Source organism: Ranitomeya imitator, chromosome 2, assembly GCF_032444005.1.
Source record: "Ranitomeya imitator isolate aRanImi1 chromosome 2, aRanImi1.pri, whole genome shotgun sequence".
In the NCBI taxonomy this organism is placed as follows: Eukaryota; Metazoa; Chordata; class Amphibia; order Anura; family Dendrobatidae; genus Ranitomeya; species Ranitomeya imitator.
In genome coordinates this window covers 715638561-715710649 of record NC_091283.1, presented here as the reverse complement: position 1 = coordinate 715710649, position 72089 = coordinate 715638561, and the positions used below count along the sequence as shown (strand labels likewise).

The 72089-nt window shown below is 43.8% G+C and overlaps 1 protein-coding gene across 1 annotated transcript; it reads right to left on the bottom strand.

The window, feature by feature from the left end:
* Positions 1-23272: 23272 nt before the first annotated feature.
* Positions 23273-67965, bottom strand: RGR (retinal G protein coupled receptor). Its single transcript, XM_069753139.1, has 7 exons — positions 67649-67965; positions 64932-65088; positions 53864-53985; positions 53579-53732; positions 51863-51980; positions 43595-43708; positions 23273-23595 (listed from the first exon to the last, which is right to left on the bottom strand). The coding sequence occupies exons 1-7, from the start codon at positions 67725-67727 to the stop codon at positions 23452-23454; spliced, it is 888 nt and encodes a 295-aa protein (XP_069609240.1). The 5' UTR covers positions 67728-67965; the 3' UTR covers positions 23273-23451.
* Positions 67966-72089: the final 4124 nt, after the last annotated feature.

The following is a 72089-nucleotide window of genomic DNA, read 5'->3' as shown; positions in this document are numbered from 1 at the left end:
TTGCAGACTGAGCTTTAACCGGATGGCCACGCTGTCCTCCAACAGGTTTTGGCTTTGCCACGCGTTTTGGGCAAGATACGGGCCCGGCAGATGGAACCTGTTGCGATGTTGATGCCTGCTGCGGCCCCTCCTCCTCCGCTTCAGAACTGCTGCCGCCTGCACCCTGTTCCCCCAATGGCTGCCAATCGGGGTCAAGAACTGGGTCATCTATTACCTCTTCTTGTAGCTCGTGTGCAACTTCGTCTGTGTCACCGTGTCGGTCGGTGGTATAGCGTTCGTGATGGGGCAACATAGTCTCATCAGGGTCTGATTCTTGATCATTACCCTGCGAGGGCAATGTTGTGGTCTGAGTCAAAGGACCAGCATAGTAGTCTGGCTGTGGCTGTGCATCAGTGCACTCCATGTCAGATTCAACTTGTAATGGGCATGGACTGTTAACTGCTTCACTTTCTAAGCCAGGGACGGTATGTGTAAAGAGCTCCATGGAGTAACCCGTTGTGTCGCCTGCTGCATTCTTCTCTGTTGTTGTTTTTGCTGAAGAGGACAAGGAAGCAACTTGTCCCTGACCGTGAACATCCACTAACGACGCGCTGCTTTGACATTTACCAGTTTCACGAGAGGAGGCAAAAGAGCTAGAGGCTGAGTCAGCAAGATAAGCCAAAACTTGCTCTTGCTGCTCCGGCTTTAAAAGCGGTTTTCCTACTCCCAGAAAAGGGAGCGTTCGAGGCCTTGTGTAGCCAGACGACGAACCTGGCTCCACAGCTCCAGACTTAGGTGCAATATTTTTTTTCCCACGACCAGCTGATGTTCCACCACTACCACTACCCTCATTACCAGCTGACAATGAACGCCCCCGGCCACGACCTTTTCCACCAGACTTCCTCATTGTTTTAAAAACGTAAACAAACTAACGGTATTTGTTGCTGTCACACAAATTACACGGTGAGCTATAACTTCAGTATGATTTAGCTACCCCTTTACAGGTGAGTGAGACCACAACAAAAATCAGGCACAATGTTACACACTCTGTTGTTGGTGGCAACAAATGAGAGAGATGCCACACACGCAGGACTGTCACTGAAGCACAAATGTAAATATTAATCTCCCACTGATTTGATTTTTTTTTTTTTAGGGAGACTTTAGGAAAAAAAAATAATAGAATAAAATGATTTTTTCAGGAAGAATTTAGAAACCAAATACAATAAAATGATTTTTTCAGGGAGAATTTAGAAAACAAATAAAACAAAAAAAGGCTTTCTATGGCCCACTGAGTGAGAGATGACGCACACAGGAGTCAGGAGTGGCACACAAGCCCAGAGGCCAATATTTATCTCCCACTGATTGATGTAGTGATTTTTTCAGGTACATTTTGGAACCCAAATCAAGCTAAAAAAATAATAGGCTTTCTATGGCCCACAATTGGAGAGAGAGAGAGAGATGGCACACCCAGGAGTCAAGACTGGCACACAAGCAGAAAGGGCAATATTAATCTCCCACTGATTTGATTTTTTTTTTTTTCAGGGAGACTTTAGGAAAAAAACTAATAGAATAAAATGATTTTTTCAGGAAGAATTTAGAAACCAAATAAAATAAAATGATTTTTTCAGGGAGAATTTAGAAAACAAATAAAACAAAAAAAAGGCTTTCTATGGCCCACTGAGTGAGAGATGACGCACACAGGAGTCAGGAGTGGCACACAAGCCCAGAGGCCAATATTTATCTCCCACTGATTGATGTAGTGATTTTTTCAGGTAGATTTTGGAACCCAAATCAAGCTAAAAAAATAATAGGCTTTCTATGGCCCACAATTGGAGAGAGAGAGAGATGGCACACCCAGGAGTCAAGACTGGCACACAAGCAGAAAGGGCAATATTAATCTCCCACTGATTTTTTTTTTTTTTTTCAGGGAGACTTTAGGAAAAAAAAATAATAGAATAAAATGATTTTTTCAGGAAGAATTTAGAAACCAAATAAAATAAAATGATTTTTTCAGGGAGAATTTAGAAAACAAATAAAACAAAAAAAGGCTTTCTATGGCCCACTGAGTGAGAGATGACGCACACAGGAGTCAGGAGTGGCACACAAGCCCAGAGGCCAATATTTATCTCCCACTGATTGATGTAGTGATTTTTTCAGGTAGATTTTGGAACCCAAATCAAGCTAAAAAAAATAATAGGCTTTCTATGGCCCACAATTGGAGAGAGAGAGAGAGATGGCACACCCAGGAGTCAAGACTGGCACACAAGCAGAAAGGGCAATATTAATCTCCCACTGATTTGTTTTTTTTTTTTTTTTCAGGGAGACTTTAGGAAAAAAAAATAATAGAATAAAATGATTTTTTCAGGAAGAATTTAGAAACCAAATAAAATAAAATGATTTTTTCAGGGAGAATTTAGAAAACAAATAAAACAAAAAAAGGCTTTCTATGGCCCACTGAGTGAGAGATGACGCACACAGGAGTCAGGAGTGGCACACAAGCCCAGAGGCCAATATTTATCTCCCACTGATTGATGTAGTGATTTTTTCAAGTAGATTTTGGAACCCAAATCAAGCTAAAAAAATAATAGGCTTTCCATGGCCCACAATTGGAGAGAGAGAGAGAGATGGCACACCCAGGAGTCAAGACTGGCACACAAGCAGAAAGGGCAATATTAATCTCCCACTGATTTGATTTTTTTTTTATTGTCAGGGAGACTTTAGGAAAAAAACTAATAGAATAAAATGATTTTTTCAGGAAGAATTTAGAAACCAAATAAAATAATATGATTTTTTCAGGGAGAATTTAGAAAACAAATAAAACAAAAAAAGGCTTTCTATGGCCCACTGAGTGAGAGATGATGCACACAGGATTCAGGAGTGGCACACAAGCCCAGAGGCCAATATTTATCTCCCACTGATTGATGTAGTGATTTTTTCAGGTAGATTTTGGAACCCAAATCAAGCTAAAAAAATAATAGGCTTTCTATGGCCCACAATTGGAGAGAGAGAGAGAGATGGCACACCCAGGAGTCAAGACTGGCACACAAGCAGAAAGGGCAATATTAATCTCCCACTGATTTGTTTGTTTGTTTTTTTTCAGGGAGACTTTAGGAAAAAAAAATAATAGAATAATATGATTTTTTCAGGAAGAATTTAGAAACCAAATAAAATAAAATGATTTTTTCAGGGAGAATTTAGAAAACAAATAAAACAAAAAAAGGCTTTCTATGGCCCACTGAGTGAGAGATGACGCACACAGGAGTCAGGAGTGGCACACAAGCCCAGAGGCCAATATTTATCTCCCACTGATTGATGTAGTGATTTTTTCAGGTAGATTTTGGAACCCAAATCAAGCTAAAAAAATAATAGGCTTTCTATGGCCCACAATTGGAGAGAGAGAGAGAGAGAGAGATGGCACACCCAGGAGTCAAGACTGGCACACAAGCAGAAAGGGCAATATTAATCTCCCACTGATTTTTTTTTTTTTTTTTTTTTCAGGGAGACTTTAGGAAAAAAAAATAATAGAATAAAATGATTTTTTCAGGAAGAATTTAGAAACCAAATAAAATAAAATGATTTTTTCAGGGAGAATTTAGAAAACACATAAAACAAAAAAAGGCTTTCTATGGCCCACTGAGTGAGAGATGACGCACACAGGAGTCAGGAGTGGCACACAAGCCCAGGGGCCAATATTTATCTCCCACTTTTTTTTTTTTGTTCCAGGGAAAATTTATAAACCCAATAAAAAAAATAATAAATAGGCTTTCTATGGCCCAATATCTGAGAGAGAGAGAGAGAGATGGCACGCTTAGGACTGGCACACAAGCCCAAAGGCCAATATTAATCTCCCTTTTTTTTTTCAGGGAGAATTTATAAAACCAAAAAAAAAAAAATAAATAGGCTTTCTATGGCCCACTATTTGTGAGAGAGATGGCACGCTCAGGACTGGCACACAAGCCCAGAGGCCAATATTAATCTCCCACTTTTTTTTTTTTGTTCCAGGGAAAATTTATAAACCCAATAAAAAAAATAATAAATAGGCTTTCTATGGCCCACTATCTGAGAGAGAGAGATGGCACGCTTAGGACTGGCACACAAGCCCAAAGGCCAATATTAATCTCCCACTGATTGATTTATTGATTTTTTCAGGTTGAATTTAAAACCCAAATAAAGCAAAAAAAAAAAAATGGGCTTTCTATGGCCCACTGAGTGAGTGATGATGCACACAGGAGTCAGGAGTGGCACACAAGCCCTGAGGCCAATATTTTTCTCCCACTGATTGATGTAGTGATTTTTTCAGGTAGATTTTAGAACCCAAATCAAGCAAAAAAATAAATAGGCTTTCTATGGCCCACTGACTGAGAGATGGCACACACAGGGATGGCACTCTAGCAGAAATGTCAATCTTAATCTCCTACAAAAAAAAACAAAAAAAAAAACAGGGAGTGTCCTTCAATTACTATCTCCCTGCAGTAATCTCAGCCAGGTATGGCAGGCAGCAATAAGGAGTGGACTGATGCACAAATTAAATAAAAAGTGTGTACAAACAAAAAAGATAGCTGTGCAGAAAGGAAGGAACAAGAGGATTTGTGCTTTGAAAAAAGCAGTTGGTTTGCACAGCGGCGTACACACAGCAATGCAGCTATCAGGGAGCCTTCTAGGGCAGCCCAATGAGCTACAGCGCTGAGGGGAAAAAAAAAAAAAATGTAGCTTCCACTGTCCCTGCACACCGAAGGTGGTGTTAGGCAGTGGAAATCGCTACAGCACAAGCGGTTTGGTGGTTAATGGACCCTGCCTAACGCTATCCCTGCTTCTGACGAAGTGGCAGCAACCTCTCCCTAAGCTCAGATCAGCAGCAGTAACATGGCGGTCGGCGGGAACGCCCCTTTATAGCCCCTGTGACGCCGCAGACAGCAAGCCAATCACTGCAATGCCCTTCTCTAAGATGGTGGGGACCAGGACCTATGTCATCACGCTGCCCACACTCTGCGTTTACCTTCATTGGCTGAGAAATGGCGCTTTTCACGTCATTGAAACGCGACTTTGGTGCGAAAGTCGCGTACCGCATGGCCGACCCCGCACAGGGGTCGGATCGGGTTTCATGAAACCCGACTTTGCCAAAAGTCGGCGACTTTTGAAAATGAACGACCCGTTTCGCTCAACCCTACCTTGATGTTCTCCTACACTGAACAAACCAGTGCCGCCTGTTTACTTCTGTTACCAATTTTGAACTGCATTTAGCCTACTTACTGATTTGGGCCTACCCACTGTGTCAGCCTCTCATTACAGTTGTACTCCACTAAACAAAGCAATGCCCCCTGGTTAGTCCTGTTACCAATTTTGAACTGCATTTAGCCCACTTTATTATTTGGGCCTATATCTGTGTTTCCTCCTCATCCTGCCCATTGCCCAGCCAGTGATAGATGAGTCTGCTGGTACATTGACCCATAACGCAACATTCCCCGTGCACGCTACACAGCAAGATTGTGACCCTGCTGAAAGTCAGGTTACCCTTCCCGCATACCATAACACCTTACACGGGGACAAAGAGGAAGGTGCAGATGAAAGTGCAGGTTCCTTCATCAGGTGTGGGGGGGAACAGGCACTGGCACATGGCTTTTCATAGAATGCAAAAGTGTCCCTGCCGGTGGGAGGCGCCCCCGCCGTGCAAACACACCGCCGTACTTTGATGGGCCCTGTGCCAGTGCCAATGCCAACGAGTGGGCCCCCCCCCTGCTTGCTCAGGATCACAGCACTTGCAAAGTTGAAATACTTACCTCTCCCTGCTCAACTGCCGTGACGTGGTCCAGATTTCCTGGGCCCACTAAATGCTTGAACCAGTCCTAACCCCCACAACTTTAGCCAAATGACCCCCAATTTCCAATGCCTTACTATTATTATAAGGTAAATTAAGATTGACAAGCTTCAGTAACAAGAATGTATGTTTTTGCCATTAAAATGGGCACTGTACTTGTTTTCCTGGCCTCCACTCACTGCCGACTATGCTCCCCCATTGACTTGCATTGGGTTTCGTGTTTCGGTCGATCCCCGACTTTTCGCGATAATCGGCCGATTTCACTCGACTCGACTTTTGAGATAGTCGGGTTTTGCGAAACCCGACTCGACCCTAAAAAACTAAAAGTCGCTCAACCCTAGTCTTTACATCCAATAATCCTTTTTCTTCATACATTAATTGGTATGGCAGATACATCGACGATACGTTGATTGTGTGGTCGGGCGATGTATCTGCCATACCGATTTATCGATTACATTAAAACTATAATATAAAATTTACTTTTGTTCATGACAAATCTATTATTTCCTTTCTTGATTTGGAGTTGACCGGTATTCCTGAGCAATTTATATCTACGAGAACGTATACCAAACCCATCTCTGGTAATACAATTTTGCGTGCCAATAGTAGCCATCCCAGGCACACAATAAAATCAATCCCAGTGGGTGAATTTACTAGGCTTAAACACAATTGTAATAATAACGATCAGCTCAACAATGACTTAATTGGGTCTTGTAAGACAGGGGTCCCCAACTCCAGTCCTCAAGGCCCACCAACAGGTCATGTTTTCAGGATTTCCTTTGCATTGCACAGGTGATGCAATTATTACCTGGGCAAGACAAAGGAAATCCTGAAAACATGACATGTTGGTGGGCCTTGAGGACTGGAGTTGGGGACCCCTGTTGTAAGAAATTTCATGACAGGGGGTATCCAAATTGGATGCTGAATCTGGCTTATAATATTGTCTCAAAGAAAAATCAGAGTGATCTTATTTCATCACATGGGAATTGCAGACCGCATAGGCAAACAAAAGAATATTCCAGCAAGCCATTTGTATGCTTGCAGTACAGTCCTCAATTTAATGCTATCAAAGCCATTATTAATAAATCACTACCTATATTATATGAAGACCCCACTTTAGCCAAAATATTAGGTGGAGGTTGTAAAATTGTGGCAAGACGTGCACCAACACTAGTTTATTCGTTTCTCAAAACAATAGCAGATCAGGGACTTGGTTAGACTGCAAAGGCAGTTACAAATGCGGTACCGTTAATTGCACCACATGCAAACGAATGGTTATTACCAAAGTGTTTCATGATTTCAATAATGTTAATTCTTTCAACATTCATGAATTCATTAATTGTAATACCAGATACGTTGTCTACAAAATTGATTGTAACCTTTGTCACAAATCTTACATAGGTTGCACTACCAGGAAATTAAAGACACGTATTACTGAACACTTGTATGATATTTCAAACACTAGGAATACTAATCTCAATGTTTCCTCTGCAGCAAAACATTTTATAGAAATACATGCACGAAATATTAGTTCCTTAATGGTTACTGGTATTGAAAGGGTAAAAAAACCTCCCCGTGGCGGCGATCTTGGCAGAGCTTTACTCACAAGTGAAGCATATTGGATTTTTAACCTGGGGACTAGATTTCCTGATGGGTTGAACAAACGTAATGAAATTATGTTTCACTATTGAGCCATTTTTTTCATGATATACAGTGGGGCAAAAAAGTATTTAGTCAGTCAGCAATAGTGCAAGTTCCACCACTTAAAAAGATGAGAGGCATCTGTAATTTACATCATAGGTAGACCTCAACTATGGGAGACAAACTGAGAAAAAAAAATCCAGAAAATCACATTGTCTGTTTTTTTAACATTTTATTTGCATATTATGGTGGAAAATAAGTATTTGGTCAGAAACAAAATTTCATCTCAATACTTTGTAATATATCCTTTGTTGGCAATGACAGAGGTCAAACGTTTTCTGTAAGTCTTCCCAAGGTTGCCACACACTGTTGTTGGTATGTTGGCCCATTCCTCCATGCAGATCTCCTCTAGAGCAGTGATGTTTTTGGCTTTTCGCTTGGCAACACGGACTTTCAACTCCCTCCAAAGGTTTTCTATAGGGTTGAGATCTGGAGACTGGCTAGGCCACTCCAGGACCTTGAAATGCTTCTTACGAAGCCACTCCTTCGTTGCCCTGGCGGTGTGCTTTGGATCATTGTCATGTTGAAAGACCCAGCCACGTTTCATCTTCAATGCCCTTGCTGATGGAGGAGGTTTGCACTCAAAATCTCACGATACATGGCCCCATTCATTCTTTCATGTACCCGGATCAGTCGTCCTGGCCCCTTTGCAGAGAAACAGCCCCAAAGCATGATGTTTCCACCACCATGCTTTACAGTAGGTATGGTGTTTGATGGATGCAACTCAGTATTCTTTTTCCTCCAAACACGACAAGTTGTGTTTCTACCAAACAGTTCCAGTTTGGTTTCATCAGACCATAGGACATTCTCCCAAAACTCCTCTGGATCATCCAAATGCTCTCTAGCAAACTTCAGACAGGCCCGGACATGTACTGGCTTAAGCAGTGGGACACGTCTGGCACTGCAGGATCTGAGTCCATGGTGGCGTAGTGTGTTACTTATGGTAGGCCTTGTTACATTGGTCCCAGCTCTCTGCAGTTCATTCACTAGGTCCCCCCGCGTGGTTCTGGGATTTTTGCTCACCGTTCTTGTGATCATTCTGACCCCACGGGGTGGGATTTTGCGTGGAGCCACAGATCGAGGGAGATTATCAGTAGTCTTGTATGTCTTCCATTTTCTAATTATTGCTCCCACTGTTGATTTCTTCACTCCAAGCTGTTTGGCTATTGCAGATTCAGTCTTCCCAGCCTGGTGCAGGGCTACAATTTTGTTTCTGGTGTCCTTTGACAGCTCTATGGTCTTCACCATAGTGGAGTTTGGAGTCAGACTGTTTGAGGGTGTGCACAGGTGTCTTTTTATACTGATAACAAGTTTAAACAGGTGCCATTACTACAGGTAATGAGTGGAGGAAGGAGGAGACTCTTAAAGAAGAAGTTACAGGTCTGTGAGAGCCAGAAATCTTGATTGTTTGTTTCTGACCAAATACTTATTTTCCACCATAATATGCAAATAAAATGTTAAAAAAAGAGACAATGTGATTTTCTGGATTTTTTTTTCTCAGTTTGTCTCCCATAGTTGAGGTCTACCTATGATGTAAATTACAGACGCCTCTCATCTTTTTAAGTGGTGGAACTTGCACTATTGCTGACTGACTAAATACTTTTTTGCCCCACTGTATATGTATTATATTTATGTTATTATTTTATTTCATGTTTTCTTGTATTTATTCTGTATTTCTTTGGTTATTAATGAATCTTATTCAGATACGCTATGTGCAATAGGACCTTAGAACATGTGACCTTCTGGGAGCTGCTAGATTGGCAGAGAGATTCCATTTATTCCCATTGGAATCCTGGTAGTTGAGCTTTGACAAAGACCTTTCCGGTCGAAATGCATTGCCGTACTCACTCAGGTCATGGTGTTGTCTGTATGGAGCATTAGATTATGTTTTAATGTTTTCATTAAAGTTTTTTCATTTTACTTACCTGGAGCTGGAACATTTTTTGTTCTTTCTACATCTTGAGGCAGGCAAGGTAGTCAGTGATGACGGAAGGAATTTTATGGCTGCCATAGCCCTTTCACAACTGAAACACATTCCTTGCCTGGCTCACACCTTGAACCTGGTGGTGCAGTGCTTCCTGAAAAGTTATCTGGGGTTACCCGACCTGCTCCTGAAGGTACGCAGACTTTGCTCGTACATCCGCCGTTCGCCCGTACACTCCAGCCGTATGCAGAAACATCAGCGATCTTTGAAGCTTCCCCAGCACCGCCTAATAATCGACGTTGCAACAAGGTGGAACTCCACACTGCACATGCTTCAGAGGCTGTGCAAACATAGGCGTGCTGTTACGTATTTGTGGGAGGATGCACATACACGGGCAGGCAGTTAAATGGCAGACATGGAGTTGTCAGGTGTGCAGTGGTCGAAGCTACAAGCCCTGTGTCAAGTCCTTCAGTGTTTTGAGGAATGACACAGCTGGTAAGTGCAGACGACGCCATCATAAGCATGAGCATCCCACTAATGCGTCTGCTGATGCAAAGTTTGATGCACATCAAGGAGCAGGCGTCTGCAGCCGAGGAGGAGGCAAGCCTTGATGACAGTCAGCCATTGTCTGGTCAGGGAACTCTCCTGGACGAGGTGGCGGACAAAAAGGAGGAGGAGGATGATGGGGATGAATATTTATGGGAGGAGGATGCTTCTCAGGGGGCAATAGAATCTGGTGGCATTGCAAGGTTAGGTACAGGGTTTTTGCGGGTCACAAGTGATGTTGATTTGCAAGAAAGTGCTCCTCAACCCAGCACAAGCAGTGAATTGACAAATGGAACATTGGCCCACATGGCAGAGTATGCCTTGCGCATCCTAAAATGGGACCCCCGCATTATTAAAATGATGACCGTTGACGATTACTGGTTGGCCTGCCTCCTGGATCCACGATACAAAGGAAAATTACAAAATATCATGCCACATGAGAACCTTGAGCAACTATCGGCTACCAAACAAGCAACTGTTGTAGACCATTTGGTTCAGGCATTCCCAGCACACAGAGGCGGTGATGGTTCACACAAGAGCTGCATCTAAAGCCATTGGTCCTTCAGGAATGTCCTGTAGGTGCTCAGGCTCTGTGGCAGCCTCTCATTGGTCCAGCTAGGAAGGTCCTGTACGTGCTGCAACTATTTAAGGCTCGCATGGCCATGCGCTAGTATCTTTCTATGTTATGTGCTTTGCGCCAGTGTGGTCATGTAAGAGTGTGTTCAGGGACCCGGCTGAAATAAGCCCCTAGAATGCTGGCACCTCCGGTGAGGAGATTGTGTTTGTGTGTATTCAGGGACCTGGCTGAAATAAGCCCCTAGAATGCTGGCACCTCCGGCGAGGAGTTTTGTGTGCATGCATGACCACTGACTGCTCTCAGTTGGGTAGTTAGCCTGTGCCTCTGTGAAGTCTAACAGGGCGAAGTGCTTTGCTTTCACGGTTACTCTGTGAAATAACAGAGCTAGTTCATACTGCCATATGGTTCCTCCGTTTGTTAGCAGCAGATACTCCTGCATGGTGGACCCTGGGCTGCGAATGCACCAATAACAATAAAACATCTATATTTGCTTGGTGCATTCCGCTAGCCCTAACAGAATACTAGCGCCAGGGTCTGGCTAGTAAATGGCGGACATTCAGCCATCCTTGCGGTTAGGGTTGAGCGAAACGGATCGGTCAATTTCATAAGTCGCCGACTTTCGGCAAAGTCGGGTTTCGGGAAACCCGGGCCGATCCCAGTATGGGATCGGCCACACGGTCGGTGATCTTCGCGCCAAAGTCGCGTTTCATATGACGCGTTCAGCGCCATTTCTCAGCCAATGAAGGTGGATGCAGAGTGTGGGCAGCGTGATGACATAGGTCTCAGTCCCCACCATCTTAGAGAAGGGCATTACAGTGATTGGCTTGCTTTCTGCGGCGTCACAGGGGCTATAAAGGGGCGTGCACGCCGACCGCCATCTTACTTCTGCCAATCTGAGCATAGGGAGAGGTTGCTGTAGCTTCGTCTGAAGCAACGATATTGTTAGGAAGGGAATATTAACCCCCTAACTGCTTGTGCTGTAGCGATTTCCACTGTCCAACACCACCTTTTCTTTGCAGGGACAGTGGAGGCTAGATTTCTGTGCATCAGCTCTGTAGCTTATAAGGCTCCCTGATAGCTGCATTGCTGTTTGTTTGCCGCTGTGCAAACCAACTGCTTTTTTCAAAGCAAAAATCCTGTTGCTCCTTCTTTTCTGCACAGTTCTCTTGTTTCTTTGTCCACACTCTTGTGTGCAGCAGTCCTTTTTATTGCTGCCATACTTATCCTTTGATCATTGTAGGGAGATTGAAATTCTACTAAAGCCCTTGTATTTTTTTATATATCTGCCAACCACTTTCTGGCACTCAAACTGTGTAGTGTAATACAGTGGGCCTGATTTTTTCCTGCATTCTCCCACACATAAAAAAGGGAGATTTATATTGCCACTGAGTGCATCTGCATCAGTCCTGTTTGTGGCATCTGTCATCCACTTTCTGACACTCAAACTGTGTAGTGTAATACAGTGGGCCTGATTTTTTCCTGCATTCTCCCACACATAAAAAAGGGAGATTTATATTGCCACTGAGTGCATCTGTGTCAGTCCTGTTTGTGGCACCTGTCATCCACTTTCTGCCACTCAAACTGTGTAGTGTAATACAGTGTGCCTGATTTTTTCCTGCATTCTCCCACACATAAAAAAGGGAGATTTATATTGCCACTGAGTGCATCTGCGTCAGTCCTGTTTGTGGCATCTGCCATCTACTTTCTGCCACTCAAACTGTGTAGTGCAGGGGTGGGCAATTAATTTTGCCATGGGGCCGCATGAGAAATTTGGATGGTTTCAGAGGGCCGGACTAATATAATTAACTCATTTTTACCCAATACTGTTATCTTTTCATAAACAGTTTGTCACTTGTGCCCCCATAGTGACAAATCAGGACAGTATGGGGGCACAAGTGACAAATCAGGACAGTATGGGCCCCATACTGTCCTGATTTGTCACTTGTGCCCCCATACTGTCTTGATTTGTCACTTGTGCCCCCATAGTGACAAATCAGGACAGTATGGGGGCACAAGTGCTGCTGGTTCAATACTGACCGAAAAAAGGAGTTGTCTGGCTACCCAAAATGTTAATGATCTAACCTTCATTAAAATGAACTAATCATGGATTTCTAATTATTTTGCCCCACCTTTCCGGGCTGACACCTAGCTTTCCTTTAAAAAGTTCTTGCTTTTGGACTGGTCTTACTGATTGTTCCAATTTCTCCATTTGCAGCTGCTGTATGTCCAGCATATGACATTTTTACACCTCCCTAAATGCGCTGACTCCCGTGGTCTCGCCACTTGGCGCAAGCACCCGTGAGAGTGCCGTTTGTCTGAAGAGGTGGGTGTGCCCACTTTTGGGCGACGTCAATGGCACAGGGTCCCTCATAGTACAATGAAGTGTCTCTGGCGGTGGTGGTGCGCACCCAACGTCAGACACACCGTTGTAACATGAGGGGCCATAGCCAGTACCGCCGGCCACGAGAGAGTGCCCCCCCAAGCTCAAACAGTGCTCTACCACTTGCAAAATTATATCTCACTGCTCCACCACTGTTTAGTATATGTTGTTAAATCCTTCAATGGCACTGCCAATACCAATTTGTTGACATATATGATGCTAGTAAAAATATTCAGGGGCCCTGTCCTACATTTACACCAGTTAATACTTTGCACCAAATACCACTGTCTGCAAGTCAGCAGAGGAGCCAACCCCTGTACCTAGGTATGCCACCTGTTTATTTGTTAAATTTTTTTTTGTCAGACATTAACCTCAATTTATTATTTTGGCCTACTAACTGTGTCAAACACTCCTTCCAATTGTCCTCTGCTGACCACACCAATGCTGCCTGTGTACCCCTGGAACCTATTTAAAAGTGCATAGAGCCTACTTTTTTTATTTTAGGCCTAGTAAGTCTGTCTGCGGTTCCTCCTTCCAATTGTCCTCCGCTGACCACACCAATGCTGCCCGTGTACCCCTGTAACCTTTTTTAAACTGCTTTGAGTGAACTTTTTGGTTTAAGGCCTACTACCTGTGTCTATCTGCACCACTCAATACAGCTGTCCTCCTCTTAAAAAAGCTGAGCTTCAATTGTCAGGTTTTCAGCCTATCGGAAGTTGAAAACTGCATTGGGACTACTAGTTTGGTTGGGGCCTACTAACGGTGTCTGCCGCTCCTTGGTGTTCTCCTGGTTTTTTTTCATTAGCTTCAATCTTCAGGCTTTCGTCCTATGTTTTTTAAAATATTAAACTGCATTTGGCCTACTAGTTTGGTTGGGGCCTACTAACGGTGTCTGCCGCTCCTAGGTGTTCTCCTGGTTTACTTTACTGAGCTTCAATCTTCAGGCTTTCGTTAAGTAGTTTTAATATTGAATTGCATTTGGCCTACTACTATGGTTGGGACCTACTAACGGTGTCTGCCGCTCCTAGGTGTTCTCCTGGTTTACTTTCCCGAGCTTCAATCTTCAGGCTTTCGTTAAGTAGTTTTAATATTGAACTGTATTTGGCCTACTAGTTTGGTCGGGGCCTACTAACGGTGTCTGCCGCTCCAAGGTTTTCTCCTGGTTTCCTTTCTAGAGCTTCTATCTTCAGGCTTTCATTAAGTAGTTTTAATATTACACTGCATTTGGCCTACTAGTTTGGTTGGGGCCTACTAACGGTGTCTGCCGCTCCAAGGTGTTCTCCTTGTTTAATTTCCAGAGCTTCTTTTCTTCAGGCTTTCATTAAGTAGTTTTTAGATTACACTGCATTTGGCCTACTAACGGTGTCTGCTGCTCCAAGGTGTTCTCCTGGTTTTCTTGCCTTAGCTTCAATCTTCAGGCTTTCATTAAGTAGTTTTAATATTACACTGCATTTGCCCTACTAGTTTTGTTGGGGCCTACTAACGGTGTCTGCCACTCGTAGGTGTTCTCCTGGTTTCCTTTACTGAGCTTCTATCTTCAGTAGTGTTGAGCGATACCGTCCGATACTTGAAAGTATCGGTATCGGATAGTATCGGCCGATACCCGAAAAATATCGGATATCGCCGATACCGATATCCGATACCAATACAAGTCAATGGGATACCAAGTATCGGAATGTATCCTGATGGTTCCCAGGGTCTGAAGGAGAGGAAACTCTCCTTCAGGCCCTGGGATCCATAGTGAGGTATAAAATAAAGCATTAAAATAAAAAATATTGATATGCTCACCTCTCCGGCGGCCCCTGGACATCACGCTGGTAACCGGCCGGCTTCTTTGTTTAAAATGAGCGCCTTTAGGACCTGCGAATGACGTCGCGGCTTCTGATTGGTCGCGTGGCGGTCACATGGGCGGCACGCGACCAATCAGAAGCCGCGACGTCATTCTCAGGTCCTAAAGGCGCTCATTTTAAACAAAGAAGCCGGCCGTTTACCAGCGTGATGTCCAGGGGCCGCCGGAGAGGTGAGCATATCAATATTTTTTATTTTAATTCTTTATTTTACACATCCCTATTGATCCGATACCGATACCCGATACCACAAAAGTATCGGATCTCGGTATCGGAATTCCGATACCGCAAGTATCGGCCGATACCCGATACTTGCGGTATCGGAATGCTCAACACTAATCTTCAGGTTTTCATTAAGTAGTTTTAATAATATAAAGTATGTGGCCTACTAGTTTGGTTGGGGCCTACTAACGGTGTCTGCTGCTCCAAGGTGTTCTCCTGGTTTACTTGCCTTAGCTTCAATCTTCAGGCTTTCATTAAGTAGTTTTAATATTACAATGCATTTGCCCTACTAGTTTTGTTGGGGCCTACTAACGGTGTCTGCCGCTCCTAGGTGTTCTCCTGGTTTCTATCTTCAGGCTTTCAGTAAGTAGTTTTAATAATATAAAGCATGTGGCCTACTAGTTTGGTTGGGGCCTATTAACGGTGTCTGCCGCTCCAAGGTTTTCTCCTGGTTTCCTTTCCAGAGTTTCTATCTTCAGGCTTTCATTAAGTAGTTTTAATATTACACTGCATTTGGCCTACTAGTTTGGTTGGGGCCTACTAACGGTGTCTGCCACTCCAAGGTTTTCTCCTGGTTTCCTTTCCTGAGCTTCTATCTTCAGGCTTTCATTAAGTAATTTTAATATTACACTGCGTTTGGCCTACTAGTTTGGTTGGGGCCTACTAACGGTGTCTGCCGCTCCTTGCTGTTCTCCTCCACTGAACAAAGCAGTGCCGTCTGTTTACTACTGTTACCAATTTTGAACTGCATTTAGCCTACTTACTGATTTGGGCCTACTCACTGTGTCAGTCTCTCATTACAGTTGTCCTCCACTGAACAAAGCAATGCCGCCTGGTTAGTCCTGTTACCAATTTTGAAATGCATTTAGCCCACTTTATTATTGGGCCTATATCTATGATTCCTCCTCATCCTGCCCATTGCCCAGTCAGTGCTAGATGAGTCTGCTGGTACATTGACCCAGACCACTACATTCCCCTTGCATGCTACACGGCCAGAATCTGACCCTGCTGAAAGTCAAGTTCCCCTTCCCGCATACTATACCACCTTACACGGGGACAAAGATGAAAGTTCAGATGAAAGTGCAGGTTCCTTCATCAGGTGGGGGAAAATACTCAATGGCGACATCACTGGCACAGGGCCCCTGTTATGAATAGGTAATTCAGAACCACAATGGACCTTGAAGTTCAGAGCACACAAAGTGACCTGACAATAACCAAAAAACATAGTACGAGCTCTGAGACGTGGAAACTCTGCTGACCGCAATCCCTAATCCTATCACACCACACTAGAGGTAGCCGTGGATTGCGCCTAACGCTCCCTATGCAACTCGGCACAGCCTGAGAAACTAACTAGCCCTGAAGATAGAAAAATAAGCCTACCTTGCCTCAGAGAAATTCCCCAAAGGAAAAGGCAGCCCCCCACATATAATGACTGTGAGTAAGATGAAAATACAAACACAGAGATGAAATAGATTTAGCAAAGTGAGGCCCGATTTACTGAATAGACCGAGGATAGGAAAGATAGCTTTGCGGTCAACACAAAACCCTACCAACAACCACGCAGAGGGGCAAAAAGACCCTCCGCACCGACTAACGGTACGGAGGTGCTCCCTCTGCGTCTCAGAGCTTCCAGCAAGCAAGAAAAACCAAAATAGCAAGCTGGACAGAAAATATAGCAAACAAAAGTAACACAAGCAGAACTCAGCTTATGCTGGGAGACAGGCCACAGGAACGATCCAGGAGGAAGCAAGACCAATACTAGAACATTGACTGTAGGCCAGGATCAAAGCACAAGGTGGAGTTAAATAGAGCAGCAACTAACGACTTAACCTCATCACCTGAGGAAGGAAACTCAGAAGCCGCAGTACCACTCACATCCACCAACGGAAGCCCATAGACAGAATCAGCCGAAGTACCACTTGTGACCACAGGAGGGAGCTCGACCACAGAATTCACAACAGTACCCCCCCTTGAGGAGGGGTCACCGAACCCTCACCAGAGCCCCCAGGCCGACCAGGATGAGCCATATGAAAGCCACGAACAAGATCGGCAGCATGGACATCAGAGGCAAAGACCCAGGAATTATCTTCCTGACCATAACCCTTCCACTTAACCAGATACTGGAGTTTCCGTCTCGAAACACGAGAATCCAAAATCTTCTCCACTATATACTCCAACTCCCCCTCCACCAAAACCGGGGCAGGAGGATCAACAGATGGAACCATAGGTGCCACGTATCTCCGCAACAATGACCTATGGAATACGTTAGGGATGGAAAAAGAATCTGGAAGGGTCAAACGAAAAGACACAGGATTAAGAACCTCAGAAATCCTATACGGACCAATGAAACGAGGCTTAAACTTAGGAGAGGAAACCTTCATAGGAATATAACGAGATGACAACCAAACCAAATCCCCAACACGAAGTCAGGGACCCACACAGCGTCTGCGATTAGCGAAACGTTGAGCCTTCTCCTGGGACAAATTGGTCAAATTGTCCACTACATGAGTCCAAATCCGCTGCAACCTGTCCACCACAGTATCCACACCAGGACAGTCCGAAGACTCAACCTGCCCTGAAGAGAAACGAGGATGGAACCCAGAATTGCAGAAAAACGGCGAAACCAAGGTAGCCGAGCTGGCCCGATTATTAAGGGCGAACTCAGACAACGGCAAAAAGGACACCCAATCATCCTGATCAGCAGAAACAAAACATCTCAGATATGTTTCCAAGGTCTGATTGGTTCGTTCAGTCTGGCCATTTGTCTGAGGATGGAAAGCCGAGAAAAAAGACAAATCAATGCCCATCCTAGCACAAAAGGCTCGCCAAAACCTCGAAACAAACTGGGAACCTCTGTCAGAAACGATGTTCTCTGGAATGCCATGTAAACGAACCACATGCTGGAAGAACAATGGCACCAAATCAGAGGAGGAAGGTAATTTAGACAAGGGTACCAAATGGACCATCTTAGAAAAGCGATCACAAACTACCCAAATGACCGACATTTTTTGAGAGACGGGGAGATCCGAAATAAAATCCATAGAGATATGTGTCCAAGGCCTCTTCGGGACCGGCAAGGGCAAAAGCAACCCACTGGCACGAGAACAGCAGGGCTTAGCCCAAGCACAAATCCCACAGGACTGCACAAAAGAACGCACATCCCGTGACAGAGACGGCCACCAAAAGGATCTAGCCACTAAATCTCTGGTACCAAAGATTCCAGGATGACCAGCCAACACCGAACAATGAACCTCAGAGATAACTTTATTCGTCCACCTATCAGGGACACACAGTTTCTCCGCTGGGCAACGATCAGGTTTATTAGCCTGAAATTTTTGCAGCACCCGCCGCAAATCAGGGGAGATGGCAGACAGAATTACTCCCTCTTTGAGAATACCCGCCGGCTCAGGCAAACACGGAGAGTCGGGCACAAAACTCCTAGACAGGGCATCCGCCTTCACATTTTTAGAGCCCGGAAGGTACGAAACCACAAAGTCAAAATGGGAGAAAAACAGCGACCAACGAGCCTGTCTAGGATTCAACCGTTTGGCAGACTCGAGATAAGTCAAGTTCTTGTGATCAGTCAAGACCACCACGCGATGCTTAGCTCCTTCAAGCCAATGACGCCACTCCTCGAATGCCCACTTCATGGCCAGCAACTCTCGATTGCCAACATCATAATTTCGCTCAGCAGGCGAAAACTTCCTGGAAAAGAAGGCACATGGCTTCATCACCGAGCAATCAGAACCTCTTTGCGACAAAACAGCCCCTGCTCCAATCTCAGAAGCATCAACCTCGACCTGGAACTGGAGCGAAACATCTGGCTGGCACAACACAGGGGCAGAAGAAAATACGACGCTTCAACTCTTGAAAAGCTTCCACAGCAGCAGAAGACCAATTGACCACATCAGCACCCTTCTTGGTCAAATCGGTCAATGGTTTAGCAATACTAGAAAAATTACAGATGAAGCGACGATAAAAATTAGCAAAGCCAAGGAACTTTTGCAGACTCTTCAGAGATGTCGGCTGAGTCCAATCATAAATGGCCTGGACCTTAACAGGGTCCATCTCGATAGTAGAAGGGGAAAAAATGAACCCCCAAAATGAAACCTTCTGAACACCAAAGAGACACTTTGATCCCTTCACAAACAAAGAATTAGCACGCAGGACCTGGAACACCATTCTGACCTGCTTCACATGAGACTCCCAATCATCCGAGAAGACCAAAATATCATCCAAGTATACAATCAGGAATTTATCCAGGTACTCTCGGAAGATGTCATGCATAAAGGACTGAAATACTGATGGAGTATTGGCAAGTCCGAATGGCATAACTAGGTACTCAAAATGGCCCTCGGGCGTATTAAATGCAGTTTTCCATTCATCGCCCCATTTAATACGCACAAAATTATATGCACCACGAAGATCTATCTTGGTGAACCAACTAGCCCCCTTAATCCGAGCAAACAAATCAGATAGCAGCGGCAAGGGGTACTGAAATTTGACCGTGATTTTATTTAGAAGGCGGTATCGGAGATAGCATGAGTGGAATCACCACAGTAGAAACACAGCCCATTCTGACGTCTGTGTTCTTGCCTTTCAGCTCTGGTTAAAGTCCTATCGCACTGCATAGGCTCAGGTTTATGCTCAGATAATACCGCCAAATGGTGCACAGATTTACGCTCACGCAAGCGTCGACCGATCTAAATGGCCAAAGACATAGACTCATTCAGACCAGCAGGCATAGGAAATCCCACCATGACATCCTTAAGGGCTTCAGAGAGACCCTTTCTGAAAATAGCTGCCAGCGCACATTCATTCCATTGAGTGAGCACGGACCACTTTCTAAACTTCTGACAATAAATCTCTATCTTATCCTGACCCTGACACAGAGCCAGCAAATTTTTCTCTGCCTGATCCACTGAATTAGGTTCATCGTACAGTAATCCGAGCACCAGAAAAAACGCATCAATATTACATACTGTAGGATCTCCTGGCGCAAGGGAAAATGCCCAGTCTTGAGGGTCGCCACGTAATAAAGAAATAATGATCTTAACTTGTTGAACTGGGTCACCAGAGGAGCGAGGTTTCAACGCCAGAAACAGTTTGCAATTATTTTTGAAACTCAGAAATTTAGCTCTATCTCCAGAAAACAAATCAGGAATAGGAATTCTTGGTTCTAACATAGAATTCTGAGCCACAAAGTCTTGAATATTTTGTACTCTTGCAGTGAGATGATCCACACATGAAGACAGACCTTTAATGTCCATCACTACACCTGTGTCCTGAACCACCCAAATGTCTAGGGGAAAAAAAAGGCAAAACACAGTGCAAAGAAAAAAAAAATGGTCTCAGAACTTCTTTTTTCCCTCTATTGAGAAGCATAGTACTTTAGGCCTCCAGTACTGTTATGAATAGGTAATTCAGAACCACAATGGACCTTGAAGTTCAGAGCACACAAAGTGACCTGACAATAACCAAAAAACATAGTACGAGCTCTGAGACGTGGAAACTCTGCTGACCGCAATCCTTAATCCTATCACACCAAACTAGAGGTAGCCGTGGATTGCGCCTAACGCTCCCTATGCAACTCGGCACAGCCTGAGAAACTAACTAGCCCTGAAGATAGAAAAATAAGCCTACCTTGCCTCAGAGAAATTCCCCAAAGGAAAAGGCAGCCCCCCACATATAATGACTGTGAGTAAGATGAAAATACAAACACAGAGATGAAATAGATTTAGCAAAGTGAGGCCCGACTTACTGAATAGACCGAGGATAGGAAAGATAGCTTTGCGGTCAACACAAAACCCTACCAACAACCACGCAGAGGGGCAAAAAGACCCTCCGCACCGGCTAACAGTACGGAGGTGCTCCCTCTGCGTCTCAGAGCTTCCAGCAAGCAAGAAAAACCAAAATAGCAAGCTGGACAGAAAATATAGCAAACAAAAGTAACACAAGCAGAACTTAGCTTATGCTGGGAGACAGGCCACAGGAACGATCCAGGAGGAAGCAAGACCAATACTAGAACATTGACTGGAGGCCAGGATCAAAGCACTAGGTGGAGTTAAATAGAGCAGCAACTAACGACTTAACCTCATCACCTGAGGAAGGAAACTCAGAAGCCGCAGTACCACTCACATCCACCAACGGAAGCCCATAGACAGAATCAGCCGAAGTACCACTTGTGACCACAGGAGGGAGCTCGACCACAGAATTCACAACAGGCCCCTCATAGTATGCAAAAGTGTCGCTGCTGGAGGGAGGCGCCACCACCATGCAAACACACCGCCGTATTTTGAGGGGCCCTGTGCCAGTGCTAATGCGATCGAGTGGGCCCCCCTGCTTGCTCAGGATCACAGCACTTGCAAAATTAATATACTTACCTCTCCCTGCTCCACTGCCGTGACATGGTCCACGTTTCCTGGGCCCACTAAATACTTGAACCAGCCATACCCCCCACAACTTTAGCCAAATGACCCCCAATTTCCAATGCCTAACTATTATTATAAGGTAAATTAAGATTGACAAGCTTCAGTAACAAGAATGGATGTTTTTGCCTTTAAAATGGGCACTGTAGGTGTTTTCCTGGCCTCCACTCACTGCCGACTATGCTTCCCCATTGACTTGCATTGGGTTTCTTGTTTCGATCGATCCCTGACTTTTCGCGATAATCGCCGTTTGCCTGGACAGGTGGGTGTACCCACTCTTGGGCGACGGCGCTGGCACAGGGTCCCTCATAGTACAATGAAGTGTCTCTGATGGTGGTGGTGCACAACCAACGTCAGACAAACCGTCGTAATATGAGGGGCCCTGTGCCAGTACCGCCGCCCATGAGAGAGTGTTCCCCCCCAGCTCGAACAGTGCTCTAACACTTGCAAAACTCACCTCTCCCTGCTCCACCACTGTGTAGTCTGTGCTGTTAAATCCTTCAAAGGCACTGCCAATACAAATTTGTTGAAATGATAGATGATGGTAAAAATATACAGGGGCCCTGGCCTCCATTTAGACCAGTTAATACTTTGCGCCAACTTCCACTGTCTACTACTCAGCAGAGGAGCCCACCCCTGTACCTAGCTATGCCACCAGTTTATTTATGAACTTTTTTTTGGCTGACATTTAGCCCACTTTATTATTTTGCCTACTAACTGTGTCAGCCACTTATTACAGTTGTCCTCCACTGAACAAAGCAATACCGCCTGTGTACTCCCCTTACCTATTTTGAACTGCATTTAGCCTATATTTTTATTTTAGGACTACTAAGTCTGTCTGAGCCACTTATTACAGTTGTTCTCCTCTGAACAAAGCAATGCCGCCTGTGTACTCCTGTAACCAATTTTGACCTGCATTTAGCCTACTTTTTTATTTTAGGCCTACTAAGTCTGTCTGAGGAACTCGTTACAATTGTCCTCCACTGAACAAAGCAATGCCGCCTGTTTAGTCCTGTTACCAATTTTGAACTGCTTTTAGCTTACTTTTTCATTTTGGGCCTATATCTGTGTTTCCTCCTCATCCTGCCCATTGCCCAGCCACTGCTAGATGAGTCTGCCCGTACATTGACCCAGACCACTACATTCCCCTTGCACTCTACACTGTCAGAATCTGACCCTGCTGAAAGTCAGGTTCCCCTTCCCACATACTATACCACCTTACACTGGGACAAATAGGAAGGTGCAGATGAAAGTGCAGGTTCCTTCATCAGGTGGGGGGGCATACTCGTTGGCACTGGCACAGGGCTCCTCATAGTATGCAAAAGTGTCTCTGGCAGTGGGAGGCGCCGCCCGCCGTCAAACACACCGCCGTACTATGAGGGGCCCTGTGCCAGTGCCAACTAGTGGGCCCCCCTTGCTTGCTCAGGATCACAGCACTTGCAAAGTTGAAATATTTACCTCTCCCTGCTCCACCGCCGTGATGTATTCCGCGTTTCCTGGGCCCACGAAAATCTTGAGCCAGCCCTACCCCCCCACAACTTTAGCCAAATGAGCCTAACTATTATTATAAAGTAAACTAAGATTGACAAGCTTAAGAAATAAGAATTGATGTTTTTGGCATTAAAATGGACACTGTAGGTGTTTTCCTGGCCTCCACTTACAGCCGACTTTGATTCCTCATTGACTTGCATTGGGTTTCGTGTTCGGTCGGCCCCCGACTTTTCAAAATAATCGGCCGATTTCACCCGACCCGACTTTTGAGAAAGTCGGGTTTCGTGAAACCCGAAATGATCCTAAAAAAGTAAAAGTCGCTCAACTCTAGTGGCATAGTACAACGCAAAATCAAGACTGTACACAGTTGCCCCTTTTTATTGTACCTGCAGATTTTACTGAATCAGGAAGTTTGGACTGTATTAAACAAAAGTGTCACTTCCACAGGATGTCTGGAGACACTGCACACTACAGGTTGACTTAATATTGGCCGCATCATTTCTTACTGTCCGTTAAAGCAAGGTGAATACTCCACAGTAAATTAATTTGATTTGTTATCAGTTTCATTTTTTTCAATTTTTTGTCCCGTAAGAAACTGCCAAATTCCTCCTCTGTAGTTCTCATTTCCAAGTCCATAAATATAGGCATTCACTGCTGGAGACATTTTCGCCAATAGAGCAGGCATCTGTGAAGAGACAGGTGTATACATTTAATCAGAATGAGCAAGTGAATTTAATCTTTACATGTGTTAACATTAATCACATAATTCCACCACTAGTTAACTGCTATTATCTGCAAATTATTGACTTGGTAAACTTATAACAGAAAGCAAAAGTCCACGTTGGCTCCATATAATGAATATTGAGAAGAGTTGTAATTTATAGCAATTCTATCAATTGTCTCAGGTAATGGAAGTAGTAGTTTAGCTACTGTAGTGTGGTTCTTGTGGCTCTAATGACAACCTTCAATGGCCACATCACTCGACCATCATCAATGGTGCCTGCTCTGAGCTGCACTTTGATCTTTCTGAATTCAACCCTTTCACGCCAAGGCCAAATTCCAGTTTTTCATTTACGGTAAGTGTTTTTCCTCCCCTTCTTCCAATAGCCATAACTTTTTGATATTTCTATCCACATAACCATATGAGGGCTTATTGCTTTTGCAGGACAAGTTGTACTTTTGTAAGGCACCATGCATTTTATTAGGTAATACACTGGAAATCAGGAAAAAATTCTAAGTACGTTGAAATTGCAAAAAAGTAGAATTGCTCAATTGTTTTTTTTTTTAATCATATTCACTATACCTTAAAACTGACTGGGCAATATGATTTTCCTATTATGCAGATACCAAACATGTATATCTATTGTTTTTTTATTTTAATGGTGAAAAATTTTGAGGAAATTTGTATAAAAAAAATGTCACTTGTGTCACAGTTTTCCAAGACCCGTAACCTTTCTCAATTTTGGGCTGTGTGAGGGCTTGTTTTTTATACCACAAACTTTTTTTTTAGTGATACCATTTTGGGGTAGATGTATTGATGGCCTAATATTGTATTTTATTGAAATGCTGCTGTGGCCAAACAAATGTAATTCTGGTGTTTTGATTTATCTGATCATTACACCATTTACTTATCGGATTAATTAATTTTATAGACAGATAGGACTTTTACGAATGCGGCGATACCAAATATGTGTAAAAATTGTAAAAAAGAAACCCAGCACCAAATCCCAAAAGAGCTGTCACTTGACTATACCTCCTGAGAAAGTACAAAAACACTGGTCAAAAGAGGAACTCGGTGCACACCAGGAGAAAGGTTAAACATACCATATATACTCGAGTATAAGACGAGATTTTCAGCCCAAATTTTTGGGCTGAAAGTGCCCCTCTCGGCATATACTCAAATCACGGTGGGTGGCAGGGTCGGCGGGTGAGGGGGAGAGGGCGCTGAGGCATACTTACCTAGTCCCGGCGATCCTGATGCTCCCCCTGCCGTCCCACGGTCTTCGCGTGCTGCAGCTCTTCCCCTCTTCAGCGGTCACGTGGGACCGCTCATTAGAAAAATGAATATGGACTCCACTCCCATAGGGGTGGAGCCGCATATTCATTTCTCTAATCAGCGGTAACGGTGACCGCTGATAGAGGAAGAGGCTGCGGCACCGAAGACCAGCTGTCCGGGGGAAGGAGCGGGACGCCGGGAGCAGGTAAGTATCGCATATTTACCTATCCCCGTTCCACACGCCGGGCGTGGCTCCATCTACCCGGCGCCGCTCCATCTTCCCGGCGTCTCTCCGCTCTGACTGTGCAGGTCAGAGGGCGCAATGACGCATATAGTGTGCGCGCCGCCCTCTGCCTGATCAGTCAGTGCAGAGAGACGCCAGGATGGGACGCTGAGGAGCTGCAAGCAAGAGAGGTGAGTATGGCTTTTATTTTTTTTTATTGCAGCAGCAATGGCACAGCTTTCTATGGCACAGCTATGGGGCAATAATGAACGGTGCAGAGCACTATATGGCACAGCTATGGGGCAATAATGAACGGTGCAGAGCACTATATGGCACAGCTATGGGGCAATAATGAACGGTGCAGAGCCACTATATGGCACAGCTATGGGGCAATAATGAACGGTGCAGAGCACTATATGGCACAGCTATGGGGCAATAATGAACGGTGCAGAGCACTATATGGCACAGCTATGGGGCAATAATGAATGGTGCAGAGCACTATATGGCAGAGCTATGGGACAAAAATGAACTGTGCAGAGCACTATATGGCGCAGCTATGGGACAATAATGAACGGTGCAGAGCACTATATGGCACAGCTATGGGACAAAAATGAACGGTGCAGAGCACTATATGGCAGAGCTATGGGACAAAAATGAACGGTGCAGAGCACTATATGGCACATCTATGGGACAAAAATGAATGGTGCAGAGCACTATATGGCACAGCTATGGGGCAATAATGAACGGTGCAGAGCACTATATGGCACAGCTATGGGGCAATAATGAACGGTGCAGAGCACTATATGGCACATATAGTTACATAGTTACATAGTTACATAGTTATTAAGGTTGAAGGAAGACTATAAGTCCATCTAGTTCAACCCATAGCCTAACCTAACATGCCCTAACATGTTGATCCAGAGGAAGGCAAAAAAAAACCATGTGGCAAAGAGTAAGCTCCACATTGGGGAAAAAAATTCCTTCCCGACTCCACATACGGCAATCAGCCTAGTTCCCTGGATCAACGCCTAATCAAGGAATTTAGTGTATATACCCTGTAACATTATACTTTTCCAGAAAGGTATCCAGTCCCCTCTTAAATTTAAGTAATGAATCACTCATTACAACATCATATGGCAGAGAGTTCCATAGTCTCACTGCTCTTACAGTAAAGAATCCGCGTCTGTTATTATGCTTAAACCTTTTTTCCTCCAAACGCAGAGGATGCCCCCTTGTCCCTGTTTCAGGTCTATGATTAAAAAGATCATCAGAAAGGTCTTTGTACTGTCCCCTCATATATTTATACATTAAAATAAGATCACCCCTTAGTCTTCGTTTTTCCAAACTAAATAGCCCCAAGTGTAATGACCTATCTTGGTATTGCAGACCCCCCAGTCCTCTAATAACCTTGGTCGCTCTTCTCTGCACCCGCTCTAGTTCAGCTATGTCTTTCTTATACACCGGAGACCAGAACTGTGCACAGTATTCTAAGTGTGGTCGAACTAGTGACTTGTATAGAGGTAAAATTATGTTCTCCTCATGAGCATCTATACCTCTTTTAATGCATCCCATTATTTTATTTGCCTTTGTAGCAGCTGCCTGACACTGGCCACTGAATATGAGTTTGTCATCCACCCATACACCCAGGTCTTTTTCATTGACGGTTTTGCACAGAGTTTTAGAATTAAGCACATAATAATACATCTTATTACTTCTACCCAAGTGCATGACCTTACATTTATCCCCATTAAAGCTCATTTGCCATTTATCAGCCCAAACTTCTAGTTTACATAAATCATCCTGTAATATAAAATTGTCCTCCTCTGTATTAATTACCCTGCAGAGTTTAGTGTCATCTGCAAATATTGAAATTCTACTCTGAATGCCCCCTACAAGGTCATTAATAAATATGTTAAAAAGAAGAGGGCACAGCTATGGGGCAATAATGAACGGTGCAGAGCATTGTATATGGGGCACAGCTTTATATGGAGCATCTATGGGGCAATAATGAACTGTATGGAGCATTATATGTGGCACATTTTTATATAGAGCATATTATGGGGCCCATTATAAACTGTATGGAGCATTATATGGGGCTCCTGATTCAATATGGATATTCAAAAACACTTAACCTACTGATGTCTCAATTAATTTTACTTTTATTGGTATCTATTTATATTTTTTACATTTACCGGTAGCTGCTCCATTTCCCACCCTAGGCTTATACTCGAGTCAATAAGTTTTCCCAGTTTTTTGTGGCAAAATTAGAGGGTCGGCTTATACTCGGGTCGGCTTATACTCGAGTATATACGGTATGTCCAGAATAAGCAAAAAAATGTGGCACTCACCATCTGTGTAAAAAATTCACATCCTTAAAACATTGCATCAAGAGAATGGTTTTGATGCTTCATTAGGCCATCATGTCTCATGAAGTGTCCAAACCATTCTCTCTCTGCAATGTTTTAAGGATATGAAATAAAATAATTTTTACACAGATGGTGAGTGCCTCATGTTTTGCTTATTCTGGCCAAATGTGTATTGTTTAATTGCTTAATTTTAATGGGATGCGTGTAATTTTGGGAGTATGATTTGAACTTTTAGCTTTATTACTTTTTTCACAATTTTGAAAAATTTCCTTCACTTTGAACTGTATTCAGCAGCACTGTTAAGTATATAAAAAATCACAGTCACAGTATGAACGCCAGCTAACAGTATGAATCCTTTTTTCCCTGCATGAGTCATCTATATATCCATAGAACTACAATTCTAGGTCACTGCAAATTCCCTGGCAGCCCAGCTCCACCCTCTAATTAAAGGTACCGTCACATTTAGCGACGCTGCAGCGATCTAGACAACGATCCCGATCGCTGCAGCGTCGCTGTGTGGTCGCTGGAGAGCTGTCACACAGACAGCTCTCCAGCGACCAACTATGCGAAGTCCCCTGGTAACCAGGGTAAACATCGGGTTACTAAGCGCAGGGCCGCGCTTAGTAACCCAATGTTTACCCTGGTTACCATTGTAAATGTTAAAAAAACCAAACACTACATACTTACATTCCGGTGTCTGGTCACGTCCCTCACCTTCAGCTTCCCGCACTGACTGAGCGCCGGCCGTAAAGCACAGCGGTGACGTCACCGCTGTGCTTTGCTTCACGGCCGGCCGGCCGGCGCTCCCAGTCAGTGTGGGAAGCTGAAGGCGAGGGACGTGACCAGACACCGGGAATGTAAGTATGTAGTGTTTTTTTTTTTACATTTACAATGGTAACCAGGGTAAACATCGGGTTACTAAGCGCAGGGCCGCGCTTAGTAACCCGATGTTTACCCTGGTTACCAGTGAAGATATCGCTGAATCGGCGTCACACACGCCGATTCAGCGATGTCAGCAGGAGATCCAGCGACGAAATAAAGTCCTGGACTTTCCCCGACGACCAACGACATCACAGCAGGGGCCTGATCATTGGTCGCTGTCACTCATAACGATTTCGTTAACGATATTGTTGCTACATCACAAAAAGCAACAATATCGTTAACGATATCGTTAACGATATCGTTATGTGTGACGGTACCTTAACTCCTGACCAGCTGCTCCACTCCTCACCCCTTCCAGGGATTTTGCAGTGATGTAGTAGAATTGTAGCTCTGATTATGACTCATGCAGGGAAAATAGACTTCCTTTTTCTACATAGAGCTTAGAATGATTAAGCTAGTCTGTTTTTGATTGCACAGTGTCTTGGACCTAATGGAAAATAGAAGAATTAACTCAGTAAACTGGGTAGAAAGGCAAAATGAGCAACTGTAAGTACACAGTGCGACACAGTGCTGTATAATATGATGATAATATATTAAAAGGATAAAAAAGGAACTGATTTAAAAACAGTTGATGTTGAAGAGGATTGTGTGCTCTCTGATTATGATGCTTCTGTTAATCTTCATTGCCATGTGCACGCCACCTCCTGCAGGATTATCATTGGTAAAAAATGTCTTCTAAATAATACATTTTAAAATAATATTGCCGATTCTTGTTTTGCTCTTGACCCTACTGTATTTCTCTGGCCAAACTTCTGCAATAAATGGTTATAGATAAAGACAATATGAGAACAACATGATGTAGAGAAAGAGACCCTGTATCACTTAGTTTACTGGATGCAGAAGTTGTGACACAGAGTTCTTAGATGTAGCAGAACTCAAAAAACTAACCTGGTGACACCTCTGCGTAGCAGCTTTCTGAGCACACTGTACATTGACAGTATGATACTAATCAGTGGTGAGGGCAGAGTTGAACCAGGATGCACCTAGTCTGCAGTGATAATCTCCAGCTAATAAAACACTCATTACATAGAAGCAACAACACACACAGCCTTATTAGTCATACATCACTGAAAACCACACTGCTCGAAAAAAGAAAGGGAACACTAAAATCTCATATCCTAGATATCACTGAATGAAATATTCCTGTTGTAAATCTTTATTCATTACATAGTGGAATGTGTTGAGAACAAGAAAACCTAAAAATGATCAATGTAAACCACAACTAATATCCCACAGAGGTTTAGAGTTGGAATGATGCTCAAAATCAAAGTGGAAAAGGAAGTTACAAGCTGACCCAACTTCAGTGGAAATGCCTCAAGACAAGGAAATGATGCTTAGCAGTGTGTGTGGCCTCCACGTGCCTGTATAATCTCCCTACAATGTCTGGGCATGCTCCTGATGATGGTCTCCTGAGGGATCTCCTCCCAAACCTGGACAAAAGCATCCAACAACTCCTGGACAGTCTGTGGTGCAATGTGACATTGTTGGATCGTGCAAGACATGATGTCCCATATGTGTTCAATTGAATTCAGGTCTGGGGAACGCGTGGGCCAGTCTATAGCTTCAATGCCTTCATCTTGCAGGAACTGCTGACACACTCCCGCCAGGTCTGGCATTGTTCTGCATTAGGAGGAACCCAGGGCCAACCGCACCAGCATATGGTTTCACAAGAGGTCTGAAGATCTCACATCGGTACATAATGGCAGTCAGGCTACCTATGGTGAGCACATGAAGGGCTGTGCGGCCCTCCAAAGAAATGCCACCCCACACCATTAGTGACCCAGTGCCAAACTGGTCACACTGAAGGATGTTGCAGGGAGCAGATCCTTCTCCATGGCATCTCCAGACTCTGTCACGTCTGTCACATGTGCTCAGAGTGAACCTGCTTTCATCTGTGAAGAGCACATGGCGCCATTGGCGAATTTGCCAATCCTGGTGTTCTGTGGCAAATGCTAAGCATCCTGCACGGTGTTGGACTGTGAGCACAACCCCCATCTGTGGACATCGGGCATTCAGACCATCCTCATGGAGTCCGTTTCTAACCGTTTGTGCAGACACATGCACTTTATGGCCTGCCGGAGGTTATTTTGCAGGGCTCTGGCAGTGCTCCTCCTGTTCCTCCTTGCACAAAGGCTGAGGTAGGGGTCCTGCTTCTGGGTTGTTGCCCTACTATGGCCTCCTCCACGTCTCCTGGTGTACTGGTCTTTCTCCTGGTAGTGCCTCCAGCCTCAGGACACTACGCTGACAGACACATCAAACTTTCTTGCCACAGCTCGCATTGATGTGCCATCCTGGATGAGCTGCACTACCTGAGCCACTGTTGTGGGTTGTAGATTCCGTCTCATGCTACCACGAGTGTGAAAGCACAAACATTCAAAAATGACAAAATATCAGCCAGAAAGCATTGGTACTGAGATGTGGTCTGTGGTCCCCACCTGCAGAACCACTCCTTCATTGAGTGTGGCTTGATAATTGCTAATAATTTCCATCTGTTGTCCATTCCATTTGCACAACAGCATGTGAAATTGATTGTCAAACAGTGTTGCTTTCTAAGTGGACAGTTTGATTTAACATAAGTTTGATTTACTTAGAGTAATATTCTGTTGCTTAAGTGTTCCCTTTAATTTTTTGAGCAGTGTATGTTTCAAGCCCCTACCTCATGCTGCTCTCAGGCTGCATAGCAAAAATCTGCTGACATATTCCCTTTACCTGTTGGAAATACCTCCACCCTAATATTTTGTGTTTGTGTGGTGAGCACGGGGGATTTAAATAAAACCCCATGGTTGGAAAAGGAACCCTCTTTAAAGCGTCCCATTTGAGATGAATGAACAGATTCGATACAAATTCAACTTGTGGCAAATTTTCTGAAACTTGCAGAAGATTGCATCAGCCACAGACAGTTTACTTGACTTAGGGACAACCGCGCAGCCACCCTCATAATACTTTGCAACTATAACATCAAATAATATAGTGCATGTATAAAAGCCTAGGCAGGGAACGCAGCAATGATTTTACGGTGATTTAGAATATTAAGCAGACATAAGCGCTCATAGATTTGCAGTAGAGGTAAAAGAGAAAGGCATAAAATATTGGAAAAATACTCCACAAAGTAATGTGTTGTTAAATTGCAGTAACTTACCAGTACCAATAAACTCCTAAAAAAAAACTTTTATTTTAAATGCATTAAAAGCAGAAAAAATCCCTCCGAGATAAAAAAAAAAAAAACTACAGAGAAGTGCGCATCACTAGAAAAACACAATGCCAAAAAACAAATATTAATGGTAATAATAGAGCTGTAAAAGTGTATAAAGATGGACAGGGGCAAACCATATGTGCCTAGATATCTCTAGAATCATTCGTGGCATGGTTCAATATGCAGTAGGTAGTGAAACCTTTAAAGGGAACCTGTCACCCCGTTTTTTGAGATTGAGCTATAAATACTGTTAAATAGGGCCTGCGCTGTGTGTTCCTATAGTGTATGTAGTGTACCCCGATTCCCCATGTATGCTGAGAAATAACTTACCAAAGTCGCCGTTTTCGGCTGTCAATCAGGCTGGTCAGGTCGGGAGGGCGTGGTGACATCGCTGGTTCTTCCTCAGCTTTACGTTGGTGGCGTAGTGGCGTAGTGGTGAAGACACAGCGCGCGATCTGCGCTGTCATCCCTTTCGTCGGTGGGGGCGGCCATCTTCCTGGGGCCGCGCGTGCGCAGATCGAGTGCTCTGCTGCACGGGGCTTCAGGAAAATGGCCGCGGGATGCCGCGCGTGCGCATTAGAGATCGCGGCGGCCATTTTCCCAAAGCCGAGATGCAAACTCGGCTTTGGGAAAATGGCCGCCGCGATCTCTAATGCGCACGCGCGGCATCCCGCGGCCATTTTCCTGAAGCCCCGTGCAGCAGAGCACTCGATCTGCGCACGCGCGGCCCCAGGAAGATGGCCGCCCCCACCGACGAAAGGGATGACAGCGCAGATCGCGCGCTGTGTCTTCACCACTACGCCACTACGCCACCAACGTAAAGCTGAGGAAGAACCAGCGATGTCACCACGCCCTCCCGACCTGACCAGCCTGATTGACAGGCGAAAACGGCGACTTTGGTAAGTTATTTCTCAGCATACATGGGGAATCGGGGTACACTACATACACTATAGGAACACACAGCGCAGGCCCTATTTAACAGTATTTATAGCTCAATCTCAAAAAACGGGGTGACAGGTTCCCTTTAAGGATTTAGTAACTAATAGTGGCAAAACCAAAAAGAAAAGGAAAGGACAAGATTTTCAGATATACCTGGTGATACCAATGTGTCAGTCAGATCTATCAAGACTGGTAGCGTAGTAGGAGTACCTTATATCTCTAAAACTCCTGGTTACAGTGAAACTCTATAATAGGCAAATAAGACCTAGCCCAAACACCATATTGCATAGAATACCCAATAAAATAAACTGCAAGTGACATTGATGACTTTTTGAGTGCTGGATTATCGTGTTTCATTGCTGGAATGTCACTGCCTTCATGAGGTTTTCCGTGGTCTTGTAGGTGCTGATGTCATAGATTAAATAGCAGGCAAAAGTAGTGCAGGGATAGTAAAAAGTTGGAGCGCTCTTCTGACCAGTGACAGGTGCTCAAAACCTAGAGTCCAGCAGTGCCTGGAGTGAGGCTTCGGTACTTGAGGACCTGTGTGACGTCCGCAGTCACATAATTATCATGTGATCAGGTATGATGCACAGAAAGGACCACAAATCCAATGCGTTTGAGAAATCTAAGGGTTTCCTTACATAGTAACATAGTTAGCAAGGCCGAAAAAAGACATTTACCCATCCAGTTCAGCCTATATTCCGTCAGAATAAATCCCCAGATCTACCTCCTTCTAAAGAACCTAATAACTGTAAGATACATTATTACACTCCAGGAAGACATCCAGGCCTCGCTTGAACCCCTCGACTGAGTTCACCATCACCACCTTCTCAGGCAAGGAATTTCAGGTTCTCACTGCCCTAACAGTAAAGAATTCTCTTCTATGTTGGTGGAAAAGCCTTCTCTCCTCCAGACGCAGAGAATTCCCCTTTGTGACCATCACCTTCCTTGGTATAAACATATCCTCGGAGAGATATTTGTATTCTCCCCTTATATACTTATATAGGGTTATTAGATCGGCCCTCAGTTGTCTTTCTTCTAGACTAAATAATCCCCTTTATTAATTTTGTTGCTCTCCTTTGTACTCACTCTAGTTCCATTATATCCTTCCTGAGCACCTGTGCCCAAAACTGTACACAGTACTCCATGTGCGGTCTAACCAGAGATTTGTACAGAGGCAGTATAATGCTCTCATCATGTGTATCCAGACCTCTTCTAATGCACCCCATGATCCCGTTTGCCTTGACATTTTATCATTAACTAGGATCCCCAAGTCCTTCTCCATGTCAGATTTACCCAGTGGTTTCCTGTTTAGTGTGTAATGATGGTACTGATTCCTTCTTCCCATGTGTATAACCTTATATTTATCATTGTTAAACCGAATCTGCCACCTTTCGGCCTAAGTTTCCAACTTATCCCAGATCAATCTGTAGCAGAATACTATCTTCTCTTGTATTGACTTATTAACATAGTTTTGTATCATCTGCAAATATCACTATTTTACTGTGTAAACCTTCTATCCGATTGTTAAGAAATATGTTGAAGAGAATAGGTCCCAACACCGACCCCTGCGGTACCCCACTGGTCAAAGCAACCCATTTAGAGAATATACCATTTATAACTACCCTCTGCTTTCTATGACTAAGCCAGTTACTTACCCATTTACACACATTTTCCCCCAGACCCAGCATTCTCATTTTGTATACCAACCTCTTCTGTGACACGGTATCAAACGCTTTGGAAAAATGAAGATATACCACATCGGTTCACTTTAAGAGCCCTTTTTGAATATTGGTACCACACTTGCTATTCGCCAGTCCTGTGGAACAGACCCCATCGCTATAGAGTCCCTAAATATAAGAAATAATGGTGTGTCTATTACATTACTTAGTTCTCTTAGTACTCGTGGGTGTATGCCATCCGGACCCGGACATTTCTCTATTTTAATCTTATTTAGCTGGTTTCGCACGTCTTCTTGAGTTAGATTGTTGACACTTAATATAGAGTATTTCACCTAACATTTTATTTTCCACCATGAATACAGTGGAGAAGGTGTTTAATATATTAGCTTTTTCTTTGTCATCTACAACCATTCTTTCCTCACAATTTTTTAAGGGGCCTACAGTTTCACTTTTGATTCTTTTACTATTGATATAGTTGAACAGTTTGGGATCAGTTTTACTCTCCTTAGCAATGTGCTCCTCTGTTTCATTTTTAGCAGCTTTAATTAGTTTTTTAAATAAATTATTTTTTCTCCCTATAGTTTTTTCGAGCTTGAACTGTGCCATCCTGCTTCTTCAGGGATGGTCCTTTGTTCGCCATGGTGAGTTTAAATACCCTTGATGATCTTCAGCTGTTAGTTTTCAAAGGGCAAAAAAGTTCCATTATTTAGACCTCTTGGTCTCAAGGTGTCCAACTTCCTGCCCAGAAAAAAAACACTTAGCTCTTGCTTAAAAAATTCAATTTGTTTTTTTGTGTATATGGGGATCACACACTGTCGGGGCAATCAAATTACCCAAATTTTTAAATATAAATTTAAGGTGATTTGACAATTTTTCCCCAATGATCTTGTCATCTTTTAAAATATCACAGTGTTTGACAATTTGTTTTAGGATATATATGCTTGAATTATACTGGGTAATGATTTGGACAACCTCAGTATCTTTCTTTATCTGATTCGTCTCTTTGACGTTAAAAAAGTTTCAACCTGGGGATTTGTTCTACGTTACTATTAGCTTCAACAAGGAGTTTTTGATCATATCTCTCTAGGATGATACCCGCTTATGAGTGGGCAACTCATACAGGCAGATGATGTACATGCGCCCAATGAAAAACTAATTACCATGTTTTAAAGACTATAAAATGCACCACACCATAACACGCAACCCAAATTTTGAGGAGAAAAATAGGAAAAAAAAAGTATGTGTCAAATGGGGGTCCCTTCTTATAGTCCGAATTTAGCCTACCGGAGGGGCAGAGGTGATGGGTCTCAGGAAGCAAGGTTGCTGCTGCAGGAAGCCGGGTGCAGGCAGGAGCAGGCCCTGGGCTAGGAAGTGGCGGTGTCCCGGTGGTGGGCTTCAAGAAAATGTTGCCGTTGCCGGCAGGAGCAGAGTTAGTTTGCCAATTTTCCTCACTCGTGAATATTACACAACTCAACTGTGAGTGGTATTATTGAAAAGCAGAAGTGTTTAGGAACCGCTGAAACTTAGCAAAAAAAGTAGTAGACAATATATAGGTCCAGAATTAGGTTGCCAAGTTTTTAGGTTCATTGTGCATAAAAGTTGCCAATACTCTGGTGACTAAATAACTGCAGACTTTCAAATCACATCAGGCATTACCATTAGGGTTGAGCGACTTTTCATTTTTTGAGGTCGAGTCGGGTTTCGCGAAACCCGACTTTCTCAAATGTCGGGTCGAGTGAAATCGGCCGATCTTATTGAAAGTCGGGGTCGGGGATCGGCCGAAACCAGAAACACAATGCAAAGTCAATGGGAATTTTTTTTTAAATATATTTGCTTCAGCAAATAATTCAATTGCCGGCTTTTCATTTCTCCTGCCTAAACCCGACATGATATGAGACATGGTTTACATATAGTAAACCATGTCATATTCCCATTTTTTTTTGCATATTACACACTACTAATGTTAGTAGTGTGTATGTGCAAAATTTTGGCACTCTAGCTATTAAATTTAAGGGTTAAATCGCGGAAAAAATTGGCGTGGGCTCCCGCGCAATTTTCTCCACCAGAGTAGTAAAGCCAGTGACTGAGGGCAGATATTAATAGCCTGGAGAGGGTCCATGGTTATTGGCCCCCCCCTGGCTAAAAACATCTGCCCCCAACCACCCCAGAAAAGGCACATCTGGAAGATGCGCCTATTCTGGCACTTGGCCACTCTTTTCCCATTCCCATGTAGCAGTGGGATATGGGGTAATGAAGGGTTAATGTGACCTTGCTATTGTAAGGTGACATTAAGCCAGATTAATAATTGAGAGGCGTCAATTCTGACACCTATCCATTATTAATCCAATTGCATGAAAGGGCTAAAAACACACACACACATTATTAAAAAGTATTTTAATGAAATAAACACACAGGTTGTTTTAATATTTTATTGCTCTCTCAATCCACCTGAAGACCCTCGTTCTGTAACAAATTAAAAATAATAAACCAACAATATCCATACCTTCCGTTGATCTGTAACGTCCCACGCTGTAAATCCATCTGAAGGGGTTAAAATATTTTACAGGCAGGAGCTCTGCTATAATGCAGCTGTGCTCGTGCCTGTAAAACCCCAGCGAATGAAGGTAATGTAGGTCAATGACCTGTAGTTACCTTCATTCGTGGTGATGCACCCTCTGCTGGATGTCCTCATATGACCTGGAGCCTGGGAGCTTTTGAGGACATCCAGTAGAGGGCGCATCACCGCGACTGAAGGTAACTATAGGTCATTGACCTACATTACCTTCATTCCCCGAGGTTTTACAGGCACGAGCACAGCTGCATTATAGCAGAGCTCCTGCCTGTAAAATATTTTAACCCCTTCAGATGGATTTACATCGTGGGACGTGACAGATCATCGGAAGGTATGTATATTGTTGTTTTTTTATTTTTCCTTTGTTACAGAGCGAGGGTCTTCAGGTGGATTGAGAGTACAATAAAATATTACAACAACCTGTGTGTTTATTTCATTAAAATACTTTTTAATAATGTGTGTGTGTTTTTTTAACCCTTTCATACAATTGGATTAATAATGGATAGATGTCAGAATTGACGCCTCTCCGTTATTAATCTGGCTTAATGTCACCTTACAATAGCAAGGTGACATTAACCCTTCATTACCCCATATCCCACCGCTACACGGGAATGGGAAGAGAGTGGCCAAGTGCCAGAATAGGTGTATCTTACAGATGTGCCTTTTCTGGGGTGGCTGGGGGCAGATGTTTTTAGCCAGGGGGGGGGGGGGGCAAAAACCGTGGACCCTCTCCAGGCTATTAATATCTGCCCTCAGTGTTAAGGACTGGCGGAACGCACCAAGTATAGATGGTAAGAAACTAGGTGCGTTCGCAGTCCGAGGTCCACCGTGCAGGTAAAAGACCCTGCAGCTAGCAAGACGGACAATATGGCGGTACACTAAAGGATACACGCGTGGGTTAAACCTCACCCAGCGTGAAGAAAGCGATCCTGTTAATTCACAGGACCGCAGTACCGCACTAGTGCGCGAGCAAGTGGTCAGCGGACTTAACCCCAGAAGGGATTGGAGCCCGATTAGACCCTTGCTGGCGTAACACCGCAACTGGGTGTGTAGAGTACCTTAAGAAATATAAGTGCACAAGAGTGCGAGCGGTGCCGCACTAACGGACGCCACTAACCACCCAGACTCGGGTATGGAAAGCGCAAGGCAGGCGCACGGCGCCGTACTGGCAGGCACAGCTACAGGACGCTGAGATGTGTGTTTAGTGCTGTAGGCTAAGTCGGGCGCTAGGTAGCAGCCATACACCTTCCGCGAACAGACATTCAATAGGGTAGGGGTTTCCAAGGACGACTTGCACTCACAACATACACACATAAGCAATTGTTTGACAATACTAGCGCATGGCCGTGCGGTCATGCGCAGTTTAAATAGCAGCAGCACAGGAAGTGGCCACAGCACTTTTGCCCTTCTAGGACCTGCCAAGAGGACCAATGGAATGTGCTGCAGAGCCTGAGCACATGACCCTCGATCTCCAACGGGAGACCTTACGCTGGGCATGCTCAGTACATGCAGACAAGGACTTAGTCCCAGAGAAGTCCGCTCGCTGCCGACCAGCACTGACTTTAATGGCAGAGACTGGAGAAGCAGCACTAACTCTCAGAACAGAGTGAGAATGAGCAAGACGCTGGGACCGACGTCCTTGCTGAGCAGGCTCCACTGCGGCTGGACAAGAATGGGAGACCGCAGCGGAAGTGGCTCGAGATTCCCCCTGTGCAGAAGCGGGAACTTGACCCCTAACACTCAGTCACTGGCTTTACCACTCTGGCGGAGAAAATTGCGCGGGAGCCCACGCCAATTTTTTCCGCAATTTAACCCTTAAATTTAATTGCTAGAGCGCCGAAATTTTGCACATACACACTACTAACATTAGTAGTGTAATATATGCAAAAAAAGGGGGATATGACATGGTTTACTGTATGTAAACCATGTCTCATATCATGTCGGGTTTAGGCAGGAGAAAAGAAAAGCCGGCAATTGAGTTACCGGCTTTTCAACATTATCGCGCTGAAGTAAATATATATATATATATATATATATATATATATATATATATATATATAAACGAAACCCGACTTTGGAGTAAAGATCGCTGACCGCTGACCCGATCCCACAGTGAATCCCACGAAACCCGACTTTGCTAAAAGTCGACGACTTTTGAAAATTGCCGATCTGTTTCGCTCAACCCTAATTACCATCAGAACAAAAAACTGTACCAGGATCTTCAGGGGACATCTCTAATGTCATCTAATTAGTCTTATAGATGGATTTTCACATGGTATGTTTTAACTTGTTACTAGCCAAATCATGGAATACGCAGTGGAGTAAAGAGGCACCAATGTTTTAATCTACAAATATTGGTATGGATGGCTGTCTATATGCAACTCCTTATAGGATTTATCTGGGTGGTGCACAGCTCAGTTATAGCATAAATTCAAAAAGTAGGAATAGAAATGCTTCACTCACCTATATCCTTCAAATTAAAAGTCCTTTATTCCACACACATTGTCTTGTTGGTGAACCTTCAGCCAGTTCCTTTGACCTCCTGATTCTCATTTGGTCTGACATGCACTATGAGCTGTGAGGTCTTATATAGACAGGTGTGTGCCTTTACAAATCAAGTCCTAACAGTTTAATTAAACACAGCTGGACTCCAATGAAGGAGTAGAACCATCTCATGGAGGATCACAAGGAAATGGACACTATGTGACTTAAATATGAGTGCCTGAGCAAAGGGTCTGAATACTTATGACTTTGTGATATTTCAGTTTTTCTCATTTAATAAATTTGCAAATATTTCTACATTTCTGTTTTTTTCAGTCAAGAAGGGATGCAGTGTACGTTAATGAGAATTTTTTTTTTTACTTTTTTTGAATTTACCAAATGGCTGCAATGAAACAAATAGTGAAAAATGTAAAGGGGTCTGAATACTTTCCATACCCATTATTTGAACTCGTAATGACCTGGAAAATCATAATGGCAGGCCTGTTTTAGCATTTAATGAACATGGTAAATAAAAATCAATTGTGGAACTGCACTTTTTTTGCAATTTTTCCCCACTTGTTTTCTCTTTTTCCAGTACATCATGTAGTAAATCCAATGGTTTTGCTCAATGGAACAGCTTATCCTGCAAAAAACAGGTTACAAGTCCATCTCAAGAGATCTTGATGTTAATTTGTCCACAGTGCACGACATAATGAATATGCGTGCAATCCATGGCACTAAAGCTAATCTCCCTGGATATGGACACCAGAAAAAAATTGATGAAAGGTTGAAATGCAGGCTAGTCAGGATGATGAATAAGGAGCCCCAGTCAAGTTCCAAAGAGATTCAAGCTGTCCTGCAGGCTCATAGTGCATCAGTGTCAGTGCAAACTATCCAATGACATTTGAATAAAATGCTATGATAGATGACTCAGAAGGACCCAACTGCTCACACAGAGACATAAAAAACCTAGACTGCAGTTTGCCAGAATGTACGTGAGTAAACCAACATCTTTTTGGGAAAGTGTCTTTTGGCCAAATGATACCAAGATAGAGCTTTTTGATAAAGCACATAATTCTACTGTTTACCAAAAATGGAATGAAGCCTACAAAGAAAAGAACACAGTGCCTACAGTCAAAAATGGTGGAGGTTTGGGGTTGTTTTACTGCCCTTGGCACTGGGTGCCTTAACAATGTGCAGGACATCATGAAATCTGAAGATTACCAAAGGATTTTGGGTCACAATGTAGTACCCAGTGTCAAAAAGCTGTGCTTGCATCCAAGGTCATGAGTCTTCCATCAGGACAATGACCCCAAACATACTTCAAGCAGTACCCAGAAATGGATGGAAACAAAGCACTGGAGAATTCTGAAGTGGCCAGCAATGAGTCCAGATCTAAATCCTATTGAACACCTGTGGAGAGATCTTAACCCCTTCATGACCGGGGGATTTTTCATTTTTCCATGTTCGTTTTTCGCTCCCCTCCTTCCCAGAGCCATAACTTTTTTATTTTTGCGTCAATTTGGCCATGTGAGAGCTTATTTTTTGCGGGACGAGTTGTACTTTTGAACGACATCATTGGTTTTAGCATGTCGTGTACTAGAAAACGGGAAAAAAATTCCAAGTGCGGTGAAATTGCAAAAAAAGTGCAATCCCACATTGGTTTTTTGTTTGGCTTTTTTGCTAGGTTCACTAAATGCTAAAAATGAGCTGCCATTATGATTCTCCAGGTCAGTACGAGTTCATAGACACCATACATGACTAGGTTATTTTTTATCTAAGTGGTGAAAAAAAATTCCAAACTTTGCTAAAAAAAAAAAAAAAAAATTGCGACATTTTCCGATACTCGTAGCGTCTCCATTTTTCATGATCTGGGGTCGGTTGAGGGCTTATTTTTTGCGTGCCGAGATGACGTTTTTAATGATAGCATTTCGGTGCAGATACGTTCTTTTGTAATTCTGGCGTTTCAAATTTTTTTCCCGCTACGCTGTTTAGCGATCAGGTTAATACTTTTTTTTAATTGATAGATTGGACGATTCTGAGCGCGGCGATACCAAATATGCGTAGATTTGATTTTTTTTATTGATTTATTTTGATTGGGGCGAAAGGGGGGTGATTTAAACTTTTATATTTTTTTTATTTTTTTCACATTTTTTTAAACTTTTTTTAACTTTTGCCATGCTTCAATAGCCTCCATGGGAGTCTAGAAGCAGGCACAACTCGATCGCCTCTGCTACATAGCAGCGATCTGCTGATCGCTGCTATATAGCAGAAATGGAGGCGTGCTGTGAGCGCCGACCACAGGGTGGCGCTCACAGCCACCGGCGATCAGTAACCATAGAGGTCTCTGGGACCTCTATGGTTACAATATACAAGCATCGCCGACCCCCGATCATGTGACGGGGGTCGGCGATGACGTCATTTCCGGCCGCCCGGCCGGAAGCGGTAGTTAAATGCCGCTGTCTGCGTTTGACAGCGGCATTTAACTAGTTAATAGGTGCGGGCAGATCACGATTCTGCCCGCGCCTATTACGGGCACATGTCAGCTGTTCAAAACAGCTGACATGTCCCGGCTTTGATGCGGGCTCACCGCGGAGCCCTGCATCAAAGCAGGGGAGCCAGCATCGGACGGTATAGTACGTCTGATGCCAGTAAGGGGTTAAAATTGTTGTTGGGAGAAGGCACCCTTCAATTATGACAGACCTGGAGCAGTTTACAAAAGAAGAGGGGTCCAAAATTCCAGTTGATAGGTGTAAGAGGTTTGTTGATGGTTATTTGGAAGCAATTGATTGCAGTTATTTATTCCAAAGGTTGGGCAAACAAATAAGTTGAGAATGCCAACAATTTTGTCCGGCCCATTTTGCGGGTTTTGCGTGAAATTATGTCAAATTCGCCTTTTTGTTCAGTTTTTTTTTGTGTTCTTCCAATACACACGAAGGAACTTTTGGCCATGACTGTACTGTATATTCCAAATTTGGGTGAGATTAATCCAATTGTTTGTCTGTAAATTAATATTTACTTTTGCTTTTTATTGTGAATATCTAGAAAATAAGCGCTGATTAATCTGTGAGGCAAATTTGGGGCAGATTGATCCTGTTTTTGGCTGTAAATTAATATTTGTGTTCCATTTTTTTTAAGAATATCTTGAGAAAGGTCGATCTGATAAATGTTTTCTGATTCTGATATATACATAATGGTGATAAATGTTTTGTTATGAGAGATTATTAGATTCTAATATTTTTTATACATTTGAAATTCAATAATTTGTGTAATTGATTGTACTTATGGCATGCATACAGGCTTCATCTACTTTGATGTTTAATTTAGTGATGCTTGAGGAAGCATCAGCTGAGGCTAACCTCTCTTCTATCTATGATGTAATAAAGAATTCCTCTGGTTCTTCATCACTGTTGAGTGCAGTGGCTGTATACTTTATACTGCAAGATATTCCTTCATTTTTTGCTCAGTGCAGTGAAACCTAAACCATAGCTACAGTCCCTATATTTTCAGGACCAGTACCGTATAACCAATAATTGGAAAGGTATTTTAGATCTTCTGTAGAATAATGTAATGTATTATTGTCTTGTATTTGTGTCATCAAGAGACAAATGTACAATTATTCAGTGATGCAGCAATAAGGGACATGAAGATATCAGCTTTTCTTTGTAGGGTACAGGTTAAAACCATTCTAAAAACTATGAGTGCTCTTCAAATGGTTAATAATAATTGTATACATAGGAGAAAAATCAGTTTCCGGCACTTTTAATAAAGCCTTCTGGATGGTTCACTGCCCTCATATCTGGTGGTTAATGTTATTGAAAGCATATGGTATAAAATAAAGGGTGGGCCATTTATATGGATACACCTGGGTGGGCCATTTATAAAGTTGCATCCAAAATGGCCAATTTCAAAATGCCCACCATGGTCACCACCAATCTTGAAAAGTTTTCCCCCTCCCATATAATAATATGCCACAAACTGGAAGTTGTTATCACCAACCATTCCCATTTTATTTAGGTGTATCCATATACCTGGCCCACCCAGGTGTATCCATATAAATGGCCCACCCTGTACATTTACTACTTCCATTGACTATGCTATAATGGTCCACTTTTATAGACAAAGAATATTGCTGCGTTTACACATCAGCATTTCATGCTCCATTTCCAGACTGCAATTTTGTAAATTTCATATACGCTTATGAGGCGTAGTTGGTCAGTAAATGAGAATCTGCACACAGGCTATGAAATGCGGATGTGTGAAGCTTCATACGTACAGTTATTCACTCACCATGCGTAGTTTTGGAGAAAGGATGGTTGCATCTTGAACGATAGCATAAAGACATAGCAGTGAATAGGGCCCCCAGCAGATCATCAGTGATTTTACAGGTATGCTGGTGTTCATCTAAGGAAATAATATACAATTATTAAATCTGTGTCCTTTTTGAACAATAATTTGCTGTATTTTCCCACAAAACTGAATTCCTAATAGGCATTATGGCCTAAAACTATCTTATGTCTATTGGATAAATAATTAATCTTTTTCTTTTTTTTTTGAGGTCTTTTAAAATTTATAATTGTGCCATGTAAAAATATGGTTAATTAATTGTCTTTAAGAGGACATTTCTGTGTATTTTAGTAAATTCTTTGATTTTTCACAGTAAATACAATTCTGGTGTTTCTTTTCTTTGAACCTTTTCACTCACAGTGATGAGATTTAGGCACAAGTATCACTGTCAGTAGCATAGCTACCTGGAGGGCAGAGGGAGACATCGCCCCAGGCCCAGCGCTCTGAGAGGACCCACCCAGAGCTACCCTACTGTAACTGTATTGGTGTGCGCAGTGCATCGATAGTTATATTCCGCAGAAGAGCAGGGAGAATCGAACTCCCTGATCTGCTGCCCGGCACCTATGGGGCCCCTGAGCAGGTGGGGGGGGGGTTCGCTGCCAGCATTGGGCCCCCTGCCTGTCAACACAGGTTCAGCTGTATCAGCTGGATCCCGATACAGCTGACCGCATTGATGAGAGAGGGAACGTTATGCTTCTTATCCCATCATCCCCGTGTCAGCATCGGCATCAGTGACATCAGCAAAAGGACGTCACTACCTGGTGCCCGCAGTCCAGAGATGAGCAGGCGCTCTGAGCAGCGGAGGGACCAGGAAAAAGAGAGGCGAGTACTTACTTATTTTTTATGGAGGCTGCCTTATACTACAGAGTATGCCTATGGGGGGCTGCCTTATGGTAAAATGTCAGCTTATGGGGGCTGCCTTATACTATAGAGTCTTCCTTTGGGGGGCTTCATTATACTACAGAGTCTGCCTATGGGGGCTGCCTTATAATACAGATTCTGCCTATGGGGGTTCTGTTGTGAATTCTGTGGCTGAATTCACTCCTGTGGTCACAAGTGGTACTGCAGCTTCTGAGCTTCCTCCCTCAGGTGTTCTGGTGAGCTCGTTGGCTGCTTTGTTATTTAACTCCACCTGATTCTGTCTTCCTTGCTCCTTGTCAATGTTCCAGTGTTGGACCTGAGCTTCTGGATCTTTCCTGTGGCCTGCTGCTCTGCTTAGATAAGTGTTTCTTTGCTTTTGTTGCTACTTTTTCTGTCCAGCTTGTCTATTCGTTTTTGCTGGAAGCTCTGAGACGCAAAGGGTGCACCGCCGTGCCGTTAGTTCGGCACGGTGGGTCTTTTTGCCCCCTTTGCGTGGTTTTTTGCTTTAGGGTTTTTTGTAGACTGCAAAGTTCTCTTTGCTATCCTCGCTCTATCTAGAATATCGGGCCTCACTTTGCTGAATCTATTTCATCCCTACGTTTGTCTTTTCATCTTGCTAACAGTCATTATATGTGGGGGGCTGCCTTTTCCTTTGGGGTATTTCTCTGAGGCAAGTCAGGCTTGTTTTTCTATCTTCAGGCTAGTCAGCTCCTCAGGCTGTGCCGAGTTGCATAGGTAGTGACAGGCGCAATCCACAGCTGCCTTTAGTTGTGTTTAGGATAGGTTCAGGTATTGCGGTCTACAGAGATTCCTCGTCTCAGAGCTCGTTCTATTGTTTTTGGGTTATTATCACACTGTATGTGCTCTGATTGCTGGCACACTGTGTCACTGGATTGCCTACATAACAGTACAAGGAGCCACCCACATCTAATGATTCTCAATAGAGGGAAAAAAGAAGTTCTGACATCATTTTTTTTTCTCAGCTCTGTGTTCAGTCTTTTTTTTCCCTAGACATTTGGGTGTTTCAGGACACAGGTGTGGACATGGATATTCAGGGTCTGTGCTCTTCAATGGATAATCTCGTTACAAATGTACAAAGGATTCAAGATACTATTGATCAGAAATCTATGTTAGAACCAAGAATTCCTTCTGTCCATTACCTTGATATGCTCTTTGTCATCGTATTCTGTCATGGCGTTTGTGGATTCAGGCGCTGCCCTGAATCTGATGGATTTGGATTATGCTAAACGTTGTGGGTTTTTCTTGGAGCCTTTGCGGTGTCCTATTCCGTTGAGAGGAATTGATGCTACACCTTTGGCCAAGAATAAACCTCAGTACTGGACCCAGCTGACCATGTGCATGGCTCCTGCACATAAGGAAGTTATTCGCTTTCTGGTGCTACATAATCTGCATGATGTGGTCGTGTTGGGGTTGCCATGGCTGCAAACCCATAATCCAGTATTGGATTGGAACTCTATGTCGGTATCCAGCTGGGGTTGTCAGGGGGTACATGGTGATGTTCCATTTTTGTCTATTTCATCATCCACTCCTTCTGAGGTCCCAGAGTTCTTGTCTGATTATCAGGATGTATTTGAAGAGCCCAAGTCCGATGCCCTACCTCCGCATAGGGATTGTGATTGTGCTATCAATTTGATTCCTGGTAGTAAATTCCCTAAAGGTCGATTATTTAATTTATCTGTGCCTGAACACTCCGCTATGCGCAGTTATGTGAAGGAATCCCTGGAGAAGGGACATATTCGCCCATCGTCATCACCACTGGGAGCAGGGTTCTTTTTTGTAGCCAAGAAGGATGGTTCACTGAGACCATGTATTGATTACCGCCTTCTTAATAAGATCACTGTTAAATTTCAGTATCCCTTGCCATTGTTATCTGACTTGTTTGCTCGGATTAAGGGGGCTAGTTGGTTCACTAAGATAGATCTTCGTGGTGCGTATAATCTGGTGAGAATCAGGCAAGGAGATGAATGGAAAACTGCATTTAATACGCCCGAGGGTCATTTTGAGTATCTAGTGATGCCGTTCGGACTTGCCAATGCTCCATCTGTGTTTCAGTCTTTTATGCATGACATCTTCCGTGAGTATCTGGATAAATTCCTGATTGTTTACTTGGATGACATTTTGATCTTCTCAGATGATTGGGACTCTCATGTGAAGCAGGTCAGAATGGTTTTCCAGGTCCTGCGTGCTAATTCTTTGTTTGTGAAGGGATCAAAGTGTCTCTTCGGTGTGCAGAAAGTTTCATTTTTGGGGTTCATCTTTTCCCCTTCTACTATCGAGATGGATCCGGTTAAGGTCCAAGCCATCCAGGATTGGACTCAGCCGACATCTCTGAAAAGTCTGCAAAAATTCCTGGGCTTTGCTAATTTTTATCGTCGCTTCATCTGTAATTTTTCTAGCATTGCCAAACCATTGACCGATTTGACCAAGAAGGGTGCTGATTTGGTTAATTGGTCTTCTGCTGCTGTGGAAGCTTTTCAGGAGTTGAAGCATCGTTTTTGTTCTGCCCCTGTGTTGTGTCAACCAGATGTTTCTCTTCCCTTCCAGGTCGAGGTTGATGCTTCTGAGATTGGAGCAGGGGCGGTTTTGTCACAGAGAGGTTCTGGTTGCTCAGTGTTGAAACCATGTGCTTTCTTTTCCAGGAAGTTTTCGGCTGCTGAGCGTAATTATGATGTGGGCAACCGAGAGTTGCTGGCCATGAAGTGGGCATTCGAGGAATGGCGTCATTGGCTTGAAGGAGCTAAGCATCGCGTGGTGGTATTGACTGACCATAAGAACCTTACTTATCTCGAGTCTGCCAAGCGCTTGAATCCTAGACAGGCCCGTTGGTCGTTATTTTTTGCCCGCTTCGATTTTGTGATTTCGTACCTTCCGGGCTCTAAAAATGTGAAGGCGGATGCTCTGTCTAGGAGTTTTGTGCCCGACTCTCCGGGTTCATCTGAGCCGGCGAGTATCCTCAAGGAAGGAGTCATTGTGTCTGCCATCTCCCCTGATTTGCGGCGAGTGTTGCAAAAATTTCAGGCGAATAAACCTGATCGTTGTCCGGCGGAGAAACTGTTCGTCCCTGATAGGTGGACTACTAAAGTTATCTCTGAACTTCATTGTTCGGTGTTGGCTGGTCATCCTGGAATATTTGGTACCAGAGAGTTAGTGGCTAGATCCTTCTGGTGGCCATCTCTGTCACGGGATGTACGTACTTTTGTGCAGTCCTGTGGGATTTGTGCTAGGGCTAAGCCCTGCTGTTCACGTGCCAGTGGGTTGCTTTTGCCCTTGCCGGTCCCAAAGAGGCCTTGGACACATATTTCGATGGATTTTATTTCTGACCTTCCCGTTTCTCAAAAGATGTCAGTCATTTGGGTGGTCTGTGATCGCTTTTCTAAAATGGTCCATCTGGTGCCCTTGGTTAAATTGCCTTCCTCCTCTGATTTGGTGCCTTTGTTCTTCCAGCATGTGGTTCGTTTGCATGGCATTCCTGAGAATATTGTTTCTGACAGAGGTTCCCAGTTTGTTTCGAGGTCTTGGCGAGCCTTTTGTGGCAGGATGGGCATTGACCTGTCTTTTTCCTCGGCTTTCCATCCTCAGACTAATGGCCAGACCGAACGAACCAATCAGACCTTGGAGACATATCTGAGATGTTTTGTTTCTGCAGACCAGGATGATTGGGTGTCCTTTTTGCCGTTGGCTGAGTTCGCCCTTAATAATCGGGCCAGCTCGGCTACCTTGGTCTCTCCATTTTTCTGCAATTCTGGGTTCCATCCTCGTTTCTCTTCAGGACAGGTTGAGTCTTCGGACTGTCCTGGTGTGGATTCTGTGGTGGACAGGTTGCAGCAGATCTGGACTCAGGTAGTGGACAATTTGGCCTTGTCCCAGGAGAAGGCTCAACTTTTCGCTAATCGCAGATGCCGTGTGGGTTCCCGACTTCGTGTTGGGGATCTGGTTTGGTTATCTTCTCGTCATATTCCTATGAAGGTTTCCTCTCCTAAATTTAAACCTCGTTTTATTGGTCCGTATAGGATTTCTGAGATTCTCAATCCTGTGTCTTTTCGTCTGACCCTCCCAGACTCCTTTTCCATACATAATGTATTCCATAGGTCGTTGTTGCGGAGATACGTGGCACCTATGGTTCCATCTGTTGAACCTCCTGCCCCGGTTTTGGTGGAGGGGGAATTGGAGTATATTGTGGAGAAAATTTTGGATTCTCGTGTTTCTAGACGGAAACTCCAGTATCTGGTTAAATGGAAGGGTTATGCTCAGGAAGATAATTCCTGGGTTTTTGCCTCTGATGTCCATGCTCCAGATCTTGTTCGTGCCTTTCATGTGGCTCATCCTGGTCGGCCTGGGGGCTCTGGTGAGGGTTCGGTGACCCCTCCTCAAGGGGGGGGTACTGTTGTGAATTCTGTGGCTGAATTCACTCCTGTGGTCACAAGTGGTACTGCAGCTTCTGAGCTTCCTCCCTCAGGTGTTCTGGTGAGCTCGTTGGCTGCTTTGTTATTTAACTCCACCTGATTCTGTCTTCCTTGCTCCTTGTCAATGTTCCAGTGTTGGACCTGAGCTTCTGGATCTTTCCTGTGGCCTGCTGCTCTGCTTAGATAAGTGTTTCTTTGCTTTTGTTGCTACTTTTTCTGTCCAGCTTGTCTATTCGTTTTTGCTGGAAGCTCTGAGACGCAAAGGGTGCACCGCCGTGCCGTTAGTTCGGCACGGTGGGTCTTTTTGCCCCCTTTGCGTGGTTTTTTGCTTTAAGGTTTTTTGTAATATAACAGCAAGGACAGTACTTCCAATAACCAATAATTCCCAGTCTAGCAGCGGGTTAAAGGGTAAATATAAAACTTAACTTTTACTTAGATCCTTATAAAACTCACAAACAGAAACAAAAAGTGAAACACAAGTGCCAGTGTTTTTAAAAAGCCGAGAACGACCACAAAAAACACACAACAAACTACAGGTAAAAACCAAATACAACGATGTTTATAGATCACTCATATGTTTAGGGCATTGTTACCCATATGGTGCTACAACAATAGATGAGCAAGCTCAGCAGGTAGTAGAAGGCGGGCCGCACCCCAACCTTTTAGATGCCCCTCTCACAGAGTTTCCGGGACTTTGATGCGGATCATGCCATACTATCCATTAATCCCGGCAGAGGTCTATGTCTCCCTGAGGGCATCGCTGAGAGCATTGGTCCCACAGGATGAGTATAAAATAGAACGCTGCTAATATATGTATCCACGCATAGATACCCATTGAACATATGCCTATATGTATCTATTTTTTTGAGGCATATATGTATTCTGGTACTATTGGTGGGTTTGAATCTAAAAGGTTGGGGTGCGGCCCGCCTTCTACTACCTGCTGAGCTTGCTCATCTATTGTTGTAGCACCATATGGGTAACAATGCCCTAAACATATGAGTGATCTATAAACATCGTTGTATTTGGTTTTTACCTGTAGTTTGTTGTGTGTTTTTTGTGGTCGTTCTCGGCTTTTTAAAAACACTGGCACTTGTGTTTCACTTTTTGTTTCTGTTTGTGAGTTTTATAAGGATCTAAGTAAAAGTTAAGTTTTATATTTACCCTTTAACCCGCTGCTAGACTGATTAAGGTTTTTTGTAGACTGCAAAGTTCTCTTTGCTATCCTCGCTCTATCTAGAATATCGGGCCTCACTTTGCTGAATCTATTTCATCCCTATGTTTGTCTTTTCATCTTGCTAACAGTCATTATATGTGGGGGGCTGCCTTTTCCTTTGGGGTATTTCTCTGAAGCAAGTCAGGCTTGTTTTTCTATCTTCAGGCTAGTCAGCTCCTCAGGCTGTGCTGAGTTGCATAGGTAGTGACAGGCGCAATCCACAGCTGCCTTTAGTTGTGTTTAGGATAGGTTCAGGTATTGCGGTCTACAGAGATTCCACGTCTCAGAGCTCGTTCTATTGTTTTTGGGTTATTATCAAATCACTGTATGTGCTCTGATTGCTGGCACACTGTGTCACTGGATTGCCTACATAACAGGGTTCCTTATATTACAAAGTCTGCCTATGGTGGCTGCCTTATACTACAGAGTCTGCCTATGGGGGCTGCCTTATACTACAGAGTCTGCCTATGGGGGGATTCCTTATACTACAGAGTCTGTCTATGGGGGGCTGCCATATACTACAGAGTCTGCCTATGGGGGGCTTCCTTATACTGCAGAGTATGCCTAATGGGGCTGCCTTATACTATAGAGAGTCTGCCTATGGGTGCTGCCTTGTGCTATAGAGTCTGCCTATGGTGGCTGTCTTATGCTATATAGTCTGCCTATGGGGGCTGCCTTTTACTGCAGAGTTTGCCTATGGGGGCTGCCTTATGCTAAAGAGTCTGCCTATGGGGTGCATTATACAATCTAGAGTAGGCCTATGGGGAGTGCATTATACTATATGGAGGCCTATGAGGAGTGCATTTTACTATATTGAGGACTATCTGGTGCAGTATACTATATGGAGGCTATCTAGGGGGGCATCATACAGTGTGGAGATTACAGTGAGAGGGCCATCATACAGTGCTGGAGCCAAACAGTTTGGGAGCTACTAAGGGGTCAGTATATTGTGTGGGTGATACTATACAGTGAGGGGGCATTATAGTGTGTCTAAGAGAGCATCATACTGTGTATAGGGGAGTTGTACAGGGGGAGACCCAGGACATTTTTAAATGTAAAGTGGGCACTTATTGTTGTAGGGGAACTCAGGTTACTGTGATTGTCAAAGGGGCACACAGAGGGCAAAATTCTTAAATGTTCTGTAGGACTGGTATCTACCACTGACCATATGGCGGTAATATCCATGTTAGTCTTTATATAGTGATTATTTTCAGTAACATCCCTTTCACCTGCTGCCGGTTCTCCTACATCCACCATGAGAGTGTGTCACCGAGTTGTAATCAAGGTTACCTGGATAGGGGCCCACTGAGAAGTTTCGCCCCCCCCTGAACTGAAATTCTATCTACGCCTTTGACACTGTTTTATATTCATGGCCATTTGCTGTGAATGTGTGGCTTTTCTAAACATCCTGCTATCCACATTCTTATTTTACGCAAGCAGCAAGCCAGTTAGCAAAGTTTTGTGCAGACCTCAAAGAAAGTTCATTGTGAGCAGTTAGAAGCTACATTCAAAGTGTAATCCAAAAGAACAAGTTATATAAATGTTCTTGCTGTTACATCAGCCTAAATTCAACCACTAAAAACTTAAATACTGAAACAGCTCTTTGTGTTCACTTAATACAGAGCAGGGATTATCTTTTGATTTTCCAACAAGCTTATTACAAATCAGTCCTAAGAATGTAGGGTCTCAGAGCGTGAGAGACCACATTACCTTCACTGGGCCACTTTTCTTTAGCTTCTGGTATATGGACTGGTAAGCAGTGGTCATTATAAAAAGAGGAATCAAATACTCAAAAAGTGCCAGGGGGAGAAGGAAGGACATGAAGTTTCTAGGGGAAAAACAGAATGTTTAAAAAACGGTTAGTACACTTGATTTTTTTAGGTTTATTTGGGTAGATTTTTTCTTAAATTCTTACTTTATTGCTGTGTGATCTATGCCAGTTAAAAGGGTTGTTCACTACAAGGACAATCCCTTCTTGATTTGAATGTTTGACCCTATGAAAAGAAAAAAGCTTATACTCCTCTCCTGTGCCAATGCCGTTCCAGCGGTGTCAGCACTCACATTCCTAGGGCTCACATGCAGTTGGTAAATGTGATCCCTGTGCCCAATCAGCACTGGTGTCACTGTCCCGCCTATGGACGTATACGTTACCAAGAGGAAGTGAGAATTGCAGCAGGCAATTCGTTCACTTCCTCTTAATTACTAATACAAACCGTTCTCTTCCTCTTAATTAGTAATACATCCAAAAGTGGGGACAGTGATGCCAGTGCTGATTGGGCACAGGGTTCATGTGTCATAACAACTGCACGGTAGCCCCGGGAACATGAGTGCCAACACCGGTGGAATGGCACTGGCACAGAAGGCTAAGTTTTTTTATTTTCATGGGGGCAAATATTCAGATTGAGGAGGGGTTGTCTTAGTAGTGTACAACCCCTTTAAGTCAACCTGCTCTAATATCTATACCCCTTATGCCATGAATGTAATATGTCTGCAAATCATGGCCTTACTATGGATCTTATCAGTCAAAATAATGGCACCATAGCTCATCATTATTATTTTATTTGTAGTTTGCATTGGTAAGTGTTGCCCTCTCCCCGATTCAATCTATCTTTTTCAGAAAGGTCTCATTCTGAGCTAAGCCTGGCTTCCTTGTCTGTGGAGATGGTGATAGCGAACTCAGTCGAGGGGTTCAAGAGAGGCCTGGATGTCCTCCTGGATCATAACAATATTGTATCCTACAGTTATTAGGTTCTTTAGAAGGACGTAGATCTGGGGATTTATTCTGAAGGAGTATTGGCTGAACTGGATGGATAAATGTATTTTTCGGCCTTGTTAACTATGTTACTATGTTACTATGTTCCTATCTCTTCCAGATTTCATTTGAGGCCTGTCTGGACACAAGGTGAGGTGAGTCATTAGCGTTATGGAGTAATGTTATAGAAGGGAGTCCTCCACTTGTAACACACATCTGTGACCTACAGGGAAGCCAGTATCATATCTTCTTTGTAGAAATGGCTTCTTCCATGCATTAAATAGCTGGCACCTTATGATATCTAAGGGCTCATCCAGATGTTGTGCAAATTGGTCCAAGCACAGACCATTAATGCACGGACTGCCCGCAGCTCTCCCTAATATTTACATATACTGTATATAAATAAAACTCTCACGCTTGGGTCAGAAGAGCTGTGGCCAGTCTGTGCATTGTGGTCCGAGATCATCTGCATGAGCACTAACATACTATACAGAAAGGAGAGGAATCCCTGGTTGTTTCTTCTGCTAACAGCTGCTGTTTCTGCAGTTGACCAATATGCGGGGAACTGTCATCTTGTAAGGAGTTGTCTAGTGTTAGTGAGGACTAGGATCCATTACATCGGTTCAATAGTGATGCAGATGTAGTTTAGTGTAAAAAAATTTAAAATGTTTTACCTGTCAGCTTTTGAGTAGTCCAGTGTGCAGCATGTTCTTAAAGGTTCATAGTCATATTCACCCCATCCAAACAGAGGCATCACAGACCAGAAAGCAGCAAACCCCCAGGCAAACAACACCACCGAAATTGATGTGCTCCAATGTAACTTGCTACCTGAAATGGTTTTTACTGAGTTATACATTGAGTTACTAGGGCTATTTTGTTGACATACATAATCATCACATAGTACTGGATGGGAAAAGATTTGTTATAATGTATGTGATCCTATTAGCTTTTACACTTACGAGTGCAGTACTGGTGATAACGGTCCCATGCTATGGCAGCACAGGAACTGATACTTGATAGAGCAGCAACAAAACCCTGGAATCCATGAACTTGGCAACCTTCTGACCCATAGGGCCAATACCTGTAAAGTTAAATAAAAGTAGTAATCCATGCACTGCTTTCTTTTGCCAATGGTAGCATAATTAAGTATTATTCAAATTATTAAGGAGACAGTATAAGGCTGTGTTCACACATTGTGTTTGTCCTGTTAAAAATGTTGTAACTCTTTGGTAGCAAACAAATTAGAATTTTATTTTCAAAACACCAAAATTAAATGATTCACGGCAGTTGAGACAATAAAGGTACCGTCACACTCAGCAACTTTGCAAAGAGAACGACAACAATCCGTGACGTTGCAGCGTCCTGGATAGTGATCTCGTTGTGATTGACACGCAGCAGCGATCTGGATCCCGCTGTGCCATCGCTGGTCGAAGCTAGAAGTCCAGAACTTTATTTCGTCGCCAGGTCAGCGTGTATCGTCATGTTTGACATCAAAAGCAACGATGCCAGCAACGAGCATAGGGCCCCTAGATGTGTGTCGGATCGGTACACTCCGGCTGTTTGACATGGAGCTAGCAACCAGTGAGAACGATAAGTGAGTCGCCGTTACATCACTGGATCGCTCCTGCATCGTTCTGGAGTTGCTGTGTTTGACGTCTCTACAGCGACCTAAACAGCGACGCTGCAGCGATCTAGTTTAGGTCGGCTCGTTGTCTATATCGCTGCAGCGTCGCTGAGTGTGACGGTACCTTTAGGTATTCCAATGGTATAAGGTAACGTTTCGACCCACTGGGTATTTATCAAACCTTACTCATAGTAGAAAGGCAAGGAGAGGAAATATTTCATGAGAGGTGCTGGAGTCCCATTAGGGGCTACTTGTATGCTGCATCTGGAGACTATGGTGGTGTCTCCTTGCCTTTCTAGTATGAGTAAGGTTTGATAAAGATACAGTGGATTGAAATGTTACCTTATACCATTGGAATACCTTATTGTCTCAACTGCGGTGAATCATTTAATTTTGGTGTTTTGAAAATAAAATTCTAAATTGTTTGCAACTTAAAGGAACTCTGAGTGTGACTGTTTATCCTTGGGATTACATTTTGTGGAATAACTCCACATTCAGTCAGCACCACCGTAGCAAGAGTGCACGTCTTTTTCTTTTCTACTTTGGTTGCGGCTAGAAAAAAAAAAGCAACACAACTGGTGGCAGGGGGCATATGATTACTCTGTTGATCCAAACTGAGCACTCTACCTGTGTAGAAGAGAGAAATGGGCTGCAAGTGCTGCTGAAGCGCCAGGTCCGGAATTGCTGGGGTCGAACCTCCTGTTGCTGGAGGGAATGAGATTGCAGATGGAGCGAGCCTGAAACCAGGGTGAATGGGGCATAGCCAGGGTGAGTGGGTTATAAGGGGTTGCACGGGAACTGAAAGGGGCTTCTCACCAAAATGCTGAGCAGGTGCGGATCGCTGCTGGAGAGAGGAGAGCGATAGGCCGCAACATGCAGATTCAAAGTGAGCGCGGTAGAGACTCACCAATATCAGCAGGTGTGCAGAGATTTGCGCGCCGGGCAGAGCATTACAGTACAGACGTCGAGGTACCGACTGGCACACAGAGAGACACGCGCATTGTGGTGCAGACATTCAGGGGACGGTGGCTGCTCAGAGAGACACGCATCGAGTGAAATCTTGCAGAGAGCTTCACTCTTATGCTCCACAGTTAAATGGACTAGTGGCTCAGCAGGCAAGACCGGCGACCGCCCGCTCCTGCCAGAAGCAAGATCGTGTGTTGTGCGGTGACACCTCAAGGCGCTTCACCAGCCTTTGCCGGCATCCCATCACTTGTCAGACCTCCAGAGAGTGACGGACAGCAGAGCTACAAGTTTAACCTGATAACAAAAGACTGTTTAGTTAAATAATCATTGCTGTTGAACAATTAAATAATAGTTAACCCCTGCTCTGCTCTTCTGCGTCACTGCATCCAAGCACCTGTGTGTTACATTTGGTGTAGTCAGCAGGATGCAGTCCTTAGACGCAGACACTGCAGACCAGTCCAATATGAGTACTTCCAGATCCAGTTTACCATTGGGGCAATGCTTAGTAATCTCCCAAAGTTCACGGAAAACAATATGATGTTGTGGGATCGGACCGAAAGGATCAAGAGAATGCTGCGGATGCACCCCATGGCCCCTGCGCTGCAGGCAGAGATAGCATTCATGACCCTGGATGGTGAGACCCGGTATTCCAGTAATGTTCTGCCCTCCACATGAGCAGGATACATTGGGGAAGGTGGTACAGGTTTTGGAGGAGATGCATGGGGATCCTACTGACGTTGGAGAGTTGTGCATGTGTTTATTTGGTCATGTTCAGTGAGAAGGGGAGACAGTGATGCAATATATCAATGCGTTGCAGGAGGTGCATGCACACATTACAAAGAGGGAAGATGTAGGAACCATGGGAGTAGGGCCTCCTGATAGAATTTTGAGGGATCAATTTGTGTCAGGTCTTAGGGACACGCCACTTAAACAGGCATTGCGAGAACGTTTGTGTGCTATCCTACGTATGACCTTCATAGAGGTGGGGGCAGAGGCGCGCGTAGGAAAGCAGGAAAAGGGGGTGGTCCTTATTACAAGTGAAGTACCTACCCTTCCTGCAGCAGAGCCAGAGAGATCCGGAATGAGATACAAGAGATGCGGAGTAAATGGTCCAGTTTTAGGAGAGACCCTGTTCCAGCTCAAGTTCCACTGAGAGGAGCCCCCTCAACCAGAGACAGAAGTGATGCAGGATCTCACCTTTCTGCCCAACCTGGTGCCAAAGGGGGTCTAATGTGCTTCAACTGTGGCAAGACAGGACACTATGCTCGAAGCTATGCGAGCCAGAGATGGCCCCCACCAAGGCAGCCATTAAACTAGAGGGCTCTGTGACTGAGGAACACAGTCTAGAGCAGGGAAGACAACAAAAGGGAGAAGGAAGTCCTGAGAACATATTTTCTACAAGCCCTACGGCCTGGGCCGAGGTGAATGTGCGAGCTGTTCACTGCTTAATCGACACTGGATCTCGAGTGACTACTCTGCCCGAAGCCTAATTCAGATGACACTTCCCAGAATTCTCGCAGCCAGAGCGGGGACCAGTAATAAGATTGACAGCGGCCAATCAATTGCCCATTCCAGTCGCAAGAGTGGTCTGGATGTAGATTAGAGTGTGGGGTAAGAATGTAGACTACAAAAGGGTCGTATTGGTCACAGGAGATGTCGGTCGTGGACCCATAATGACTCTTGGAATGAATGTGCTGAGGGAGATGGGATAACTTTTTATTAATGAGCCCCAAGAACCTTTCTTGAACCAATGGAGAACACTAATCCCTCAATGGAAGGTGTTTCAGAAATTGATCCAAACAGCTCAAGCCCAGGAGATGTCAGGAGAAGGAAAAGTCTTGGGGAAAGTGATGGTTCTGGTGGCTGCAAAAATTAACCTACCGCCCGGCCAGACAGTGCTCACATTGCCAGTAAGAGCTTGCACTCCCCTGGAGGGAGTGGTAGTACAAGTAGAGCCAACAGCAATAGATCAAATACCCCCTGGGTTACTCTTCGCTTGGACATTAGCCACAGTTCCAGACAGCAACGTTGCAGTACGGTGTGTCAACCTATGGACCGAAATTCTCACCCTTCTACCCAAGAGTGAAGTGGCCCAGATCTTGGGAATGCCGGAGAAGCTAATGCCTTCCGAAGTAGTTCAACTGGCTGTTGTGCGAGGGGATCCATAGACTGGCAACAGGAAGGAGGGTCATAGAATCTTAGAGTGAATGCGGGTAGAATTGATGGGACTATTACCTCCACAAGTTCAGCAAGTGGAGAATGTGCTACAGCACTATCAGGAGATTTTTGCCCGCCATGAAGAGGACTTCAGTTGCAGCCAGACTGTCACTCTTGAAATTCCTACGGGGAGTGCTGCTCCAATCTGAGAAAGATATCACCAAATACCTTCCCAGATATATAAGGAAGTGAATGAAATGCTGGCTTACATGTTGCAATGTGGAGTAATACGAGAAAGTCAGTCCATGGGCAGCCCCCATTGTGCTAGTCCGAAAAAAAGATGGGACCTTACGTTTCTGCATCGATTATAGGTGGCTGAATGCCTGCACAGTGCAAGACTATTATCCATTGCCTTTGGGACAAGCAAAGTACTTTTCCACCCTTAATCTGGCCTGCGAGAGCTGGCAGGTGCCAATGGCTGAACACGACTGGCCATAAACAGCATTTGTATTGCCCATGGGGCTGGTCGAGTTCAACCACATGCCCTTTGCCTGACTAACGCCCCAGGGATGTTTCACCATTCGATGGAGAGATATCTAGGGACTTGAATTTTGAGGCTACCTTGATTTATCTTGATGACATCATCGTCTACGCAACTACCTTTGAGGAGCACCTTCAGTGGCTCAAGCAAGTGTTGAGTCAGCTACAGTGCCATGGCCTAAAGGTGAAGTCACAGAAATGCCATCTCTTCCACAAGGAGATTGAATATTTGGGACATAGTGTGTCCAGTGAAGGAGTATGACCTGCACATGAGAAAGTGGCGGTGGTACAAGAATGGCCCAATGCTACAACGTTGAAAGATGTACGGGGCTTTCCTGGAGCTTACTGGGTACTACTGAAGATTTGTGAAAAATTTCACCCATATAGCAAAAACCTTGCTGGAACTGTTAAAGGGAGTGCCGGCCGGCTTAAAGAAGTGAGCCATCCAGTGGGGAAAGAAGAAGAATTTGGAGGTTTGAAAATGGCCCTGACCGAGGCCCTCATATTCGCCTATGACGATTTTTCACAGCCATTCATCCTTTGCACCGACGGAAGTCTACACAGACTGGGAGCAGTCCTGTCACAGGTTCAAGGAGAGAAAGAATGGGTGATGGCCTATGTGAGCCGGTCCCTGCATCACTCAGGGCGAAACCTAGACAACTATAGCTCCTTCAAGTTGGAGCTGCTGGCCCTGGTATGGGCCATGACTGAGAATTTCGCAGAGTACATGTCCAGATCAGAGGTTCTGGTGAGGACAGATAATCCCTTAGTCCACCTGCAGAATGCAAAACTAGAGAACAACGGTGGGTGGCCCACATGGTGAAGCATCGGTTAAAGATTGTATACTGGGCCAAGGCCATGAACGCTCATGCCGACGATTATAGAAACTTGATTCCAGCTCACCCAGTTGCTCTATGCTCATCCACCTGGGGCTCAGACACCGGCCTTTCCTCGGTCTCACATAAAGGAAAATAGAAAAAATTGGAGTCTGGCTCAAAAAGACTAGATTTTCCTTTTCTTTTTATTTTAAAAAAGAAAATATAGCACATACAAAATAAAAATTTACATGGTCGACATGACCCAGTCGAGGTGTTTTGACGGCCCTAGGCAGTCTTACTCATGACAAAAGAAAAGTTGTGAGTCAAGAGAAAGACTGCCTAGTGCAGTTGAAACGCGTCGACTGTGTCATGTCGACCATGTAATTTTTTTTTGTAAGCACTATATTTTCTTTTGAAAAATAAAAAAAAGGAAAACCAAGTCCTGTTGAGCTGAACTCCAATGTTTTCCATTTTACTCATGCTGGAAGAATTACACCATTTGTACCGGATTGGGAAGTCCATACTTACTCCTTATCACCCTCAAGCGAATGGAGCCTGTGAATGCTTCAATCGAACATTGATCGAGACGTTACGCACTTTGGAAGGAGATGGGAAGATACGGTGGACTGAGTTTGTTGCAGAACTGGTGTGGGTGTATAATAACAGAGTGCACAGCACAACAGGGTTCACGCCTTATACCTTGTTGTTCAGGCTACTCTTGGGTTAAGGAACACCGGCATTGATTGCAGACTCTCCGTCGACTGGTGCAGATGAAATTTTAGGAACTCAAGCACCATGAGGCAACTCTGAAACTCTGGTGTCACGCTGCAGCACTGCAGGTAAATGCAAACTCCACTAGATGGCAGCAGAGTGGAGAGAGGGCTGAAATCCTGCTCAGAGCAGACCAGCAGAATTGCAGCAAGGCTACCATCAGGTGGCAGCAGAATAGTCATACAAGCTGGGTCGATACCAGAGAGTAGCATAGTAACAAGGTGAATCCCAAAAACAGAGTCTGAGGAGTGCCAAAAGGTCAGTATCGGTCTGTCGCAGAAGTACCAGAAGGAAGAGACAGAATCAGGTCAGTGCCAAAGCAGAGTTGAGTACCAGGGAATCCAAACACACAGGGACACACAGAGTTGGGGCGGGAAGAGAGGCATGAACAGTCAGAGGCAAAGATAGCTAAATGCAATATGACAAATCAGGGTCTCACCAGAGCCCGCTACACATGCTGTAGGCAGGAAATATAAGTGGCACTGCCTGCAGGATGCAGTGCAGAGAAATAGCAGCCTGACACCAGAATGAGGCAGAGAAAGTTAACCCCTGTTATCACCAGACCGGGAAAGGAGAGACAAGACCTAAAACTCGGTCTGGATCATGACACTGGGGATCAAGTTTTGGTCCAGAATAAGTGGCCCCGGGGAAAATTGGAAATCCTGTGGAAGTTAACTCCACACCGAGTGACACGATGGGTTGACCCCGATGGGCCGGTGTATGATGCTCAGTCTGAACAGGAAGGAGGAACACCCACTAGAATAGTCAATCGTAGCATGTTACGGCCCTGCTTGTCCAAAGAACCCAAAACTGGAGAAGAGTTGCCAACAACAAGTGAGGTGCCCCCAGCTCCGGTTTCTAACTTAGATGGAGAAGAGGGACTGTCCGCTTTGCCCCCAGACCCCAATGATTTGGAACCTACCACTCCCAGGGAGATGAACACTGAACCACCGATGCTGGAATTCGCTAAAGTGCAGACCCACTGGATCAGAGTAGCCCTCTACTGCCATGACTCAGCCAGAATCAGAGCGAACCACAGCTGCAGTGTCTCCCGTCTGCTACGAGAAAGATCAGTTTATTTGGCAAAAAATTATCCAAGAAAATGAGAATTGTGAACGTCTGGTGAAAGAGCTCGCCCGTTGAATGGCAAGCTAAAGGAAGGCGTGGGTGCAGAAGGGAAGACCGGGCTGCAAGTGCGTCTGAAGCACCAGGTCCAGAACTGCTGGGGCCGAACCTCCTGTTGCTGGAGGGAATGAGATGAAGGGGACATAGCCAGGGTGAGTGGGTTAAAAGGGGTTGCTCGGTAACTGAAGGGGACTTTACACCAGAGCTCTGAGCAGATGTGGACCGCTGCTGGATCGAGGAGTGAGAAAGGCCGCAGTGCGCAGATTCAGAGTGGGCACGTTACAGACTCACCAATATCAGCGGGTGTGCAGGGAGATGCACACTGGGCACAGCATTGCAGTACAGATGTCTAGGCATCGGCTGGCATACAGAGAGATGCGTGCCGAGCACAGCATTGTGGTGCAGACATTCAGGTGAAGGCGGCTGCTCAGAGAGACAGAGAGATACGCACCAAGTGAAATCTTGCAGAGAGCTTCACTCTTCTGCTCCGCAGTTAAATGGGCTAGGGGCTCTGAGGGCAAAAAACGGTGACAGCTCACTGCTGCCAGAAGCGAGACTGTGTTGAGCGGGGACACCTCAAGACACTGCACCGGCTTCTGTCAGTATCTCATCACCTGTCAGACCTCCAGAAAGTGAAGTACAGTGGAGCTCCGATAAGTTTAACCTGATAATAAAAGACGGGTCTAGTTAAACAACCGTTACACAGTTTATTTTGCATCCCTTTTCCCCTGTTATCTCTCTGCGAAGAGTTCATTGCTGTTGAACAATTAAATAGTTAACCCCTGCTCTGCGCTTCTGTGTCACTGCATCCAAGCACCTGTTGTTACACCTGCATAGGAGAAATGCAAGAACAATGAAGCTGGCCAGATCAAGGGATTCGGACAGTTTCAGAGCAGAACTTGCAGTCTGGAAATCACAGAGTCTTCTATTCTAGTGGTGCACGCTTTTCAGGTTGGGGTCACACCAGCGTATAGCATTTAATGTGAGCGCATCAAATGTGATCTACTAATGATACTCAGCTTAAACTCTGCTGTGATTGTGAACCGAGTGTCAGTGCCCTGTGCTCCAATTCTCTCGCATGAGTGAATCGCAGCACAGGTATGGAGGGGACAGAGAAAGTCATTGTATAGGTGAGTGTGATCTGCCGAATCGGCATTACAACATAATCACAGATCTGAACTGCCCCATGAAAAACACTGGACAGAGTGCTATGCGATGTTTTATCTCATAGCACACAGCTGTGTTATACGCTTATGTGACTCCGGCCTTACCTAAATAATCAGCGACTCTGGGACCTAAGAAACAAGTTGTACACTATAGAAATAAAAATCCCTCTGTTCTTGACAGCATAGAGGATTTTTAATAAGTGGTGAAATGCAAACTTGATTGTTTTAACCATCATTTTGCAATTTTAACCATTCACAAAGAACTCAAAAGAGACAAGCCCTTTAAAGGGAGTGTAGGATGGAAAGGCATTTTCATCAGCCCTATAAGGAATGAATGGAGCAGTGGTTGGGCAGATGCACTAATCCATTATGCAATAAGGAGAAAAGTGTCTCATTGGGGATAAACTGTCTATCGCACGGATCCCAGTAGTCAGACCTCCACTTATCAGTAAGTTATAATTTAGCCTCTGGATAGTTGATAATTTTTTTCCCCTAGATAACTCCTTTAAGTGAGAATAACACTTGCAGTTAAATTATGACATTCTATGTCAATTTTAGGTCGCATTTAAATGATTGCATTACAGCTACAAATTAAACATAGCATAAAAAGTAAACTTTGTACTTGAAAAGATCTCACAGTATACAACATACATAATTACCCGCCATCGTGAGAAAGTTCTCATGCAGCGAGAATTGACATCACTAAGGTCACCAGGATTCATCGGCAATGAAATCTGGTGACCTTTCTCATGTCAGCGCTAGACACTACAGGTGTGTAATCATGCTTCTGTCTCAGCATGTTCTGGCTGGCTTGCTAAGTGGTCACATCATGCCACCATTCAACAAACTACTCAGATGTAGCAGAGTTGGAGTCCTTCGTGGGACAGTACACATACGGATTTTATGTGGACAGGTAAGCAATATAGTGGATTATTATTTTTTATTTACACAGTAATAAATGGGAAAAAGAGTGGGAGTATTTATTTAAAATAAAGGACTTTGTGTGCTTCTTTCAAATAAAGGATTTTATTCTGTGTGTGTCTTTATTACATTTTACTATGGGGTTAGTAATGGGGGTGTCTTATAGACACCTCTCCATTACTAACTTTTGGGCTTGATGTCAGCTGACAATACAAAGCTGACATGGACCCAAATACCTTTACCCCTCTTGCCACCACACCAGGGCAAGTGGGAAGAGCGAAGGCTAAGTGCCAGAATTCACACATCTAAAGGATGCCCCATTTCTGGGGTGGCTGAGGGACGATTTTCTTAGTCTGGGAGGGGGCCAATATCCATTGCTCTTTCCTAGCTTTTAATATCAGTCCACAGCTGTCTTCCTGGCTTTTGCTGCTTATTAATTATAGGAGGGACCCAATGTCATTTTTTGGGAGGGTCACCCCTTGTTAATGACCAGGAAAGGCTAAGTAAACAAGTAGACCACTGTGAGCTGATATTAATTAAATAGGAAACTCCTTGTGTATTACCCCCTTCCCAGACTATAAACATCAGCCCACAGCTGTTGACTTTTCCTTAGCTCGTTAATAAAAATTAGGTGGACCCCATGCCATTTTTTTCTTTAATGTATAAATTAGGAGCAGAATACATCTATCTATCTATCTGTCTATATATCTATCAATTGTTTTATTAGTTAGTAAACTAGCTTGTCATGACCTAGAGAATTACTGTATGTAAAATTTGACGTTAAAAACATATTGCATACAGATATGGTTAGTAGGTGAGAAAAATCACATTGTACTTGCATGACACTCATCTTACTTTTCAGAAACAACATCAGACTGATTTTATTTATGCTGATGAATGTGAGCTCATGTGAAGACAATTGCCTGCACCGGGAATTTTTAGGGGCTTCATATCAAAAGGGGCGAATACTTATGCACATGCCTTTTTTTTATTTTGTCCCATAAATTAATTTTCTGCCTGTCTTTTTCTCACTTCAATTCACCAACTGAAACTATTTAGTGCTCATGCATCACATACAAGTTGGATTGCAAAAATATTTAAACACCAATTGTAATGTAAAAAATGTTCAGTATTTGGTCAGTATTTTACATCATTATTTGTAAACCAAAATAAAGAGAGGAACAATGAAAGGAAAAATACGATAGAAAGTCATCACCACGTCTGTATTTGTCACCCACTCCTGATTTTGGCTTACAAATACTCATGTAAAATATTGATGCAAAATACTGAACGTGTGAACGTGGCCTTATAGTGTGAGCTGGTGCCTTTAGGATAATGTTATTAGCACTCAATATATGGCAGTAAATATTTGTTGGGTCTGCAATTTCCAAAAGGAATAGACATTATCAGCTCTGATTGAAGTTGAAGGGTCAGTAAGCATAAACCTTTAGAATGAAATGGTTCGATAGTAATTTTATACAATTTTATGTTTTCTGTGCAATGCAAGAACTTGCTGAGAATTTAGCATTATGTTCCCACATTGCATTTCAGCTAAAAAAAATGCTGCGGCAACATCTGCAATAAATATTGCCCCAGATATGATTGTAAAAGCGGTGCAGGTAGGCCGAACATGTCTCCTTTGGAAAAGGTGAAATACATCAGGAGGATAAAATGACATTTCATATCCTCAGTACAGGTGAGTTTATGCTATGGATAGTTTTTATAGTGGGTGCATCAGATTTCTTTACAATGCTGTTAAAGTAAAATGTTTTCACTAATTGGAATCGTTTTATCAGCAATCTCTATCCAGAAGGAGGTTTGCCACAATGTAACACAGATATGGATACTGCTTTGTAGCTTTTTTAATTGCCCAAGAGCCAATACACAAAATTTATACCTAAAATCTATGCCTGCATTACATTAATGGTGAATGTGTTACCTTAAGAAACTGGAAAAGGCAGCTACAAAGGCATTAATACACAGTCCAGTGTCAGCCACTGCCAGGCTTATTATAAGCAGGTTGTTTGGTGTCCTGAGCTCTCTGATTTTGTAGAAAGAAAGGATTGTCAGACCGTTTAGAATGAAGCCAAGCAGAGCTGTAAGAAAAAATCCGCCTTCATCACCAAAGGTTGCATTGAAATAATGATCAAGCCACAACTAGGTCACATACATGACAGCAGTTATTGTTATCATTGTCAAAGGGTTTGATTGCTGCCTGTTGCGCCCACCACCATGTCTGACAAGGTACTGATCAGCATAAGGGTATGTGCACACGTATTCTTGGCCACTGCGGATTTTTCCGCAGCAGATTTGATAAATCTGCAGGGCAAAAACGCTGCATTTTTGCTGCAGATTAATTGCGGATTTACTGGGGTTTTTCTGCGGTTTTCACTGCGGTTTTACAACTGCAGTTTTCCATAGGGGCAGCGGTAAAACCGCTGCGGAATCCGCAGAAAGAAGTGACATGCTGCGGAATGTAAACCGCTGCGTTTCCGCATGTTTTTTTTCCGCATCATGTGCACAGCGTTTTTGGTTTCCCATAGGTTTACATTGAACTGTAAACTCATGGGAAACTGCTGCAGATCCACAGCAAAATCCACATCGTGTGCACATACCCTAAGGGCTCGTGCAGACCGTATTTTCATTCAAAGTGTGATCCGACAAAATCTCGGATTGCAGTCGGACCAATGTTCTTTTACGGGTCTGTGCACATGTCCGATCTTTTCCTTCGAGTCAGTCTGAGGAAAAAATTGCAGCATTCATAATTGGCATCCAATATTCGGATCGCACTTGGCCATACAAGTCAATGAGTCTGTGGAAAACATCGGACTGCACTGGGATCACATCTGCGTGGGGTGTGATTTTCACAGACAGACAAAATGGAGAATTTTTTTCTTTCATCTTCTCCACATCTGAGAAAATCAGATCACACGGTGATCACACTTGGATGAGAAAATATATGACCCTGCAACCCTAGTCGAAGGATTCATACGGACGTTCATACATATCGGTCCGAGCATGGACCACAATACAAAAACTGGCCATGGCTCCCCCAGGACGAGCCTAACATCCTTGTAGATATACATGAAGCTGTCAGATTGGGACAGCTGCGACCAATTTGCATAGACGTCTGCATGAGCCTTTAATCCCAGCTCCTCCAATAAATTCCAGATAAGGGCTTGTTCACAAGTCGTGTTTGTGATGCTTTTTTATTCAGTGCGCTTTTTTGCAAATAAAAAATTCAGCAATTTGCAGTTGCAGCAAAATTAATGAGAGTTCTAAAATCCCATTCATATGCTGTGTTATTTTTTTTTTTGCATTTTTGAGCTGTGGTGCATTTTTTTTAAACAGCAGTATGTCAATTATTACAGAATTTTTGCTCTGTCTTTATTACCCATTCAATTGAAGGCATAACAAATTGCTTAAAACATGCACTTAAAGGGGTTGTCCCACAAGCAAAGTACATTTTAATAAGTAGATATTGGATTATAAATGGGTTATTGGATGTACTGAGTAATGGCTGTGTCTGACTGTGCAGTAACATGGTCTGATCATAACACAGGGGGAGAAAGCAAAAGAGTGTACAGACACTTGTACAGACACTTGGAATTGCTTGCCTGAGGAGGTGGTGATGGCAAACTCAGTCGAGGGGTTCAAGAGAGGCCTGGATGTCTTCCTGGAGCAGAACAATATTGTATCATACAATTATTAGGTTCTGTAGAAGGACGTAGATCTGGGGATTTATTATGATGGAATATAGGCTGAACTGGATGGACAAATGTCTTTTTTCGGCCTTACTATGTTACTATGTTACTATGACATTACAGAATGGGATCACAGCTGCTGCTTTCTGTGAGATAAAACATTTCCTTACCTGTTTATAAACTTGTTTTATCTCACAGAAAGAATCAGCTGTGATCCTGTGCTGTAATGCCTGTATACTCTTTTGCTTCCTCCCCTGCCCAGGAGCTGTGATATGATCAGACCATGTTCCTGTACGGTCAGACACGGCCATTACACAGTACACAGCAGGGGCATTTATAAGATTATCTCAACATATCCAAAGTCATATACTGTAGATAGAGTAAGATAATTTCCATTATTTGTTATTTCATGCAACAGATCTTATAGATACCTCTCAATCATCAGAAAGAAGCAAGTAGGCTATTGACACAAGTGATCATACCGGTGTCAATACATTTGCAAGAAAGAGGAAAATGCAGAATGCTGCTGTCTCTGAATCACGTCTATAATTTCTTTACCATTTAGCTGCTGACACGTTCATGTTACTTGCAGATTATGCCAATATTATATGTGAATTCACTTGTCTTTTGCTTTATCTATATAATGCGTTTGTCCTTATGTAATTATTTATATCGTATGAAATGGTTTTTGCTCTGCATGAAGTCCGTTTGCAGCGTTACATCGCCTACTGCAAGGTAAGGATTATACAACCAGAGACATATTTCCCATCATTTGAGATGTGTGTTGCACATCTGATTTTTCCTACTATTAATGTGATATAAGGAGTCCAAGGGATTCAAGTTTTTACTTTTGATGCCTTGCTGTGCTGAGATGATCACAGAAACATGACCCTTATCTTGCTGATTTTAATGGTAAATAAAAACTGAGTCCACTATGATATTAAAATCTTACCTTCGACCAGGAGAATTGTTCCAATGCCAAATACTTCAATCTCGGAGAAACCTTCAGGAAGCGGGTAAGATGTAACCATGTTTGCAAAATTGTGCTAACACCCTGGTGAACTGTCTGCTGCTTTCCCTTCGCACAGGCGCACACTAGAAAGGCTTCCTTTTAAAGGGTCTGTTTGTCATGAAGCATCAGACAGGTCGTTATGTAAGATCTTTTTGATTCTTAGTAGTTATGTCTGAAACAAGCCAATCCCCAGAAGAATTTCCTAATGATGTGAATGAAAGCTGGATTGCTCTCTTTGCAGTGCTCCCCCCGATTCTACCTTTCCTAAATCCTATTTACATACCATGGTAAATAGGCTGCATTCATAGGTCTGAGAACAAGGGGTTTGTGATTATGAAAACTGGCTTGTGAACTACCACAGGCTAGAAAAGCTGAATCCTCTGTGTGGTGCCTAATTGGCAAAGATATATAACAATGGAGGGAATGTTGTTAAACCAACACTCAACATTTTTACAGCCTGAGCTCAGCAACTCCATGCACAATAATGTATCGCTGCTTCAGAGTAAAAAAAAAAAAAAAAAACTAACATCAATTTTATTCCAAAAATTATATTAATAATACAGTGAAATGCCTATATGAACCTACAGACAACAGGGCCAGTGTAAAAGAAAATTTAGGAAAAAATGTAGGCAAAAAACAGCATTTAAATACAATACCTACAAAGGATGACTGGATTAAACTTTATTAACTCAAAAGGATAAAATCACAGTTATATAAAAAGGAAAAATACATCATGAAAGAAAGTCCAAAGAAGGTACAGAATGATAATATGTGCTAATGGTATAATTTAGAATACATGAATAATGCACTTAGTAATGAAAAAATGTCACAGTATACTATGTATCCACATTTATAATGGTTGAAGGTAGGTAAGGCATTAAAACAAATACAGCCGTGAACAATAAATTTAAATGTAGGTAAGTAGAAATAAAATTAACTTAAATAAGTCATTTATACAGTATTAATGTGGAAAATCAGTAAAATACAGAGATTTCTCTAAAGTGATGGTAACATGAATAAACAAAGTGCTGCTGGATGTGACAATTTGGATGAACCATGAAGCCCACTCTGTGCTCCAGAGAGCCGGAAGCAAATGCGATGGCAGAGCGGGTGGCAACAGCATCCACTCAGCATTCAGATCTGTGGGATGCAAAATTGAGCACATAATCACACTAACAAAACAGAGGATCCCCTAGGCATGGACAGACTGTGCATGGAATGCAAGTTCTTTAAAATAAAAGACAAGGGAAAGAAATGGATATCTATATGAAGTATGACTAGAAAATATAGCTGGCAACTATGTAGTCTTGTGTAATAAATCCATATAAGTAGGACTATATGTAAAAAGAGCTGGACAGTTGATAATGAATAGCAGAAAAAGAAAGGAGAGAAAACTCAACCAAAAAGCCCAGATAACTCAAATAGTGTTAAATATCGTAAATCTTTATTAACAACCAAGTGATTACATGGGATTGCAGAAAAATACCGTGCAAACTAGAAAAACATTATTTAAAATGACCACCAATACATATTTTTACTGACCTCACATATCAGGCAATAGCATCCCCTGCCTGGCGAAAATTCAGCTGCAGTTGACTATGCACTATAGCTGACACCTGGCTGTATCAGTCTTGATTGGTTTTGGCACCAACCATGACTTTTTAACCCTTTAGATCAGTGTTTCTCAACTCCAGTCCTCAAGACCCCACAGCAGGTCATGTTTTCTGGATTTCCTTAGTATTGCACAGGTGAAAATGTCATCACCTGCTCAAGCATTAATTCCACCGCCTATGCAATACTAAGGAAATCCTGAAAACATGACCTGTTTTGGGGTCTTGAGGACTGGAGTTGAGAAACACTGCTTTAGATGCTGCTAACAGTAACTATGGAATCTAAATGGTTAACAGAGTGTGGGGGTTCCCTCTTTAACCCCATCAGCACCCTGAGATTTTGATAATGTGGTCTTGATGTTTGCCATGGCAATTCATGGACAAATAGCGGCTTTAGAGTCTGCTGTTCAGAAGTTAGCAACATTTAGGTGGTAAAAATAAAATTTTTCCTTCCTGTCATGCCACTTTGTATTAATTCCTGAAAAACTCCCAAATGGTTAATAACCTGCCTGACAGCAGTTTTAAATTAATTGAGGGGGCGCTGTTTTTATAGTGATCTCATTTTTGGGGACTCTACAACATACAGGTCCTCCAAAGTCACTTCAAAACTGAATAGGTGTTAGGGCTAGCGGAACGCACCAAATAATAAGACTGATAGTGTACGGTGCGTTCGTAGCCCGGGGTCCACCGTGCAGAGATGGAACCTGCTGCTGAGTAATGACGGACTATATGGCGGTACTCATAAGTATACTCGCGTGGGTTAAACTTCACCCAACGTGAAGGAAGCGATCCTGTTGCGTCACAGGGTCGCGGTACCGCACATAGAAGGCGAGCAAGCAGTCAGCGAACTTAACCCCAACTAGGATTGAAGTCCGATTAGACCCTTGCAGGCACAACACCGCAACAGGGTGTGTTAGGCAACTCTTATAATTAGAGCACCGAAGTGCGAACTGTGCCGTGCTGGCAGGCACCACTAAGCACCCAGACGTGGGTCAGGAAGCGCACTGCTGGCGCGTGGCGCCACACTGGCGGTCACAGCAATAGACGCTGATACGTGTGTGACACGTTGAGTGATTTGTCGGGCGCTAGATAGCAGCCATACTCCATACGCGAACAGTCATACAATAGGGTAGGGGTATTTAATGAACGACTTGCACTCACAACAAACACACGTATTCAATTGTACACTAGCGCATGGCCGTGCGGTCATGCGCAGTTTATATAATTGTAGGACAGGAAGTGGCCACAGAAACTTTGCCCTTCCAAGACCTGCCAAGAGGACCAATGGAATGCGCTGCAGAGCCAGAGCACATGACCCTCGATCTCCAACAGGAGATCTTGCTCTGGGCATGCTCAGTGTGCGCAAACAAGGACTTAGTCCCAGGGAAGTCCGCGCGCCGCTGACCAGCACTGACTTTTATGGCAGGAGCTGAAGAAGCAGCAGTAACTCTCTGTACAGAGTGAGAGCGAGCAAGACACTGGGAGCGACGTCCCTGCTGAGCAGATTCCACTGCGGCTGGAGGAGAATGGGAGACCGCAGCGGAGACGGATCGAGATTCCCCCTGTGCAGCAGAGGAAACTCGACTCCTAACAATAGGTCCCTAAAAAAGTACGTTTTGTAAATTTCCTTGAAAAAATGAAAAATTGCTGCTACAATTTTAAAACTTCTAAAATCATAACAGTCAGGACTAGAGTTGAGCTAAATGGGTCGGCCAGATTCAGAAGTTGCCGACTTTTGGCAAAGTCGGGTTTCATGAAACCCGACCCGACCCCTGTGTGGGGTCGGCCATGAGGTCGGCGATCTTCTGATCTGGAATCGGAATTCCGATACCGAGTTCCGATATGTTTAAGATATCGGGAATCAGTATCGGAATTCATATTTAAGTGTAAAATAAAGAATAAAAATAAAAAAATATTGATATACTCACCCTCGGACGCGCCCTGGTTCTCACCGGCAGCCTTCCTTCCTAAGAATGAGCGCCTGAAGGGCCTTCGATGACGTCGCGGCTTGTGATTGGTTGCGTGAGCGGTCACATGGGCGGTCACGCGACCAATCACAAGCCGCGACATCATCTAAGGTCCTTCAGGCGCTAATTCTTAGGAAGGTAGCGTCCGAGGGCGCGTCCGAGGGTGAGTATATTCCTAATTGGTATATACTCACCCTCGGACGCGCCCTGGTTCTAACCCGCAGCCTTCCTTCCTAAGAATCAGCGCCTGAAAGACCTTAGATGACGTCACGGCTTGTGATTGGTCGTGTGACGCCCATGTGACCGCTCACGCGACCAATCACAAGCCGCGACGTCATTGAAGGTCCTTCAGGCGCTCATTTTTAGGAAGGAAGGCTGCCGGTGAGAACCAGGACGCGTCCGAGGGTAAGTATATCAATATTTTTTATTTTGATTCTTTATTTTACACTTAAATATGGATCCCAGGGCCTGAAGCAGAGTTTCCTCTCCTTCAGACCCTGGGAACCATTAGAAACCCAATGCACTGCATTGGGTTTCGTGTTTCGGCCAACCCCGACCCCGACTTTTCTATAGGATCGGCCGATTTCACTCGACCCGACTTTTGAAAAAGTCGGGTTTCGTGAAACCCGACCCGATCCTATAAAAAGAAAAGTCGCTCAACCCTATTCAGGACTATGTTTTCGTACTACTTGCCACTGCAAGAGACCAAGCTGTATTACCATTAACAAAATCCCCCCAATGAATGGAGGGGGAAACGCGTTGGAAGGCTATTACTAAGAACCTTGTGTTATTTAAATGAGTTTT

What these genes read in the sequence shown, in the direction of transcription:
- RGR (XM_069753139.1), bottom strand. Translation starts at nt 67,727, where the DNA reads ATGGTTACATCTTACCCGCTTCCTGAAGGTTTCTCCGAGATTGAAGTA. An exon ending in AACAATTCTCCTGGTCGAAG is followed by an intron (nt 65,089 to 67,648) that starts GTAAGATTTTAA and finishes TTTTTCTTACAG; the next exon opens with CTCTGCTTGGCTTCATTCTA. An exon ending in AGAAAAGTGGCCCAGTGAAG is followed by an intron (nt 43,709 to 51,862) that starts GTAATGTGGTCT and finishes TTATTTCCTTAG; the next exon opens with ATGAACACCAGCATACCTGT.